General features: G+C 35.3%; 1 protein-coding gene and 1 long non-coding RNA gene across 6 annotated transcripts in view; both read left to right on the top strand.

Annotated features, from left to right (window-relative positions):
- LOC116419429 overlaps positions 1-3,453 on the top strand; it is a 3,818-nt gene extending 365 nt beyond the window's left edge. Inside the window, exons 2-3 of the long non-coding RNA XR_004229740.1 lie at positions 237-444; positions 3,263-3,453. This is a non-coding gene — a long non-coding RNA (uncharacterized LOC116419429). The remainder of the gene's footprint in view (positions 1-236; positions 445-3,262) is intronic.
- An 8,458-nt stretch (positions 3,454-11,911) lies between these two features.
- On the top strand, positions 11,912-69,108 carry RAB3IP (RAB3A interacting protein). 5 transcript variants are annotated; one of them, XM_023504350.2, is made up of 12 exons: positions 39,842-39,926; positions 42,210-42,479; positions 42,883-43,141; positions 52,415-52,510; positions 55,554-55,631; positions 56,184-56,387; positions 60,154-60,282; positions 61,502-61,614; positions 66,228-66,327; positions 66,428-66,497; positions 66,941-67,035; positions 68,739-68,810. In XM_023504350.2, the coding sequence occupies exons 1-11, from the start codon at positions 39,916-39,918 to the stop codon at positions 66,985-66,987; spliced, it is 1,377 nt and encodes a 458-aa protein (XP_023360118.2). In that variant the 5' UTR covers positions 39,842-39,915; the 3' UTR covers positions 66,988-67,035; positions 68,739-68,810. The 5 variants fall into 5 exon arrangements, with proteins under 5 accessions (XP_031796504.1, XP_023360118.2, XP_031796503.1 ...); XM_031940644.1 differs by lacking the exons at positions 39,842-39,926; positions 66,941-67,035 and adding an exon at positions 11,912-12,110 and having other exon boundaries at positions 68,739-69,108; XM_031940643.1 differs by lacking the exon at positions 66,941-67,035 and having other exon boundaries at positions 39,844-39,926; positions 68,739-69,108.
- The last annotated feature ends 2,981 nt before the right edge of the window (positions 69,109-72,089 follow it).

The raw sequence follows: 72,089 nt of genomic DNA, 5'->3' as shown, positions 1-72,089 counted from the left end.
AGGAAAGAAGGAAGGAGGGAGGGAAGAAAGGAGGGAAGAAGGGAAAGAAGGGAGGAAGGGAAAGAAGGAAGAAAAAATGAGCCATGTTCCAGTTGGAAATGCTCCCCAGTGGAGCAGTTCTACTCACAAAGATTGTTCTTTGTCCTTTCTTGAAGAGGACCATAACATGGAAGTGAGTTGGATTTAAGTGAGGATGGCCATATGTGCAAAGTTACCAGTTTCACTTTCTCCTCCAGAGCCAACTGGGTCCAGTGGCAAGATAAGCTGAGGAAGCTGGGTTAGGAACCCAAAACGTCTTGGGAAAATCTAAGGGCAAGGAAGTTTAAAAAGAAACAGAAATTTGAGGTCCAGAGAAAAGATTTCAAGCTGGTGTGGACTGCATGGAATCAGGAGGACTACTATCAAGAGTGTTGACTCCTAGACATCTGATTGGGACAACAAGAGGTAAAGTAACCTGCCCAGTAACTAGCATTATAATAATTGTTAACCTTTATATAGTGTCTAAGCACTTTACAAATGTTACCTAATTTGACCCTTACAACAACTCTGGGAGATAATATTCCCATTTTACGGATGAGGAAACTGAGACAAACAACAAGCAATTTTCAGGTCAGTAAGTGTTTCAGGTCAAATATGAACTCAGGTCTTTCTTATTCCAATCCTTGCACTCTATCCACTGTACCACCTAGCTACTTTTATCATAGGATTAAGTAGGACCAGAATTAAGACTAGGATCACCCAGTAAGTACATGTTAGAAACAAGACAAATCAAAATTTTCCTGACTTCAAGCATCCCCTGCTCTCCACTATTCCATGTGACACCTCATAATGCTCATAGAATAGTGGAATAAGAGCCACATATGGAGTCAGAAAACTTGAGGTCCTTCTATCACTTGACCACTTGAGCAAGTCATTTAACTAATTCTCTGGATCTCAGTTTCCTTACCTGTAAAATGAAGGGGTAGACTGAATGGACACTAAGATTCCTACAAGCTAATACATTGTTAATTTTCAATGAGTACTAAAAAAGCCAGTGAAGTGATTCTGAATATTAAGAACTCTACATGATTCTCCAGCTTTTCAGAAATCAGATAGGATGAAGAAAAATAAAAATCACATGTTCTGAGTATATGAAACATCTCTCTTCCTAGGCTTTCTTTGTCTTCTGGACCAGTCCTACACCCCTCTTGCATATCTAAACATCTGAAACTCCCTCTAAGAAATATTTATCTTGAACTTCAGCAAGTGTCAATAATAACCTGAAACTATAAAGTCTCTAAGGATATCTGATGGTGTTGAATTTCCATTCCCCAGCAATACAATGGGAGATTCAGGTTACTTGCAGGAATGAATTGAGTTGCTCTATAGTGACTTTCACTTTCTGCTGATTAGCAAAAAGTGGCTATTTTCATTATCAGAATTTGGTGCATGGATTACTTTATATTAAAAGCAGAAAAAGAAAATAAAAACTGCTTGAGTGTATAGCCTCTTCTGAGGGTGAATGAATCATTCCCTACTCACACTAGGACATAATTTATCACAATTAATAAAGTGGTGAGCTGCCTAAATAGAAAACTGATTAGCAGATGCTATTTTTATAGTTCTGACATAGCTTATTACTGTTGGCTCATTTTTGTTTGATAGTTCAGAGCTCCTACTAATATGACACTTGACTTTTCTCTGCCATTGCCCTAGGGATTCAATTCAGGTCAATTCAACAAGTATATGCAATGTACTTTATTAGAGTGGGCAATACAAGGATGAAAAACAAAACATAAATTCTATACCCCAGGACTGTAGCCTTGTTTAGGATAAGAACTATACACAAACAATTATGACAGAAGCTATAATATGATAAACACAGAATAACATAACAAGGCCAGAGTTGTAAGGAGAGTGTAGGAGACATTTTGGACCCTAACTCTGAGCTCTTGACTAGCCCCTGAAAATTGCTAACATATGCTTTTTCTAAAATCACTGATATAAGTATGTTTGAACTTGTTAAGGACACAGGAGGAACACTTCCCAAGTAACTGTCCCTCAAATCCAGGCAATGTTTTCAGTAGATTCTGTGGCTAGGATACTATCTAAAAAAATACTATTTCTAATAATCTCTGCAGTTTTTTTTAAAGCAATTTTAGTATTCCTAACTATAGCTTAGAGCCATATTTATAGTATATAAGCATTCTTCCCTCTAACTTTAGTTGCCAATTAATTAGTTACCCATGCTACTTGGCTCACCTTGTTTTTTGGGAAATAAAGCTTTGACTTAAAGAGAATCCTGTGAGTATTCTTACTGACTTTGAACCAAACACTCTCCCGGAGCAGAAGGGAAACTGAGGCACACAAAAATATCATGGCACCAAAATTGTTTGATAAGGGCAATTGGATGCCGTAGTGGATTGAGTGCTGGGCCTCAAATCAGAAAGACATCTTCCTGAGTTCAGATACTTACAGCCTTTGTGATCTTGGGAAAATCATTTAACTAAGTTTGCCTCAGTTTCCTCATCCATAAAATGAGCTGGAGAAGGAAATGGCAAATCACTCCAATATCTTTGCCTAAAAAAACCCAGAATTGATCATCACATTGTATTATTGTTGAAGTAAATAATGATCTCCTGGTCCTGCTCATTTCACTCAGCATCGTTCATGTGAGTCTCTCCAGGCGTTTCTGAAATCATCCTGTTGTTCATTTCTTACAGAACAATGATATTCCATAACATGCATATATCATAATTTATTCAACCATTCTCCAATTGATGGGCATCCACTCAGTTTCCAGTTTCTAGCCACTACAAAAAGGGCTGCCACAAACATTTTGGCACATACAGATTCCTTTCCCTTCTTTAAGATCCCTTTGGGATATAAGCCCAGTAGTGCTGGATCAAAGGGTATGAACAGTTTGATAACTTTTTGGGCATAGTTCCAAATCGCTCTCCAGAATGGCTGAATATATTCACAATTCCACCAACAATGTATCAGTGTCCCAGTTTTCCCACAACCCCTCCAACATTCAGCATTATCTCTTTTCCTGTCATCCTAGCAATCTGAGAGGTATGTAGTGGTATCTCAGAGTTGTTAGTGTGCTGAATCTTGAGACAGGAAGATTTGAGTTCAAATGCAGTCTCAGATGTGTTCTAGCTGTGTGACTCTGAACAAGTCAGCCTGCCTCAGGTTCTTCATTGTAAAGTGGGGATGATAATAATAGCATTTATGTCACACTCAGTGAATAAACATTTATTGAATGCCTACTACATTCCAGGCACTGTGCTAAGCACTAGGGATATGAAAAGAGGAAAAATACAGAACATGCTCTCAAGAAGATTACAGTCTAATGGAGGAGACAGCAACAAATATGTTTGAAGAAGTTGTACATAGGATCAATAGAAAAAGAAAAAGAAAACATTGCCATGTGCAGAGCAGAACATGAGAAGATTTAAAATATGAAACAATAAATTTCCATTTCAAGAAAGCCTAAATAAAAAATACTATATATTGTGTTCAGAGATGTCTGTGTTTTCTTTGCTTCCTTGTAGGGTTTCTTTTGTTTTCTGCTATTTACTTTTTTACTTTATTCTTTTTATTTTTTTTTTTTTGAGCTTTCTTCCTCCTGCCCACTTTCCTCAAGGTTACAATAAATGTGGGTATGTTTTTATACACACACACACACACACACACACACACATATTTATATATACACACACACATACATATTTATATACACACACATACATGTACATTTATACACATACATGATTATAATCATACACACACACATATATATATATATATTTATACACATCTTTGTAGGGCTGTACTATGCTTATTTGAACTCTGCTTTTCTGAAGGCAGATAACATCATTCTTCACAAATCCAAGTCTTTACATATTTTTCTAAATCCACCAACTCATCATTTCCCATACCACAGTACTATTCCAATCTTATGCTGTCTAATTATTTTAAATAGTCTAAAGCAGGAGTCCTCAAAATATGGCCTAGGGCCAGATGTGGCAGCTGAGGATGTTTATCCCCCTCACCCAGGGCTATGAAGTTTCTTTATTTAAAGGCCCACAAAACAAAGTTTTTGTTTTTACTATAGTCCGGCCCTCCAACAATCTGAGGGACAGTGAACTGGCCCCCTATTTAAAAAGTTTGAGGACCCCTGCAAAAGCAACATTGATTAATTGACTGACATATAGTGTAGTTTTCTTATTTTTCTTTTTTGATTAAATCCATTTTAGTTTTACTTTTGTCTGAAATCAATGATTATTAGCTCTGCTTTTTTTTTTTTTTAATAGTAAATTCTATTCTTGATCATTATTGTTTGTGTCTATCTCTTATTTCCTTTTCTGGCTGACTCTTCTTTTTTACTTCTACCTGCTATCTTGTCTTGCTATTACTTAACCTACTTCTCCTTCAAGGATCCTTCCTTTATCTTCTCCCTTGTTCTTTCCCTCATTCTTTAGCCCATTCTAGTTAATATACACACCCTTCTATATCCCACCCCTTATCCTATTTCCTCTCTTTATTACTTCTTTCTAAATTTAGAAGACTTTATACTCTTCTCTATATATTTTTTTCTTCTTTAACCCATCCTCAATGAGGTAGTTTCAGAACTATTAGCCTTCATAATCTTTCTAATTCATTCATCTGTGTCAATTCTTACTTTTCCATCTCATTCGTATAAGCTACTGTTTTTACCTTTTCCTCCACAGTTTTGCTTTTTTAGAATCACATCATACTTATCTCATCACACATCATACCACTCTTTCTTTTAAACTACCAATTACTAATGATAATCTTAAGCACTTAATTGACATTTGCACATATAAAAAATGTTTGTTTGTTATAACAACTGTTTGTCTTTATTGCATCCCTTGTAATTAGTCTTTGATCATACCTCATAGTTTTTATGGATCTTATATGTTAAATTTTCTATTAAGTTCAGATCTTTTTAACACTGGGAAATGAATGTAAACTGCTTGCATTTTTGTTTTTCTTCTCAGGTTATTTTTATCTTCTGAATCCAATTCTTCCTGTGCAACAAGAGAACTGTTCGATTCTGCACACATATATTGTATCTAGGATATGCTGTGACATATTTGACATGTATAGGACTGCTTGCCATTTGGGGGAGGGGGTAGAAGGAGGGAGGGGAAAAGTTGGAACAGAAGTGAGTGCAAGGGATAATGTTGTAGAAAATTACCCAGGCATGGGTTCTGTCAATAAAAAGTTATAATTATAAAAAAAAAAATAAAAAAATAAAGGAAGCATTATTTTTAGAGGGCAAAAAAAAAAAAGTTCAGATCTTTTTGTAACAAAATTCTGAAAGTCTGGCAATTCATTGAATGTCCATTTTCATTTAGAATTATGCTTAACTTTGGTGGGTAGCACATACTCTTCTACTAATGACATGCAATTATTCAGTTCTTTTTCTTGTTCCCTAAACCTTTCCCATTTCCTTTATAAATGTGCACTTGCCTTTGGGTAATGACAAGCTATTTTATCATGTTTATTTTGCTTGAATTTCATTGAGTCTCACAATTAAGACAGATCTGATTAGAAAGAGGGTGGCTGAAGTTTGAGTCTTCAGAAATGAGCAGCTCCAAAACTTGAAAGGGTCAGGCAGTTTTGAGAGAGCTTTGAAGTGTTCTTTATTAGGAAGAAATAACAAGCACAGAATCTATTATATTTTTATTATCACTTAAAATGCCTTATATTTTTAAAATGGTGCAGAAGAACTCCTTAGCCCTACATTGTTTCTCTTGGTACTTCTTCACTTTGCCATTTTTGGACTACAAGACTACTTGGGGGAACAATCTGCTTCCTTTAAAAAAAACAAACAAACAAATAAACAAAAAACTCAAAAAACTCATGTCTTGATGCTTTTTATTTTGTATACTACCATAATTTCCTGACATACTCCACTCTCTGCTTTCCCTTGCACACATCTAATCCTCCCTTATAATAAAGAAGAGCAGATTAGGAAAAACCAAACCAACAAAATAATTCCATTTATCAACATATATGCCATATTCCATTGGATAAAAACTTAAATTTTTAAGATTAGGAACTTGGCAAACAAAAAACCATGAACTGTTCACATATAAAGAACAGAAAAAGAAGATACATGAAAGTATCAATTTGATTATTTACAATATTTAAAAATGTTATATTTACTTCCTCTCTTGTCCTGTAAGAGCCCCTACCTTATAACAAATAGGTATTATCAAGAGATACAAATATTGACTTTGTGTGAAAACACATCTCATTCTATACCTCTAGTTACTTGTGTGTCAGGGCAGGAGATGCATGATTCATCATCAGCCTTCTGGGCTCATAATTGTCCATGAATCAGAGTTCCTAAGCCTTTCAGATTTATTTTCCTTTATCTTATTTTAATCATTGTATAAACTGTTTTCTTTATTCTGCTCATTCATTCATATAAGTCCTTCCAGGTTTTCTCTGAATCTGTCCATTTCATCATTTCTAAAAAGCAATAACATTCCAAAACATTCATATGTCATAATTCAATTAGCTGTTTCCCAGTTGATAGGCAACTAACTACTTTGTTTCTAGTTTTTTGCTGCAACAAAAATACTGTCATAATTATTTTTGTAAATTTGGTACTTTCCTTTTGTCTTTGAATTCTTTAGGGTATATGCCTACTTGTGCTATCATTTAATTGGGGTTATTCAATTTAGTAATGGGAGTATTCCTCTAAATTATTTTCAGAATCATTCAGATCACTTTGTAAGTCCACCAGAAGTGCATTAATGTATCTTTTTTTCCCATAGTCACTCAAATAATTTTCATTTTTTTCATCATTTTTGCCCCTCTGATGAGCATGAGATACAACTGCAGATTGTTTTAATTTTCATAACTCCTATTATTAATGATTAGAAATTTTTTTCATCCCATTGTGGATAGTTTGCATTTCTTCTTTTGAAAACTGCTTACTCAAATCTTTTAATCATTTTTCTGTTTTGTTGTTGCTATCATTCAGTTATCTTAGTCATGTCCAACTCTTTGTGACACTGGGTTTTTCTTGGCAGAGATATTGAAGTAGTTTGCCATTTCCTTCTCCAGCTCATTTTACAGGTGAGGAAATTGAGGCAAATAAGATTAAGTAACTTGCCCAGGATCATTTAGCAAGTACATATCTGAGGCTGGATTTAATGTGAAAAGATGAGTCTTCCTGACTCCAGGCCAGCATTTTATTCACTGTACCATCTAGCTGCTCATTCATTTATTTGGGGAATAGCTTGTTTTTTGTTTTGTTTTGTTTTTTCTCTATTTGTATTACTTCCTTGTAAAGCTAAAATATCAGTTGTTCAGATTGTCCCATGAAATCTGTGTTGCCACAAGGGAAAAAACCAAAAGAGCCATAAGAAACTTTGAAAAATAGTCAATCATGAACTGATGCTAAATGAAATGAGCAGAAACAGAAGATCTTTATACACAATAACAATAAGATTATACAATGATCGATTCTGATGGATGTGCCTCTTCAACAATGGGATGATTGAGTCCAGTTCCAATGATTTTGTGAGGAAGAGAACCATCTACATTCAGAAAGGGGACTGTGGGAACTGAATGTGGAACACAACATAGCATTTTCACTCTTTTTATTGTTGTTTGCTCGCATTTTATTTTCTTTCTCATTTTTTTCCCTTTTTGATCTCATTTTTCTTGTGCACCATGATAATTGTAAAAATATGTATAGAAGAATTGCACATGTTTAACATATGTTGAATTACTTGTTATTTAGGGAGGGAGTGAGGATAAGGAGGGGGAAATTTGGAACACAAGATTTGGCAAGGGTCAATGTTGAAAAATTATCCATGCATATATTTTGAAAAAAAAAGTTTTAATAAAAATGAAAAACAAACAAGCAAAATAAACAGAAAGAACATAATCAATTGAGAAAGAAATGCTACTTTCTAATTCAATTCAGTTCAATAAAAATTTGTTTATCACCTATTGTGAGCCAAGTACTGTGCTAGGAAATAAGGTACAAAAATAAGAGTTCAAGAATCCCTGCCCTCAAGGAGTATGTTTTCTATCCCTGAATCAATTTTCAGCTTCCTTTCTTAATTCTTAGGTTCATTTTTTTCTTCTTCTTTGTTATAAAGTCAGAAGATGAAAGAACACTATATTGTAACCAGTTTGGGTTCAAATCTCAACTTGAGCAAACCACAGCTTTAAAAAAATCACAGCTTTAAACAAAGCTGTTGTTTGCTCAGTATTCTGTCATGGAAAATTATACTTCCACTAATTACAGTATCTAGAAGTGAAATGAACTACCCTCTCACTTCTCTAGGCAATTTAAAACTATGAGTCGCAGAACAAGTGTCAGTTGTTTTTGGTTGAAGGAGTTCCCCACACCAGTGAAATCTCAGATCCCCACTATGGTCCTCCCATCCCCACCCCAATAATACTGTTAATATTTTAGTATATTTGTGTATGGAAACTATGAAGTGGAACCATATTTTAACTAATTAAACCAGACTGTCACCAAACCAAAGAATCTCTGAGCGGGAAGAAATTTTAGACTTTATCCAATATAAATCCTATTAAGAATCCCAATAAGCCTTTTGCTTAATCATCTCCATTTATGGTTAAGTCAGTTTTGTCAAAGGATGTCTATTCTATTTGGGTCAATTCTAATGTGTAGGATAATTTTCCTTACATTGGGGTTGAAATGTGTATTTTTTTTTTTTTTACTTCTACTTATTGGTCCTAGTTCTGCCCTCTTAGTCCAAAAACCTTTAAATCTTCCTTTTTCATTTGACAACCCTTCAAATATTTTGACAGCTATTCTGTTGCTCTTAAGTCTTCTCTTTCTGGCTAAACACTGCTAAGTCCTCAAAAATTTCTGTGGTATATGTAGCTAGATAAAACTCTGCTTTATTACCTCACCAATTCTCCAGCACACACACACACTCTCTCTCTCTCTCTCTCTCACTCTCTCTCTCTCTCTCTCTCTCTCTCTCTCTCTCTCTCTCTCTCTCTCTCTCTCTCTCTCTCTTCTCTCTCTCTCTCTCTCTCTCTCTCTCTCTCTCTCTCTCTCACACACACACACACACACACACACACACACACACACACACACTGAGTTAAAGGGAAAAGACTTCTTGTACAGGCTAAAACCTCATTTGACAGGCATACCACATTACTAATCTTTGAGTATTTTTTCCTGTTTTTTTAGGCTTTTTTTTTCTGTTTCTCCCACTTTGTATTTTGATCTCAAATGCAGGATGCCACATTTTTTAGTATTAAATTTCAATTTTTATAGATTCAGAGTTGGAAGGGAACTCAGAGACTAGCTACTCTAACTTATACTTGATTAACAATCCCCTCTATCACAAAACCCCCACTACTAGTTATCCTGGTAATGATTTCTAAAACAAAATAAAATATCATCTAGTTAGTTTGGACCCATTGTTCCAACTAGATCACAAGCACTAATTGCTTTGAACCCTAACAGGAACTTAATAAGTGGTTTTTGAATGACAACAAAATGAATCATGGTTTTTCATCATCAAATTGCTAGCAGATCAAGTGTGGGTGAGGGAGCACTACCACATACCATTCTAATGGGCCCTGCTAATGGTAAGTAGTGTGTAATGGCCTCTAGACAGAACTCTCCCAACTGGAATATTTACCATTTCCTCTACACCCACAGTGCTTTAGATTACATACAACTTTCATATGTGACAGATTTCCCACATGATAGCAGGGAATGATTCTTTTTTTTTTTTTTTTTTTTTGTCTTTGCATCTTCAGTTTCTAGAGCAGTACCTCGCATAGAATAGGTACTTAATATTTTTTTTATTAGTTTATTGTTTGCTTTTTAAACATTGGCTGAATCAAATTGCATCACATTCCAAGGTAATGTGTCAATCATACATATGTATACATTATTGTCTATAAATCACATTAACTAAATGTGAGCCTAGAGTCAAAGTCCCTTGTCAGATGTCACATGAATTGATTAGATTTGTTAACTTCTAAAGTCCCTTGTAGCTCTAGATCTATATATGATCCTATATAAATATATCCTTAATAAATGCATGTGTCATATAAATTAAATATGAGCCCAGAGCCTTTACATATCTGCTGTAAAATATGGTCTTTGGGCTAGATAGCTTTTGAAAACAGGGATTGATTTTTCCCCCCTTTGTATCCTTGGTGCATGGCACATAGTATGTCCTTTAAAAAATTTTTTTATTATAGCTTTTTATTTACAAGATATATTCATGGGTAATTTTTCAGCATTGATCCTTGCAAAACCTTCTGTTCCAACATTTCCCCTCCTTCCCCCTACTCTCTCCCCCAAATGGCAGGTAGACCAATACATGTTAAATATGTTAAAGTATATGTTAAATAAAATTTAGCACATGGTATGTCTTTTTTAAAAATTATTTTATTTTGAACTTAAGAAATAAAACACCTATTTCCATAACATAGAGTGGGGGGAGGGAAATGATTATACAAGAAATTATACATCTATTAGGATACAACTTGCTATTCCTTTTAAATATATAATAATTGTGTGACTTCTTTTTTTTTTCTTTCTGTTTGTTGACTTGATTTTTGACTGACTGAAGTTCCCTGCAGGAGACAGTTAGGTGGCATAGTGGATAGAGAAAGTCAGGAAGATCCAAGTTCAAATTCAGTCTCAGATACTTTGTGATCCTGGACAATTGACTTAATCTCTGTATCAATTTCCTCCGTTTTTAAAAGGGAATAATAGCACCTACCTCCTAAGGTTGTTGTGAGAGTCAAGTGTAATATCTGTAAACAGCCTGATACATAGTAACCACACATAAGTGGATAGAGAGCAGGGTTTAGAATCAGGAAGACTAGCATCCTGAGTTCAAATATATATGACTTTTAGACACAAGCTGTGTGAGCCTGAGCAAGTCACTTCACTCTTATGTGCCTCAGTTCCCTCATCTGTCCCTCATCTGAAGGAAATGACAAAAATATCTCTGCCAAGAAAACCCGAAAGAATAACAAATATTCATTTTCTTCCCTTCTTCCTCTAGATCTAGATATGCATTATTGTATATGCTTAGCACTTTGTACAAACCAGGCACATGGTAGACATTTAATAAATGTCTATTAATTAATATTAATCACACAATCAATTCATCAATCAATCAATTCATCACAACTAAATGTGAATCTGTCCAGCTAGATGACTCCTTTTAGATCTGTGAACCTAAGATGGAGCTTTCTGGGCCTCACATTCAGAGATATGTATTTCTTTAAGGTTCATTTTAGTTCTTTATTTGCCATTTCCATTTTTTCTTCCCATTTGCAAGTTTTGCAACAGTCAGCTTGTCAGAATAGTTTAAGATAAGGGGCCTTCAAGGCAAAAAGCCATTTGCAAAAAATACATTTTCCTTCGAGCAGTTCCTGGAAAGAGACGAATGGGGGTGGGAAGGAATGAGTTCTTTTTCTCCCTTCTCCCACACCGGAGGCTGGGGTTGGAGGGATGCTCATTGCACGCCATCTAACTCAGAGAAACCTCACGCCCCGGGTTCGTCTCTAACAATCCCGATCCTGTACGTTGGTGAGTTCTTTCCCGAGCTTTTTTTTTTTTTTTTTTTTTGACTTGAACATACTTAAGATCTCGGGTGACATTGACAAGCCTGGCCCCAAGTCAGGACAGCTCTGCGCCGACTCGTGACTGTTCCCGGGGAAACCAGCCCAGCCTCAGACACCTGGGGCCCAATGAACCCGCAGCGCCCAGGGCGCGTGCACGGGCGCCTTTTGGCGCCAGGGGGCGCCGAAGCGCGCCTAGCCCTTCGGACGGGCCGGCTGCCCTAGCCCTCCACTTTCAGGGGAAAAGGAGTCAGGTGCGGGGCGGGGCGGGGCGGGGTGGGGAGTTTGGTCCCTCTAGCCGGCGCTGGTCCCCGCGGCGCAGGCGCAGTGTCCGACTCCTCCGACTGCTCCCCCAGCGCAGTGCGCCGAGCTGGTCCAGAAGCGGAGCGGCGTCGGCCGGGGGCAGTTGCGGCCCTGGGTTTCTCCCGGAGTCCCTGCGCTCCAGCGGGCGGGCTCGTGGCGGGGGTCGCGTCTCCGCCGGGGTTTTCGGTCAGGTGAGTGTTAGCTTCAGTTTGAGGGGACAGGTGGGGAGGAGAGGGGGAGGGAGCGGGGAGCGCGCGCCGCAGCACCGCCCCCTCCGCCCGCCAGCGCCTCCGCCCCTCGGGGCGCAGCCGCCGCTGCGGTGTGGCGCCCGTGGAGGGGCCGGCGCGCGCGGCCCGACCCCGGCCCCCGGGGGCCTTCCCGGGGCACCCGGCCCCTGCGCCTCGGCACCGAGCGCGCCGCTTCCCCCGGGAAGCCGCGGTGGCGGGCGGCTCCGGCAGCGCCCCCCGCGGGCCCCCGGGCTCGCTCAGCGGGCGGCGGCGGTTACTAATTAACCCCCGCAGCCTGGGGACGCCCAATATGAAGTTCGAGGGCGTCTCCGAGAGACGTGCACGGGCAGAGTGCGCCCGGAAAAAGGGGGGGGGTCTGACCCTGACTAGAAACTTGGGGCGTCCGACCCAGGGCATGGCAACGAGCACTCATTTAGTGCCTGGCGCGGTGTTCGGCGCTTCGCAAACCTCGCGCCAAAGCCCGGCTGGAAGCCGAGGTTTGGGAGAGCGCCTGGCTCCCCGGGGCGCGGAAGCACCGAAGCAGAAGAAAGCTCCGTGTAAGCCGATGCTGGCCGATCTCAGGCGGCGGGGTAGAGGAAGACCCGTAGTTTCCCTGGGATGGAGAAGGCCCCCATTGGGCCCACTCCCCACCCCCCCACCCCGACTGTAGTAGTGAGTTACCAGAAACCGGAGTCTTGGAGTTGCCTGAGGGCGCGGGTCGGCTCTTGTGACTTGTCCGGAGTCACCGGGCCGCTGTCCCGAGGGTTTGGATGGGAATCTTCCTGCCTACAAGGCTGGCCCCTGCCTCTCTGTCTGCAAAGGGCATCCTGGCACTGGGGTCGGAAGACTTGGGTTCCAATGCTGCTTCTGCAAATTACTTCCTTTCCGATCTCCTCACTCTCTGGGCTTCATTGTCCTGTATTGTAAAATGGAAAAAATACGTTGAAGTAGTCTGTCTTGGACCCTTTCAGTTTTAGAACTATGATCCCATATAGATGGATAGAGACTGCACCTGTTTTCATAGGGCTAGAAAACACTAACAATACTTATGTCTCTTATAGCCACAGAGAATCGATTAGCTTATAACGTGTTTGTGACTACTCACAGGTAGAGGCAAGACTTGAACTGGCTAGTTTGTCCGGCAGACTTGAGTTGGTCATTACGTCAGAAATGAGACTTGAATTCAGGTTTTTACTGGCTTTTAAAATTGTGAATCCTTTATTAATATGAACCTCTTTCTGAGTTTAATTTTTCCTTGGGTTTTGAGCAAACATAGGTATAAACTTTGCATGAAGAATAAAAGCTATAAACGTAAGTATACAGAAAGAATTTTATATATATATATATATTTACATATAAATATATATATATATATATATACACACACACACACACACACAACACCAATATTATAGATTTAAGAGTCTGTGGAGAATTTACCCTTGAAAATAAATAGCTCAAAAAAAATTCCCTTTCCTTAAAACATGAATTTTTTTTTTTTTTAAATAAACAAGCTCTTTATCCCACTTCTAACGCTGTCTAGTCTGTTTTTGTTCACCTTTGTGAGTAAAAGAGCTTATCGGCATATGTCCATAAAAAATAATCTTAGTTGGTGCTCCATATTTCTTGTAAAGAATTTCTATTTATCAGAGTCTGGGAACTTAATATTTGTGATTTATTTTTGAGAGTTGCAGTTATTGGCAAGTTGAAATCACTAAAGTCACAGGAGAGGTGACTCCCCTGAGGTTTCAGTGAATCAGATTGCTGATATTAATAGGAAAATAAAGCTTTTAATCTTAGGAAGCTTTTCCGAGTTAGAAAAGATGAAAAAATGGGAAAATCATGAACATAAACTTTACACTGACATTTCACCCCTTATGTGACTTTGTCCTACTGATTTTAAATGTGAAGTGTGGTATATGAAGGTTAATCTGGATCTTTCAGACCCTGAGAAGAGAGCAATATTATTAATTTGGAGGAAATTTAGTAGTTGATCTTTACATCTAGGCTGTCTTTATTGATTGAATCTTTTTTCAATTGTCACGTTTATGCAAAATGGTTACATAATTTTTAGAGAGATAATGGAATATTCCAAACTCTTGGGTGACCAAATGCTTGTTTTCTGAAGGAATACTTTAGTTTTTCCTCTTTATTTTATTACTTTTTTTAATTTTATAGTTTTGATTAAAGTTTAAATTTAAATTTTTGGGTTTTTGATGATTTATTTACAAAGTTGAGGTGAAAATAGCCTGGGTTTGGAGATCAAGCATGGTAAACGATGCTGTTAAATATTATACCAGTTTCATAAGGTCTTGTATGGTAACATTAGATATTTATTGTACTGTGCATGTCAATATTGTATCTCAGAAATATGGTTTAGTAATGTGGGATGATGCTAAAAGTCTCATAGAATTTATATTAAAAATTGTAACAATTATGCACTATTCAGTATTTGAATTCCTCTATAAGGGAAAAAAACTCCTTTTTTGTTCTTTTTTTGGTTATGCTGCCCCCAAAAAAGATATTGATGTGGCTCTTTTTGAAGAAACACTTTTTGATATATATCCATATGTGGGTTTTATTACCTGTTTTATCACATAATAGTTAATATTTTAAGGGAAAAGAAGTCCAGCAACTTTTCTATGTAATTAGTAAATATTTCCCATTGTAATGCCAAATCACTCTTTACATTTTGTTAGAATAAACTTAATTTGAACGGTATTTGAGATAACCCTGGTTTTTAGAAAAAGAGTGGATTTCTTATTAGATCAAATAATAATTTATATATCAGTGTCCTAAATTTTTATGTTCTTTATTTTATTTATGAATCACTATTGATAAATGTGGTTTCAGTCCTGAATAGATCAGAGATTTATAGGATTTAAAGCTAGAAGAGACCTTGGAGAGAGTCTAGTTCAAATCCTTTATTATATAGTAGAAGAAAAATGAGTTCTGGAGAGACAGAGGGTAGATTGATGATGCTTAGAGTCATGGCAGGTATTTAAAGAAAAGGAGCTGGAATTCAAACCAGGTCCTTTAAGGATAAATCCTGTTTTCTCTTTACATCTGGCCTGTTCTTCCTTTTTCCTACATTCTCACACACTTTTTAAAATGGCAAAAGGAGTATACCTTTGGTGTGTCCTTTTCATTCTTTGTGATTCTTATTCATGTTTTGGTGTAAGTGCTCCATAGAAGAGCTATGCATTATGGTAGAGATAATTTGTCTTTTAAAAAAATATACAACAATGTCAATATTGTGCTAGGCGTGTCCATATTCTTTTATTGTAGGTTCATAGGGAATTAACCTTCTATTCCGGTCAAATAATTCACATATCACTGTGTTATGTGCTGGGAGGGAGAGGGGGAAGGGGGAATGAAATTGTCCCTGCCCCTCAAAGAGCTTATATTATATTGGGGAAGACATTTTACACATACAATTATGTACAACTTTCACATAAAATGAATTTTGTAAAGAAATTTTTGATCTTCCTTTATTTTTTTGGGCAGTTCTTTCTCCTGTCATCCTTAAATAGACACATTTATTAAGTGGTTTCTGTTTCTTAGACTCATAAAAATATATGCAAACCAAGTAGTCCCTGCCCTGAATGAGTTTGATTGTAATATGGGAAGAAGTTATATAAAGATGAACCGAACCTGGGGATGGGGAAGAAGATGTTCTAAAGATGTGGTTCTTGGATAAATTAGGTTAGCTTTTTTACCTATTAGAGCCAGCCTCAAGATTTTGGTTGGGAAGTAATTAGGTATATATTTTCTTCTTTTACCTCTCATGTCTTTACATGGTGCTTTATGTCATCTACAATTTAAGTATTTTGAGATCCTTAATTTCATGATTGGTAACCATATTATATTACTAGGAGAATATTAATGTTAAATGACTTTAAATAAAAAATTCTTCACCCAGAGTGCTGGCTAGATTTCAGAGTATCAGTGAATTTGTATGGGAAAAAATTGAGTCTACTTCAATATAATTGGTTTCCTTTATAATCCTATGTATTTTACACATTTAAAAATATTATTTTGAGGAATCCAAAATGCTTCACCAGATTTCTAAAATAGTATATGATGTAAAAAAGTTAACATGGTTGTTTTTAATTCATGTCAAGCTTCTGTCCTGAAAGTCATCCTGAATTCCTCACTCTCACCTCTCTCCCCCATATCTAAACTATTGCCAAGTATGGCAGATTCACCTTTTCACTATCTATTGTCTGTCACTCTTCTCTCTCTCACTGTAGTATATGACCTTATTCCCTCTGACTTGGATTATCAGTAGAACCTGCTGGTGAGTTTCTTCCCTACTTTGATCCATTTTCCATTCAGCTACCAAAATGATTTTCCTAAAGCACAGGTCTGATCCTGTCACCCCTCTACAACTATTAACTTCAATTGACTCCCTTTTATTTTTTCAGCATCTCATTTGACCTTCAAAGTCTTTTGTAAACCAGCTCCTTCCCACCCTTCTAAGTCTTTTCTTACCTTTTACTTGCTAAAGAATACTCTTCAGTTCTGTGATATGGACCTCCTGGCTGTTCTGGGAACAAGCCACTCCATCTCTGACTCCAAATATTTTCTCTTACTGCCCCTCAGGTCTGTAATCTTTCCCCTTCTCTGCTCTGTTTGCTGACCTCTCTGATTTCTAAAATCCCTTTCCTAACCCCTCTAAAATCCAGTGCCTTTCCTCTTTGAATTATTTGCCACTTATCCTGTATACAACTTACTTTGTATATGTTTATTTATATGTCATCACTTCTACTAAATTGTGACCTCCTTGAGAGTAGGCAACTACCTTGCCTCTTTTTCTATCCCTGATATTTAGCAAGACGCTTAACATGGCTCTAATAACCCCGCAGGAATCAACCTGAACTCAGACAAAATCCCATTTCACCCCTTCTATACTATTAAAGAAGCTTTAGGCTTCATATTCCTTCTCCTTGTGCTCCTACTTCTAGCCCTCTTTTCACCAGACTTATTAGGAGACCCAGATAATTTTTCACCTGCCAACCCATTAAACACACCGCCTCACATCAAACCAGAATGATATTTTCTATTTGCATATGCTATTCTACGCTCCATTCCTAATAGGAGGAGTTCTCGCTTTACTAGCATCTATCCTAATCCTACTAATCATCCCATTACTCCACACCGCTAACCAACGAAGCATAATATTTCGCCCAATCTCCCAAACCCTATTCTGAATCCTTACCGCCAACCTAATCACACTTACCTGAATTGGCGGCCAACCCGTAGAACAGCCATTCATTATTATCGGTCAATTAGCCTCTATACTCTATTTCTTATTAATTCTTGTCCTAATGCCTCTTCCAGGGCTATTCGAAAATTATATGCTAAAACCTAAGTGAAGAGTCCAAGTAATTTAACCAAAATACTGGCCTTGTAAGTCAGCTATGAAGGTAAACCCCTTCCTAGGACCCATCAGGAAGAAGGCATTATGCCCCACCATCAACGCCCAAAGCCGACATTCTACTTAAACTACTTCCTGCATTAAAAATGTTTATTTATTTTTATTACAAAATTTAATTTGTATACTATCTCAGTATTAAATTTTTTTTGCAAAATTTTTGCACATTTTTAATTTAAATAAAAATATATATTTATGTTTATACATATATTAATGTATAAAGATATATTTATGTATATAGAGCATACATTTACATTCCTCTATCATATAAACATGTACATATTAATCATATATTACTAAATACATTAACATAATATATTGCTAAACATTAATGAATACATTCATATCTTTAATATTATTCATAATAGTACATAATATGTATATATTACATAAGACATATAATGTTGGCGTACATAGACATTAAATCCATGGAACGAGATCAATAAAGCTACTTCCTCTAGCAGATCATCACCATTAGGAATACCTTTATCCTGTAATGGTGATGATCTGCTAGAGGAAGTAGCTTTATTCAATATTCAGTATTCAAGGAATATTGAAGAAGGATTGAATGAATTAAAGAAAATTACTTAACTGGTAACAGTTAAGGTTAAAATTTAGTTTATAGGTAGCCTTTTTTTTTTTTTAATTTGCTACTTTGAGATGAACACTAAAAAAATTGAATGGTGTCATGTAACTTTTGTACATTTGTAAGTATAATTGTATTTTAAGGAGATGAAAGATTGGATGTTGCTTGTGAATGATAAAGGTACATATCTGGCTAAAGGTTCTGATGAACATTTAGAGATTGGATTGGTTCTGACTTATTTCTAGGAAAGCAGATCATTTTATTCAATGTTTAATAAGTACTTTAAGACCCTGCACTAAAAAATAATTCTGTCCTCAAGGAGTTTATATTCTATTGGATTTAGATGGGTCCAGATGGTTTGTTGTTTGCAAGATCTGATTATTTATCTGTCTCAAGATGAGAATTTAGAGCTATGTAGTGATTGACTCAGAACATTGATTCCCCTTAATAACAGGATCAGGAAAACAGGAATTACTACATCCGCCAATTCTGCCATTTATTAGATTGCTGTTTGACTTTGGAGAAAATCTGACTCGAGTCAATTTCCTAATCTCTAAAATAGGGACCATACACTGGTAGCGTGAGAATAAATTGAATAATATATGTGAAATTTCTTTGTAAAGCATAAGTTCTGTGCAGGGACTACCCAAGTGAAGAGTGAGAGAAGTGATTCACATTCTATTTCAGTTTATTTAGTAGCAAGATATTTTATGCTCTGATGGCTTTATTAGGTGAGAAAGACTCTGAGTTTTAGATTTAGTCAAATTTGTAAACGAAGTGTGAACATTCTCCTGACACTTCCTTTGAATCATTCAATCACAAATACAAAATGGGTGCAAGGAATGAAGTGCTTCAAGCTAAGGATAAAATGTAGGGGGAATGGCTGAAAGAATTATACAGACTTCTGGGACTATATCAGAGAAGAAGATAACACATCAAATATAGAAACTGCCATGTGAGTTAAAATTTGGGAATACTTTGAGGGGCTAGACTCTTGCACTTTTAATCAGAAGTCATAGGGAGTGAGGAGTGATTCCAGAGGTAGTATTCAATTTCCTGTCCCCTTTTTGACCAGGTCATCAAGAGACTGGACCAATCAAAAATAAGGCATCTAACAGGATATTGAGACAGGACAAACTAGATCTGTCCTCAGGTAAAGCAGATTCAGAGTATGACCTCTTGACTGAGCCTTGGGACTCAGCAGAAAAGTACATAGGTAGCTCAGGAAAACTTCATGGAGATTCCAGAAAGGGAAAAAAAGACCTTCAATCCAACCAGTGACTGTGAGGAACTCTTTTAATCATATGTAGTCTCTGAACTTGAGCCCACCCTCCTCAGGGCTATTTTTGAGTATGTGAAAGAGTATGTCAGGCATGTGGGGCAGAATTTTTGGTACAAACTATTGTTCTAACTTTGCCACCTAGCTACATCTAGCTGTTATTTTCAGTTTTATAAATTTAAGCATAGTAGAAACAGTGAAATTCAGCATAGAAATATGTTTTAGAACACAGGTGTTCATTACTTCCCTGACTTCTCAGAGAGGTGAGAACACCAAAAAGGAGGTGATCATTCCCCCCTCTCCCAACTTCTTGGATGATCACGCCCTCCCTGACTTCACAGGAAGAGAGATGAAAAACACCAAAGGGAAGTGGAGAGTCAAGCCAGATATTGTTAGCAGGTTTCCTCTAGTCTGAAGGGTCTTACTAGAAACAGGTATGCACAAACCCATCAGTATGGGAGGTATTACACAAGCACATAGTATTAATGATGACTCTCCCCACAACCAGTGCAGGCTCAATGTGGTGTAACAAACATGAATTGTACATGCAAGTAATGGTATAACTAACAATATGAATCAACATGGTGTTGTAAAAGATTTCCAGAAGTCCTAGAAGGAGGGTATGTAAATAACAATCACACATACGCCTCTTTCAGCAACCAAGAGATAGTCCAAAACCAATCTATTGTCCTTTGCTTCATGTGTCAAGGAATCCAATGATCCCTGCAAGTTTTTGAAGTCCAGCAACAGTCTTTTTATGTGTTAGGAAATCCAATGATTCCTGCAGATTTTGAAAACCTGCAACAGTCTCATGGCTCAGGGAATCCAATGATTCCTGAGGGTTTTCAAATCCTGCATCAATCTCATTAACAATTTTTGATGTCCATGAGTCAAACACTATAACTGCCATGCTCATTCAGTAGTGGGCATAGACAGTGACCAAACCACCGATGTTTCGGTTCTTCTCCTTCATTTCAGGGGTCTGCTCCATCTCTCCAATGGATAGGGCAAATATGGCTCATTGGCACCCATCTGATTCCTTCTCCACCTGTAGAGATACAAGCAAATCCTCTCCCCCAAGCAGTTAACCTATCTGGTCCCTTCCATGCACCATTTTCAGGATTTCTCCATATCACCTGGCAATTATCTAAAGATAGTGGAGCTGCTTGCACTGGACACTGCCCTTCTGGTGGGTTATAAAAGCTGTCTACTGGAGCCAGTGCATCTTTTCAAAAATCAAGAAGTTAATTGTATAAAGAGCTAAATTTAGAAGTTCTCTGGGGTTATCTGTGGCTCTTTCTTTTGTTTTTGGAGGAGCATCTTGATGTCTCTGTTTCTGCTCTCTACTATTGCTTGTCCTTGAGGAATAAAGAGTATGCCAGTGGTGTGTAAAATCTTATACTGTGCACAAAAGTGTGCAAAATGTTTAGAAGTACATGCAGGTCCATTACCTGTTTTTATTGCTTGGAGCACACTCATAATTGCAAATGCTTGTATGAGGAATTTGGTGACCACTCAGGCTGTCTCTTTTGCTGCTGGTATTGCAAAAATGAATCCTGAAAAGGTGTCTACTACAACATGGATAAAAGACAGACAACCAAAAGATTTATAATGGGTCACATCCATTTGCCAAATTTCATTGGGTCTCAAACCATGAGGGTTCCTCCCTAGAGGCAGTGTAGCAGCGTGGAAAGGAAGGCAAGCTGTACTGGCTTTTACTATACTCCTAGCTTCCTCTTTTGTTATTCCAAATTGTAAACCTAAAGTTCAAGCAGCCTGATGATATTTTAAATGAGATTCTTGGGCTTCTTGAAATAAAGAAGTATTGGCCAGCATAGTTAGAAGGCTATCTGCCTTTGAATTACCATCAAAAATAGGACCTGGAAGTCCACTATGAGAGTGGACATGCAAGATATAAATCTTTTTTTAATTATTATTATTTTAATAGCTTTTTATTTACAGGTTATATGTATGGGTAATTTTACAGCATTGACAATTGCCAAACCTCTTGTTCCAATTTTTCCCCTCCTTCCCCCCTACCCCCTCCCCCAGATGGAAGGATGACCAGTAGATGTTAAATCTATTAAAATATAAATTAGATACACAATAAGTATATATGACCAAACCATTATTTTGCTGTACAAAAAGAATCAGACTCTGAAATATTGTACAATTAACTTGTGAAGGAAATAAAAAATGCAGGTGGGCAAAAATATAGGGATTGGGAATTCATGTAATGGTTTTTAGTCAGCAAGATATAAATCTTACCTGGATGCTTTCTCACTTGCTCCTGAAGTTACTTAAAGAGCTGATATATATTAGAGGCTATAAATTTTATTTGGGCTGTGGCAATTCTTTGTACCACACCTACTGAATAGGCAGAATCAGATATTATATTTATATCTCCTGGATAATAAGTAAGAGTTAGAATGATTGCATACAATTCATTCTTCTGAGTGGACTGAAAAGGAGTTCTGACTACTCTATAGTTAAGTCACAAGAGTATACAGCACAAATATTATGTTTGGATGCATCTGTAGAGATAGTTGGTCCTTTAAGAGGAACTTTAGAAACCTTTTCTTCAAGAATCTATTGCCAATTATGTAATAGTTGGGTTATCTTTAATGGAAACCCATATGTAAAATTTGGAGCCGTGGCCAATAAAATTTGCCACTATGGGATGGGTTTCACAGCATACATTAATTTGTGCATTGGTATAAAAGGTGTATATCTTGTCAGATGTTATCCCAGATAATTGTACCGCTCACTTAATGGCCTTTAATAAAATTCTAGCCACAAGCACTGGGTAAGGATTACGTAAGGCTTTGTTCTGGTTGTGCTGAGAGGTTCACCCACTCTATCACACTGTCTCCTTGATGAAGAACTGCTGTGCCTCTTTTGTAGCAAAAACTGATATTTCCAAGGGTTTTTGAGTGACTCTGTCAACCACATTGGTAAAGCCAGTTCAACTTCTCTCCAAGCCTCTTGAGCTGACGTGGTGAGTTTAAAGCACTGTCTCTCCTTAAAATGTCATACAATGGTTGCAATTGATAGATAGTCAAGCCTAATACTGGACACATCCATTGAATATCTTCTATCAATTTCTGAAAGTCATTTAAGGTGTTTAGCTTCTCTGTTCTTAAGGAAAGTTTTTGTACTGTAAGCACCTTAGGGTATACTTCATATCCTAAATATTGAAAAGGAACCTCTTTGATTTTTTTCTGGAGCTATATGGAATTTGTAGTTCCTTAGTGTTTCTATGGTCTTTTGTAGACATGCTTCTAATATTTGTTCCTCAGGTGCACATCCCAATATATCATCCATGTAATGTAATAACATTACTTTTGGAAATACTTTTCTTACTGGAGTAAGAACAGCAGCAACATACATTTGACACATAGTAGGGATATTTTTCATTCCCTGTGGCAACACTGTCCATATCTTTTATAAGGCTCTGCTAAGTTAACGCTAAGCACTGAAAAAGCAAATCTTTTCATATCCTGCTTATCCAGAGGGATAGCATAGAAATAGTCCTTAATGTCTATAACCCAAAGAGCCCATTCTCTAGACAATTGAGTAAGAGGTGGAAGTCCAGGCTGAAGAGTTCCCATAGTTTCCATCTGTTCATTTTTCTTAAATCAGTCAGCATCCTCCATTTTCCAGATTTCTTTCTTACAACAAATACAGGGGAATTCCAAGGACTTAGAGAAGGTTGTAAGTATCCTTGGTCAAGTTGCTCCTGTATTATATCTAATAAGGCCTGAATTTTATCACTAGCTATGGGCCACTATTCTGTCCATACTGATGTATCAGTGTTCCATTGAATAGAAACGGGTGAAAGTGTTGGAGGGTCTTCAACAGCAGCCCTGCCTAAAAAAACCAAAGTACTCATTTGTAATCCTAATTGTTGTAAAATGTCTCTTCCCCACAGATTGATGGGAATTTTTTCAACTATAAAAGGAGTAAAAACTCCTGTTTCGCCTTCAAATGTCCTTCTCAAAGAGGTAGCACTAACTTCAGCTGCTATTGATTCTCCTACGTAGACATGTAGGTGTCTTGTCTTAATCATTGGCTAGTAACTGGGCCAGTTGGCACCTCTAATGATTGTACAATCTGCACTGGTGTCTACCAATCCTTCTAATGGTATGCCATTTATATAGATAGTGAGCATAGAATGGTTAGCTGTCACAGCTGCTATCCAGTATATTCCTGGATTTTGTTGCTTGGAGTCAGAATCTGGGCGACTATCACCAGATTGCCTATTATTAGGAGATATCAGTAAACCTGATGCTACTACTTTTCCTGGTTGGTAAGTCACACATTGTTTACCTGTATTAATGACTGGGATATTATTTACACATTCCCCATTTTCCCACATCAGTGTATGGATGAACACTGTTTTGTAAGTGCTCTCAGGAGGTGAAATGGTCAAGCCTACTGTGCCTGGAGGCAAGGGATCCATAGGCTGGAGAGGAATAGATTTCACTTCTCCAGGGGGTATCTCAGTATTCCCAGCTACACACAACTCTACAATTTTCCCCAATTGTAATCCCTTTCTCCCATCAGATTGCTTCTTGTCTGATTGGTATGTCTGAGTACTGAACTCCTAAAGACTTTTCTGGGTGTAGCATCAGCTGCCATCATGCCCCAAGTATTTTTTGTTTTGGGCCCTGGGGCTGGGCTCCTCATCCCTTTTCCCTGAATCAGTGTACATTCTGATGCCTAATGGAAGCCTCGGTTGCATTTTGGACACGGGGTGTTGGGTCTTGTTCTCCCATCCGTTTTCTCACTCTCTCTATGCCAACATTGAGCTTTCAATGTTGTAAAATGCAACCTTCCAATGTTGTAAAATGTGCCTACTTTACCACATTGAAAGCATTGACGATTCTCTCTGGAAGTCCCTTGCCAAAAGGGACCTTGTCTTCTCATGTTCGGATCTTAGGAAGTCTGCATCGTAGCCTGGGTATAAATGTTATTTATGCCCACTGTGGCACAGTGTCTTATAATCTCCTCTGAAGCAGCATTCTTGTGTAGGCCTACTATGATTCTTTTATAAACCTCTTTAGCATTTTCTTTAGCAAGTTGCCTTATCATAATTTCTGTTGCTGCATTTTCACTAGTAGTTCATATGACAGCTGTGTGCAGATGTCCCACAAAATCAGCAAAGGGTTCATTTGGCCCTTGTTCTATTTTCGTGAAGGTCTTTCCTCTGTCCTGTTTACCTGAGATAAAACCCCATGTTTTGATAGCAGCAGAAGCAATTTGCTCATATGCTGCTATGGAGTATTTAATCTGTACTGAAATGTCTGCATAAGAACCTATACCTGTACTTGGTCATAGGTGATTGGAGTATTTTTTAAAAAAATTTTTAATAGCCTTTTATTTACAGGTTATATGTATGGGTAACTTTACAGCATTGACAATTGCCAAACCTCTTGTTCCAATTTTTCCCCTCCTTCCCCTCACCCCCTCCCCCAGATGGCAGGATGACCAGTAGATATTAAATATATTAAAATATAAATTAGATACACAATAAGTATACATTACCAAACCGTTATTTTGCTGTACAAAAAGAATCGGACTCTGAAATATTGTACAATTAGCCTGTGAAGGAAATTCAAAATGCAGGTGGGCAAAAATATAGGGATTGGGAATTCAATGTAATAGTTTTTAGTCATCTCCCAGAATTCTTTCGCTGGGCGTAGCTGGTTCAGTTCATTACTGCTCCATTGGAACTGATTTGGTTGATCTCATTGCTGAGGATGGCCAGGTCCATCAGAATTGGTCATCATATAATATTGTTGTTGAAGTATATAATGATCTCTTGGCCCTGCTCGTTTCACTCAGCATCAATTCATATAAGTCTCCAGGCCTTTCTGAAATCATCCTGTTGGTCATGTCTTACAGAACAATAATATTCATATAGCACAATTTATTCAGCCATTCTCCAATTGATGGGCATCCAGCCAATTTCCAGTTTCTGGCCACTATAAAGAGGGCTGCCACAAACATTCGTGCACAAACAGGTCCCTTTCCCTTCTTTATGATCTCTTTGGGATATAAGCCCAGTAGTAATACTGCTGGATCAAAGGGTATGCACAGTTTGATAACTTTTTGAGCATAGTTGCAAATTGCTCTCTAGAATGGTTGGATGTATTCACAATTCCACCACCAATGTATTAGTGTCCCTATTTTCCCACATCCCCTCCAACATTCCGCATTATCTTTCCCTGTCATTCTAGCCAGTCTGACAGGTGTATAGTGGTATCTCAGTTGTCTTAATTTGCATTTCTCTGATTAATAATGACTTGGAGCATCTTTTCATATGGCTAGAAATAGTTTCAATTTCTTCATCTGAGAATTGTCTGTTCATATCTTTTGACTATCAATTGGAGAATGGCTTGATTTCTTATAAATTAGAGTCAATTAGAGTCAATTTTCTATATATTTTGGAAATGAGACCTTTATCAGAACCTTTGACTGTAAAAATATTTTCCCGGTTTATTGCTTCCCTTCTAATCTTGTCTGCATTAGTTTTGTTTGTACAAAAACTTTTCAGTTTGGTATAATCAAAATTTTCTATTTTGTGATCAGTATAGTTCTTCTTTGGTCATAAATTCCTTCCTCTTCCACAGGTTGGTGATTGGAGTATTAACTCCACTTTGACTATTTTGTTGGGCTTGTATCCTACAGAGTTCACTATATTCAGAAAGCCACAAGTTTTGTCCAGGTTCTAAGCATGTCCTTGCTATAGATTTCCAGCCACCAGGGGTTAAGACTTCATAAGCCAAATTCTGTAATAACAGCTAAATTCTGTAATAACATTTTAACATAAGATGATGCAGCCCCACAAAGAGTGCAAGCCTTTTTCAGGTCTTTTGAGGATTTCTAGGTCAAAAGGAGTGTATCTTCTACTTTCTTGACCTGAAGAGTTAAGCTGTTCAATCACAGGATACATTTCTATTCTCAAATCAGCTGTATTCTGCCCTTCCTCTTTGGTTTTAAGTGCCTTTTGTAATAGGGTCATAGGAGGGGGTGATTGCTGGGGGGGAGGTGCTGGTGATATCATGCCCCTCCTACTCCTCCTTCCTCCACCCAGGAAGGTGAAGTTAATGGGGGAGGGTCAAGAGCCTGCTTGGGTGTAGAAGGAGTTGAAGCTGGACTGTGAGAGTGAGAATCACCACCCCTTCAAGTTCACTTAATTCCTCATGCCCTCTGGTGATATTTCCATTAATCTCTCCTTTCTCTTCCTCTTTTTCCTCACACTTCCTTATGTTGCCGTTCTTAAAACTTTTCTTTTTTGTATAACTTACAGGATTCTTTAAGGACAATTGTATTAAGTTGTATATGTAGAATGTTTCCTCAGAAATTGAATCAGGACCTTTATCATTATAATATTCATATAGATGATTTCCTACTAGTTTCCAATTATCTTCCTCTATTTCTTCTTCCTTGAAGAACCAATGGGACGGGCATTCTAATGTATCCAAGAGTCCACCAATCTGCTCCCAAGTTACAATCAAACCTTGCCTCTTTATTAGTCTGAGTATGCTTCCTGTAGATCTCCCTCGGGGTAGGGAAAAATCTTTTCCTAATATCTGCTCCCTTTCAGCTAGAAAATGAGAATTACTAGTTTAGCTCTTAACTAAGTAAGTTCCCTGTTTGTCTGTTAAAATACTCGACCTATTTCCTGTGTTCAGTGAAATTAGGGTCCTTGGTTCACATTGGGCACCAAATGTGAAGTACGAGCTAGTTCCTTGGAGGGCCTCGCGGTCAGGCAGAGTCAGGATGAATTAAAGTCCTTGGTCTTTAGGGAGAGAAGTGAAGGACACCGACAAACTGCCACGAGGCTCACCAATGATGTATCTTGGATTCTTATGTCCAAAGTCACCAACCTCTCTTCCTGTCCTGCAGCAAAGTGACTCTGGCCTGTCTCAACCCACCCTCTAATCCTTGCCTACAATTATCTTAACACCAAACATTGAGCCAGCATCAACTGTGAGAAGAGCCATTTATCCAAACATATGCTAATAGAGTCATTGTCTCATATATATGTCAATAGGTAATTAGCCTTAAGTGCTCACTTGTCTGATTCAAATACACCTTTTCAAAGTTTCAGCCCTCTAAAGAAATATGTTAATGTTCTAATGAAAATATTTCTTATTCCAAAATGAAGATGGAACCTGCTAAAAGGACTTATAGGATGATAACTTAAAAGACAAACTAGGTAAGTTAATTGCATTTTGACCTATAAAGAAAAAATACTGATATTGGAGGTATATTTTGGGGGTCCCTCTTTGTCAGATGTAGGCACACCAGAAGTGCCGTGGGAAAGAGCAAACAAGAGCGTCTATTTACATGGCATATGCGGTTTAATAGAGATAAGAATTGACCTACAGTTTCAGTTGTTTAAGAGACTCTGGCTGTGGAGGCTCCCACTGAAACCTCTGAAAGTTAGTTTTACAGAGTGACTTGGTGGTAGCTTGTATTCTGAAAGGAATGCTTCAGATGGAAATCCTCTTTGGTCTTTCAGGTACATTGATGAAGTGGATGGTGATGTGTGGTAAAAGAGCATAGATTTAGAATGTTGGACTACTTGACAGTACCTAGGACTTCAGGGCTCTTGGGCTTAGTAGACTGGGTCTACTAAGGAGGTAGTGGAGGTTTGACTTTCCTAGTATCTGGCTGCCCTTACCTAATTTTCTTGATACTTTTTCTTTGTCTTCAGTAACACTCTACTCTGTTGGTTCTCAAGTCTGATAGTTCATGTTTCTTAACTCTTGTTACTTCCTAAGTGTGAAGTCCCCTGATCATATGTACTAAACTCTCTTCTCTCTCTATGCTGTCACCTTTGGTGATCTTGATGGATTCCCTAGATTCTTTTTTCACCACTGTGCATATAATTTTCATATATTGTCTATTTCCTTAAACTGTCCTAAACTCCTGCTTTTCTTTCTGAAAGTTTGCTCAGCATTTTTACCTGATTTCCCCATGAGTACCTTAAACTTAGCAGGTCTAAAACTGAACTCATCATCTCATAACTTACCCATCCTCTTTTGAAACATTTTATTATGAAAGTAACAAAGTATGGAAAAAGGACAGAAAAAAAAAGTTTGGTTATGACCCACAAATCTTGTTTTTTTTTTTTTTTCATAATATATTTAAACCTATGGCTCTTTTCTGTACTTCATATTGCATGCTTCTGTAAATTAAAAAAAATTTCGTTAATGCTCTTTTTTTTTTTTTGCATCCCCCCCCCCCCACCAACTTCATGTAATTGAAACAGCTCTTATTTGTATTCCTAGATTTCTTGACATCTACCCCTTTCCTTCTTAAAGCATAATTTTATCTCATTACATTTATATACCATAATTTTTTAGCAATTCTCCAGTTGTTAGGTACTGACTTTGCTGTAAAGAATTGGTACACTGGAGAAAGAAATGCATAGGCACAGTATGGTGCATGAGTTCATGAAGAGTTGGACATGACTAAACAACAACAGCAAATATGCAATTTGATGAATTATTGGGTGTATTTCCAAATTGCTTTCAAGAGTAGTTGGATCTCTTCATAGCTTCACCAGCAGTGCATTACTATTTCTGAGTTTCCATAGCCCCTCCAATAATTATTTTCCTTTTTTATCCTCTTTGCTATTGTGCTGAGTATGAGGTAGATCCTCAGATTGTTTTAATATATATATATATATATCTTATTAGTAATTTGGACCAATTTTTCATGTAGCTGTTGTTAACTTGCATCTCTTCTGAAAACTATTCATTTCTTTTGAAAATCTATATATTGGAGAATGACTCTTATTTTAATTTTTAAAACTAATTTTATGTATATCTTAGATGTCAGTCAGTCCCTTAGAGAAATTTGCTGCGGGGATTTTATTCCCAGTCAACTTTCTGGGAAGGGATAATCAAATTTTAACTGGATTGATTTTGTTCATACAAAAGTATTTCAGTTATCTGTAATAAGAATTACCCATTTTAATTTTCTTTTATTGTCTTGGTTAAATAAGCTTTTTAAGAGTAGGGATTGTTGTAGGGTTAGTATTTGTAGCCCCAGTGCTCAGGTTGGTACTTGGCCCATAGTAGACACTTAATAAATGCATATTGAATGATCCTTACTCCATTCTTGGTTAGAAACTCATCCTGGAATATCACCAACTTGAGGCTGACCTTATATCCTGAAACAGCTCTTACAAGCCAGAACTTAAGATACTTCAGGCTTGAATGCCTGAATCTGGTTTCAGATCATCTTAGTCTAGTAAGAATTTTAAGCAGAAAGATGGCTATAGGCTTTGGTCATATTGTATGTATGGTCTTATGCCATATGGAAGATTTGACTGGTATTTCCCTTTGGCTTTATTATTCATTGTTTTATCTTCTTTTCTTTTATATTTTGATGGAGACTTTATAAGGAGAGCTAGGCTCACTTGTAGCCTTTCATATCATCATCTTTATTGGAAATCCTACAGATTTTTACTTTATATATACGGTGTATCAGAAATGTGGCCAATGCAACTACTATCTTTATTTTAAGTAAGTATTGTTTTACCAGTTGATATCATGAAACATGTAATTACTTTATTTTATTTTATTTTTTTATTATAGCTTTTTATTGACAAAACATACACATGGGTAATTTTTCAACATTGACCCTTGCAAAAACTTCTGTACCAATTTTTCCCCTACTTCCCTCCACCTCCTCCCCTAGATGGCAAGTAGTTCCATACATGTTAAATATGTTAAAGCATATGTTAAATACAGTATATGTATACATATTTATACAGTTGTCTTGCTACACAAGAAAAAGTGGATTTAGAAAGAAAGTAAAAATAACCTGGGAAGAAAAACAAAAATGCAAGCAAACAATAACAGAATGAGTGTAAATGCTATGTTGTGTGGTCTACACTCAATTTCCTAGTGTTCTTTGGCTGGGTGTAGCTGGTTCTGTTCATTACTGATCAGTTGGAACTGATTTGGATCCTCTCATTGTTGAAGATAGCCACTTCCTTCAGAATTGATCTTCATATAGTATTGTTGTTGAAGTGTATAATGATCTCCTGATTCTGCTCATTTCACTTAGCATCAGTTCATGTAAGTCTCTCCAACCCTCTCTGTATTCATCCTACTAGTCATTTCTCATGTAAGTACTTTATGTGAGGTAGCAGCAAAATGAAGATGGAATATCAATAGAAAAACTGGGGGGAAAACACAAAAAGAAAGGAAAGATTGGTTAGGTTACTTGGCCACATGTTCTGTTTCTCATTTGAAAAATGGGATGAAGATGGTAAGACATAAGAGAGTTGTTTTGGAACCATTATCTTCATTCATGTGGGGAAGACATTAGGTCTAAATGAGGGCAGCTTAAGGGCAGGGAGTCCTGGGGATTCCCTTCTGGTGGTGCAAGAGTCCCCTATAAAGGAATTTACAGACCCGAAAACCTAAATGGATAAAAAAGGTTTATTATGGGAATTGGAAGTAAGGTTAAAGTCTAGTCTAGTTAAGGAAATAGATGAGAGTAAAGAGAAAGGGCACTGGAAAACTGTATTCCAATGGATGGAGGCTCCTTGGGATGCCAAACATGGCATAGCTGGCATGTTTGGAACCTCTGCAAAGAGAGGGTTTTAGTCTGTCTCTTTTATAATGGGGGTTTTGGCTACAAGCTTAAGGGGGCTAGGGTTAGAATTTGAATTGAATTCAATAGGTTTTGGGACTGAGCCAGCCCCACCCAGATAACAGAGATGAAACTGTGTTGGGGTGGAGTCCCCTCACTGAGGCAGAGTCGAAGGAAGTTTTTTCCTTTAAGGATTTTCAGTTTGGGGGTTTCCTCTTCATTCCTCCCCTCAGGCAATCAAAACTTAAATTCATTTAAAGGAAAAAACTTGGGGTAGTGTCCCCTTATTGAGGCAGAGTTGAAGGAGATTTTCTCCTTCAAGGATTTTCAGAGTTCTGGGGTCCCCTCTTCAGTTTCACTTATTTTTTCAAATAATGTAGTTATTGTATATATAATTTCTTGGTTCTGTTTACATAAGTTCATATAAGTATATTTCTTAGAATTCTTTATATGTATTTTTTCTGACAACACAATATTCTCCTAAGATGACATTGAATCAAAAGATTAAATAATTTCATATTTATAATAATTAAAAATTTAGACATCTAAGAAAATATTTGTATTGCATTAATTTATTGTTTTAATTTGGATTAGCTTAAATATCAGTTTAAATTTTTAAAAAGCATTTTAAATATTTATTGTGTTTTGTGATACTGGTTATATTAATATAATATGAAAAAAAAATCCCCTAGATATTTCATGGTGTAGTTGATTTTTAGAGGTAGAAGTAACTATAAGGATGATTTTGGCCAAATTTCTAAGATTATGGATGAGAAAGGCAGGCTCATAGAGGGAGACGGGGTTTACCAAAATCACAGAGTTGTAATGGTGGAGCAAAGAGTAGAACCCAGTTCTCACTTCCAAGTTGTTGTTCTTTTTACTATAAAATGATCTCATGATCTCATGATCTGTTGCTTTGAAGTGGATCATTTTCCTTTCATTTTATAGCTTAATTAACTTTTGATTATTAGAAAATTATTTTAATATCAGATATGGCTACAAAGTTACTCTGGAAAATTTATAATAAAATTATCAAAATAATTGCATAATATATATGCATAATATATACTATTCCAAAACTGAAGACTTTTTAGATTGTGAATAAAATGTGTTATGAGAGTCCACTAAATAAGTGTACTTTTTGTAAGAAAAGTTCATAAGGAGGAAAAAAGAAAAGTTTATAGGATTATCACTCTCAAAGGATTCTCAGTAGTCATCTAGTTCAGTCCTCTCAGTTTTACAGATGATGAAATGAAGGCTATTATGGAGTTTAACAAAAGTCACACAGGAAATAAACATTAGGGCTAGCATCTATCTGAATCTAGTTCCTCTGGATTCCACATTCAGTGCTATTTACCAGTCTTAACGTTATCTTTCTTATATAGAGTTCCTGAATTTTCTTTAATTCATGTCCCTAATCCAAGGCTTTTTGATTTTTAAAGAAGGAAATTTTTTTTTCCTAAAATAATTCAGTTAATTGGCTTTTTGGGTTTCTGTGGTATTTCTAATTTAGAAAAATACATCTGTGTCAAAATAGTTTTGATTACTCAGGAATTTATTGACCATTTTCTTTCTTTAATTTTTACTATGCGTGAAATTTATCCATTGGTGGTATCAAATACCATCACTTGGAAGTGTGATCTAGTGGGAATTATACTATGATGTGAGTTTGGGAGGCTTGGTTCTGTTTATAGAATCATAAAATTCAAGCTGGTCTTTGCCTTAATTTGCAGAGGAGGAATGTAATGTGATAGGCAAAAACACCAAATGTCTTGTTCAAAGTCATGTATCTGGGGTGTGAATTACTCTCATCATAGTCACCCCCTTGTTTTCATAAGAGTATTGGGTGGACTAGGGGATCCAACTCTAAAATAAGGTGACTTTCTGAAATAGGGTTTAGTGGTAAACATACTCTTCAGTTAAAGAAATAGAAGGAAATTTTTACATTTAGGGATCAAGAGAAGAATTACTTATTGTAAAAATGCATATTGTTCAGTGCATTTTCTTGTGTAGTAAGTATGCTTTATAGTCTCTAAAGAAGAAACTAAATATGGGAGGTGAATAAAACTGAGACCTTGGGAAGTCATGTTGAGGCTAGGGCAGAGCACCGTGAAGTTTATGTAGCTTGTACAATCAAAACTAATCTAGTAAACAAGCTCACTTGCCTTCCAATGAGTTAATGACAGGATTGTGATAATGCAATTGCCACTTGCAGGAAAATGTCATGTAACCATCTTCTGTACTTATGTTTCCACCATGATGAATCCTGATGAAGTCAAAGAAAATTTTTATGAAGATCTGAAGACCCTTATCATCAGTGTGCCCCTCCCCTCCCAAGAAAGGACAAGCTTATAATTCTGGGTGACTTTAATGCTAGAATAGGCTCAGACTACTACCAGATAGGACAGGGAGTCCTTGGAAGTAATGGAGTCAGAAACAGCAACAGTAGTGGTCTTTTACTGTTGACTTGTACAGCTCATGACCTCATCACCAACACTGTATTTTGTTTACCTAAAGGCAATAAATTTTTTTGGGGGTGCAACCTTGCAGCAAATATTGGCACTTAAAAAACTATGTGATTGTAAGAAGAAGAGACAGGATGTGAAAGTGACCAACACAATATGAGAGGAAACTGTTGCCAACTTGGAGAGTAAGTTGAGCCAATACACAGTTGGCAACAATGGAGCAGAAAAAGAGTGGGCAACTTTCAGAGATTTGTTGTACAGCACTGTATTTGCTCATCAGGGTCAGAACACTTGCAAATATCAAGACTCTTTTGATGAAAATGATGGAGAAATTCAGAAGCTACTAACTGAAAAATGAGAACTCCACACAGCCTGTACCAGCAGGATAGTTCATCTCTAAGAAGGTAACATTCAATTCCATCAAATGTAAAGTATAATCAAAACTTAGATGCAGAATTCTTGGCACAGTAAAAAGGCAGATGAAATTCAATTTTATGCTGATAGTAACAATCTAAAGTGTTTTTATGATGTGTGCATGGAAGGCTATTTATGGGCCAAAGATTGATGGTGCTACACTTATTGGTGATAAGGACATGGTCCTGGAGAGAGGGTTGAACATTTCCATGGTGTTCTCAAGAGACCATCATCAATCAGTGCTGAAGTTGTTGACCATTTGCCTCAAGTTGAAATCAATCCCTTCCTAGCTGAAGTTCCAACTGAAGAAGAGGTTTTGAATGCTATGAGGCTACTTTGCTGTAATAAAACATTGGATGCTGTTTCTATTCCAGCTGAGATTTACAAGGTAGGGGTGTCCATTGCTAACATAAAAGCTGACTGAATTTTTCCAGATTGTATGGCAAGAAGTTATGCTCCAGGAGTTCAAGGATACCTGCATTGTCCATCTTTATCAAGGTAAGGGGAATAGATTGTCCTATGACAATCAAAGGGCAGGGGTCTTTTTCTTAGTCATTGCTGGAAAGATTTTTGCCAGAATCCTCCTTAATAGGCTGACTCTATTCCTAGAAATGGTCATTTATCTGAGAGGCAGTGTGGTTTCAGAGAAGGGCTGTTACTGCCTAACAGCTCCAGGAAACATTCCAAGAGCAGGAAAGAGGTCTGTATACAACATTTATAGATCTGATCAAGGCCTTTGGTATTGTCAGTCATAAGGACTTATGGAAAATTATGTCAAAATTACTTTGTCCATTGAAGTTTTTCAGCATAATACGTCAATTTCATGATGGCATGCTTGCCTGGGTTCTGGACAATGGGCAGTGCTCTTGAGCTTTCCCAGTCACCAGTGGGATGAAACAAGACTGTGCTTGCTCCCATGCTTTTTAGCATGATTTTTTTCAGCCATGTTGTCAAATGCCTTCAATGAGGAAAAGCATGGAATCAGCTACAGCACTGATGGTAAATTCTTCAACTTGAAAAGGTTACAAGTCAGAACCAAAGTGGAGAGAGTGTTGGTGCATGATTTTTTTGTTTGCAGATGATTGTGCATTCAATGCAGCTCTGAAGCAGAAGTGCAACAAAGTATGGGTCAAATTCTCTGCTGCTTGCACTAATTTTGGCCTAACACTACCAAGAAAACAGGTCTTTCATCAGGCAGCACCACATCATCCACATGTGGAATCATCAGGGATAATATTCTTTCCAGGAATGTCTACATTGATAATGAGATTGACACATGCATTGCCAGAGCTATTCAGTGTTTGGGAGGCTCTAAAGGAAAGTGTGGTAGAGGAGAGATAGTAATTACCAAACTGAAGGTCTACGGAACCATTGTTCTGGCCTTATTGGATGCTTGTGAAACCTGATAAATACCAACATCATGGCAGGAAACTGAATTGCTTTAATTTGAATTGTCTTAGATCACCCAGCAGAGTAAGATACCAGACATTGAGGTCCTTTCTCAAAACTAAAACTGCCAAGCATTCCAACTACTACAGAGAACACAACTCTATTAGGCTGGTTACATTGTTTGAATGTGAAACGTATACTTGCCAAAAAAATTATTTTATGGAGAATTCATACAGGGCAAGCACTCACAAAGTGATCAGAAAAAGTGATAAGAGAACACTCTCAAGGTATTTCTTAAGAATTTTTGTATCTCCAGTGGGAGACACTGGCACAGGATTGCTCAGCTTGGTGTGCCCTCATCAAAAAAAAATGCTATGCTTTATGAGCAAAATAGAATTGAATTAACCCAAAGGAAATGTTGAAATATGCAAAATTAAAGAAGCCACCCCAAATGTTCATATGGACTATTTGTATCCAACTTGTAGCAGAGCATTCCAAGCTCTTATTGGTCTGATTAGCCATAGTAAGACACACTGTAACTCAATTCTAACATAGTGATGCCATTTTGGTCTAATTCAAAAACAAAGGACAACAGCATGGCAATTTAAAATATGTGAACATAGTAGTAAACTGCCAATCTCTTGCTTATTTATTCACCATTAAGATACCCATAATTCCCTACATTTGCAAAGAAAGCATGGAGGCACCGTCCCAAATCTCATTAGTGCCATTTTTGATTCTATGATTTTTATTTTCTTAATTAATAAGAATATTTCCCATATTCAACAAAGGACTACCTATAAAATATGAATATTTACTATGAAGAACAGCTTGTTCTTTTTAAAAAGTGTATTTTGAATTAATATAGCTCCAATACTTGCCTAGTTATCTGTGTTCCCTTATAATTTTTTTTCCCATTTAACTTTTTAGTGTCATTATCACTACACCATGTATGATTTCCCTTCCCTCCTCCTCAACTCTTCATATGTCTATCCATTTGGGGCATATTGTGGTATATCTTGTGAAATACTGATCTGAACCTAATTTTGGTCCACCTGCTTTCCAATTTTCCTAGGAGTCTTTGTTGAAGAATTAATTCTTACCCAGATATTGAACTATGCTGCTATCTCAATTGCTTCTGGATTTGGTTTACCTAATTTGTTTTATTGATCAACATTCTATTTTTTAAGTAGTACCAAATAGTTTTGATAATTACTGTTTTGTAGTACAATTACAAAATACTACTGGCATTATCAAGCCCCAGTCCTTCCCTTAGCCTCTTGTTCCTTCAGATTGTTGAATGCCTGTGATGAAAATTCAAATGAAATTTTTTTTCCTATTCTTAAGTCACTCTTTGAATACTTGGATTGGTATGGCACTAAATCTATAAATTAGTTTATTATCATGTGTGTTATACTAATATGTCTTATCTGTGAATCTCTATGTCTTTATTTTGTGAAAATTATTTTGTAGTTGTTTTTAAGTAATTCTTGTGAGTCTTGATAGCTGGACTCATGTGTTTTCCATTTTGTAAGGTTGATTTTTTTTGGCAGGTTTAATTTTTATCTTTCTATATTGTTGAAGATATTAATTACTTGAGTGAATTTCAAGTGACTTTATAGGATTCTTTAAACCATTGTGCTATATATCTTAACATATTTAACATGTATGGGACTACCTGCCATCTAGGGGAGGGGGTAGGGGGAAGGAGGGGAAAAGTTGGAACAGAAGGTTTTGCAAGGGTCAATGTTGAAAAATTACCCATGTATGTGTTTTGTATATAAAAAGCTATTAAAAAAAAAAGAAAAGAAAAATCTATAATTAAATTTAAAAAAATAAAAATAAAATATCTCAAAAAAGCATTGTGCTTTCAGAAAAACCTGTTTTTAATTTTTAATTTATTTATAAATTTTTTTAAATTTAAATTTTATTTTTAAATTTATTTTTCTTGTTTTTACTGCTATAGCTAATGCTGGAGGTGAAGGTAGTGAGGAATTATTAGAAAAGGTTCATTTAGAAGGTGGTGCCTAAGAACTATAGCTTAAAGAGAGGGACATTCTCTGAAGCTTTTAGAGAAAGTGTGTTTCAGGTATGTCAGGGCAAAGGCAGAGAAACAGGAAGATGGAGCTGAGGAAAAAAAAAGTCCCAATGGATTAGGATGATACATTCTTTTAAAAGATGATTTTAGTAATTATAGACTATCTCTTAACAATAGCAGAGAAAAAGGAATGCAATTAGAAAAACAGCCAACTGGATTCTAAATAGTAAACCATGCCAGGTCAATTTAATGTCTTCTTGTCTTCCTTAATCTGTTGGTTCCCTATTTCAGTTGGAGAACTCACACAGGGCAAGAGCTCATAAGGTGGTCAGAAAAAACCAATACAAGACACTCTTTAAGTCTCTTAGGTGAACTGGCACAAGACTACCCGGCATGGCATGTCCACATCAGAGAAGGTGCTGTGCTCTATGAGAAAAGTAAAATTGAATTAGCTTAGAGCTGTGCAGAGTTAGAGCATCAACCCCAAATGCTCGTAGGGACTATTTGTATCCAATTTGTGGCAAAGCATTCTGAGCATTTGTATTTCAGATTATTTTAAGAACTTTGGACATGTTTATTGTTAATAAAGAAAGAGCCAGTAAAAGGAATTGAGGGGAAAAAAATCTTCCCCAAGGATTATAATAGTGAAAGGTGGTTAGAGATGGGATTTTGGAGTTAGGAAGAGTTGGATTTATACCAGCTCAGGCTAGCTTGGGAGCCATGAGGGCATGTCACTTTCTTTTTAAATTAAGTTTTATTTTCAGTTCTGCATCATATTTTTCTCCCCTCATTGATGAGGCAAGAAAAACAAAAACCATCACAAATATGAATAATTATATAAAATAAATTTCTGTTTTAGGTATGCCCAATAAAAAAATAAAGAAAAATGAAGAGAAGAAAATAAGCTTCAGTATATTATCTGAATTCATTGCCTTTCTCTCTAGAAGTGGATAGCATGTTTCATCATGAGTCGTCTGAAATTGCAATTGGTCATTGTGTTGATCAGAATTGCTATGCATTTCAGAGTTGAATATCTTTACAGTATTATTATTGTGCAAATTGTTGTTGAAGTATATAATGATCTCTTAGTCCTGCTCATTTCACTAAACATCAGTTCATGTAAGTCTCTCCAGGCCTTTCTGAAATCATCCTGCTGGTCATTTCTTACAGAACAATAATATTCCATAACATTCATATACCACAACTTATTCATTCTCCAATTGATGGGCATCCATTCAGTTTCCAGTTTCTGGCCACCATAAAGAGGGCTGCCACAAACATTCTTGCACATACAGGTCCCTTTACTTTCTTTAAAATCTCTGAGCTATAAGCCCAGTAGTAACACTGCTGGATCAAAGGGTATGTACAGTTTGATAACTTTTCCAAATTGCTCTCCAGAATGATTGGATGCATTCACAATTCCATCAGCAATGTATCATTGTCCCACTGATGTATCAGTTTTCCCATATCCCCTCTAACATTTCAGCATTATCTTTTCGTGTCATCCTAGCCAATCTGAGAGGTGTGTATTGGTATCACAGAGTTGTCTTAATTTATATTTCTCTGATTAATAATGATTTGGAGCATCTTTTCACATGACTAGAAATAGTTTCTATTTCTTCATCCGAAAATTGTCTGTTCATATCCTTTGACCATTTATCAATTGGAGAATGGCTTGATTTCTTATAGAGTCAATTCTTTATATATTTTTGGAAATGAGGCTTTTATCAGAACCTTTTACTGTAAAAATGTTTTCCCAGTTTATTGCTTCCCTTCCACTCTTGTCTGCATTAGTTTTGTTTGTACAAAAGCTTTTTTATTTGATATAATCAAAAATTTCTATTTTGTGATCAATAATGATCTCTAGTTCTTCTTTGGTCACAAATTCAGGAAAGATAATTTTGTAGTAAACTTTTGGAACAAAAACTAACAACACAAATAGTGAGTGGGAAAATATACTAAAAAACCTGAGAGCTTTAGCTGAACAAAACTTAACTGGTTCAATAATATAGTACCTTCATTATCTTTCAGTTACAAATGTCTGGCTTACTAACATGCTGTACTTTCAAATAACTCTTTGTGGACTTCCTTTAACCAAGGATGATCCCCTCAACTTTTGGTTTGACACTGGTTAACTGACCTTGTAAGAATAAACCATTCCAAGTGAGGACTCTATATGTTTGGGTAGCATATAATCATTTCAAGGTTCATTATGTGAAAGCTAAAATTACCTTTCCCCCCCCCCCCCCCCCCCAATAATCAGGTCACAAAATAGGACTGTACATATAGAATATGCTCAATAAATGGTGATCAATTTGGATTGATCATTGATAATGCTCATAGTGCGCGAACCGACAGGACATTTTGTAGTTACAGTTTCAAAATAAATCATTTGATTCTTTTTCATAACATTTTAAGGAAAGTGAGAAAACCATGGAGTTTTTATTTTGTTTCCCTTTCCAGGGAAGAAGAAAGCAGTTCTGGATTGGATTTAATAAAAGAAATCCATTATCTGGCGGGTCATGGGAATGGTCTGATGGAACTCCAGTAAGTCTTTCCTAAAAGGATCAATTAGGACACTAATTTGAAACAGGTGGTACTCAAGCCTCCTGATAAATAAGTAAATGTTAAAGTATTATTATATATTGGACAGCCATAGCCAAAACTCCCATGACCCATAACCCTAATTCTTTGATTAGATTTGGGAACTTTAGATCAATGGTGTATATTGACTTAGAAAGCCACAAATTAACATTATCTGCCTCGTATTGTATTTTTATTTATTTTATTAAACATTTTCCAGTTACTTTGAATCTGATTTCCAACGAGGCAAATTTGACACTTCTGTCATTGACTACTCTTAATGTATTAGTTGGCATTAGGAGAAATCAGGGAGTCTTGCCCATAATTTATCCTAGTAGGTCCTTCCGCAGTCTTTGGAGCCACCCTCTGAAAGTCTTAAGGAGTATCAGAACTTTTAGTGAAATGATAACTCCTATTAAGGGGTCCTGTAGGTGTGCTCTAGCAAGGCTTGAAAAATGGAGATATATATTGGCCATCGTAGCCATTTTCAGTTGTTTGAAGGGCTGCCTTGGGAAAGACTTGTTCTGATTGACCACAGATGTTTGAGCAGTGGATGGAAGATGCAGAGAAGCTAACATGGGCTAGATTAGGAAACTTTTCCTAATATGAAATGGGCTGTCTCAGGAGGCAGAGAATTCCTCTTCATCTGAGATGATCAGATGAAAACTGCTTGAGGAGAATATTTCTGAGGGAAATCTCAATAAAAATTGTGAATTGTGGCCTTTGAGATTCCCTTCTTTTCTTTCCCCTCATGGAACTAGCACCCAGTATGAGAAACTATCCTCTTTGCTCATAGCTCCATAACTTCCCCCTGAAACAATCCTTTCACATGGTTATGTACATTTTCTCTTAACTCCCTATTCTAGAACTTTCCTTATTTTGAGAAAATAAATGGGACGAATGTGGTATTGTGGAAAGTACATTAGAGTACAAGTTAGTAGACTGAAGTGGGCATAGTTTTGCCCTTCTGTATCCTTACATGACTTCCTTTTAACTTTATTTATAAAACTTGTAAAATGAGAGGATTGGACTGTTCTAGGAGCCATTGCAACTCTGATATCCTGTGGTGTCCTAATAAAATACATCTGATACTAAAGCTTGTGGTGACGGGCTGGAAGGGACCTCGGAAGCTTTGTCCTCCTTGTTTTTCCAGTGAGGAAACAAACACTCAGGAGATAAAATGGCATGTCTGAGGTCACACAGGGGTCACGTTCTGGTAGGGTCTAATCCTACCTGATTCCTGAGTTGTTGAATGCTCATGTCACAGGCTCATGTTATCATTGTTAAGAACTAAGAAAATGATGGTTGGATTTCATGGTAAACAAGAATTTATTGTTTGTGGAATGAAAGTAAAAAAATAACACATTGATCAAGCATCTCTGTTCTTAGTTTTTGCGAATTTTGTGACTTTCTATATTAGGGATACATAAGGCTATTTAAAAATGAAACCAGGTGCACAAAATAAGAGTGTCATCTAAACAAGGATTAAGGGTGGTTTTTCTACACTTTGTATTTTGGACTGCTATAAATTGTTAAAAAATACTACATTTAATCCAAAATGAATTAATGAACTAATCTGTTTTTCATTGTTGAAAAAAAGTTTTTTCTTTTAGCAGTTATTATTAAATTTGATTTTTTTGAGATGCTGGAACGACTTACTTGGAAAATTCTCCTGTCTGTCCTTTTCTGATTTTGGCTCCTCTTCTTTTTCTGCTGTTAATGTTTATTGCATCTGTAGGTATGAGGAATGTTTGATTTACCTAAATGTAAAAAACACATTGTTCTACCACATCCCTTAGAAGCAACAATCTTAAATTTGTGGAATAGTTGTACCATTATTTTTATTTTGGATCTTTGCATGAAAAACTTGGATACACTCTTTAGTTCTCAGGAAGTTTTTAAAAATTTGGTTTTGGGCAGTGTTTTTATTTTCAGATGGAGAAAGAGTTGCACGATTGTTTCATTGATGTGGCCAAGGTCATGTATAATAGCACAGCAAGAAATAGTATTCCACCTTTTATCTTTGTATTTACTTCATTAATTTACTTGTAGTCTCTTTAATAATATGTATTGCCATTTTTTCAGGTTATTGCTTCATAAAAACAAATCTTGCCTTTTTTCCATTCTTTGTAATTAAATAAAATACATTATCTATTCTTCTGTTTGATCTTTATAATTTTATCCAAGTAGAAATGTGTATATTTATCTTAATCTAACTCCCTGGTTCTTTTTTTTTTTTTTTTTCAGGGTGTTATATAATGAGGTGTTTACTATGGCTAATGATCCCTTGGAAGGTTTCCATGAAGTAAACCTAGCTTCCCCTACTTCACCAGATCTTCTTAGTGTATGTGAGCCAGCAACTCAGGAACAAACTACCTCACCAAGTGTTATCTACCGACCATATCCTCTCTGTGCAACACCTGTTCAGCCCAACACATTAAATGTTTCTGACCTTCCTACACAACCTGTTTATTCATCTCCCAGACATTTAAATTGTGGAGAAATATCAGGCATTAGGTAAGTGAATAAAAATACACTTGTATTTGAACTTTTATAAAATATGAGGACAATCTTGAGATATTACATTTTAGATTTGCATTATCTAAAGCAATTGTGTCAAACTTAAAATAGAAAATCCAGCCACATATTGACTCAGAAAATCACAAATTACATTTGTGTTATACTGTGTTTTTTTTTTAATATATAGTTAAACATTTCCCATTACATTTTAATCTGGTTTTGTAGCAAATTTTATAATATATGAGTTTGATATTTCTAACATAAGAATAGAGAATTATTTATGTAATTTACATAAATTATATACAAATACATTAGCCAAATTCTAGTGTTATTGTATTTTATATGCTTAAAATAAGAGGACGTTATTTTTGTGTATTAAATTGTAATTTTTCCTTTATAGCATCCATATTGCAGATTTAGTACCTTGTTCTGCCTCTGGAGTCACAGCTGGTGTAACTAAACTGTCATCCAGAAAGGATAGCAACAGTGCTGAGAGAGAATTTTTACAGGATGCCACAATAACAGAGATTTCTGATGGCAATGATGACTTTTTTGGATTGAGTACTGACAGTCTGTCTCGTTTACGGAGTCCATCTGTTCTAGAAGTAAGGGAAAAGGGTTATGAAAGATTAAAAGAAGAACTTGCAAAAGCTCAGAGGGTAAGGAAAAAATCTATCCTTTTTTCTTAGATACATTCTCAGTTAATTCATATTGATGAGTGGGGGACAATGTGGTAGATCATTCACAAAGAGAAGTCTTATCTTTATCCATTATTGTACTTTGTGGGCAGTGTTTGGGAGCACCTCAAACTAGCTTGAGCTGTCAGACCTAGATGTTACAGAAAGATTACTTGCACTTGATTGATTGAATAAATATTTATGTGGTTTGGTCTTAATTGATCAGAGGAATTCTGTAGGAATTTTTTAGTCTTAATTTCTTAGATTTGGACTGAGAGTCCAGACTTCTGAAGTCTGTTCCTGACTTTGCTTCTAATGAATTCTATGATTTAAGAAAAGAAGTCACTGAAGCTCTCTGAACCTTGGACTGCTCTAAAGCTGTCAGTTATGGATAGGTTTCAGACTTTGTCAGAAAAAAAAAGGTCTCATGTTAAATCATAGGTCCTTTATCTCAAGTTAAATCTTTAGGTCCATCTACCCACTTCATTTGGGCATGATATAATGATGAGATTATTAATCATGAATATTGAATCCTAGTATATCTAATAAAATAATTACCTTGTCCATAGAATTTGTAATCTTTATCAATAGTTTTATATAAATTGATTTCTTAAATACAGGGATGAAGGAAACATTTTTTAAAAATAGAGGATCATACAGTCTCCTGGAGTTGAAAGGTACTTCAGAAGTAATTTAATCCATCCTATTATTTAATTGAAAAATAAAAGCATGCCTAGTCTATGTCCTGTTTTTTGACTAGCATACTAATTTTTAATAATAACATTTATGTTAATACTTGCTAAAGTTTTGTTTCACATATTTGAGTCTCACAACAATGTTGTAAGAATTATTATTTCAAATAAAATTTAAGAAAAAAAATTATCATCCCAATTTGCAAACAAGGAAATTGAATCTATAAGGTTAACTGTCTTGCCTCTGATCACATAACCAAAGTGTCAAGCAGGAATCTTGGTCTTCCTGCCTCTATGCCAGGGCTGTCCACAGTGTTATTGGGTTTTCCTTCAACCTTTCATTCTCTTAATGAACTTCCTTGGGACACATTCACATTTCTCAGTGTTCTTCCTAAAAGGTGACTCAGTCCAGAGCACATGATTCCAGATATATCTGGTCAGAGCAGAATTCAATTGCACTTTTATATTCCTGATTCTGCATATTCTTTTTTTTTTATATGGGAAGAGATCATCTTAGCTTTTTTTGGCATATTGTACAACGTTGTGGATTACTACTGAGTTTATACTCTACTAAATTTCCCAGGTCATTTTCACATGAACTGTTGTCTCTTAGTAATTCTTTTATCTTTTTCTTATGTAGTTGATTTTTTAAAATTCAGCAGTAGCAATTAATTTACATTTGTCCTAATTACAATTCATCTCTTTAGATCTCGCCCATCATTATAAGGTATCAAAATGTTTTTGGATCCTACTTTTATAATCAAAACTGATAATTAGCTCCCATCCTCACCTTTTTATCATCTTGATTGCAGTCAAGTAGTTCACTCTTTCCAACTTGACATGAATCCATTTATTAATCACCAGATTTATTATCTGTTATGATAATAACAGTTAGGATTCCAATTAACTGTAACATCAGCTAGCCCAATGTCTTTATCTTGTCTACAAAGGTATTATTAGAGTACTTGTCAAGTGCTTTGCTGAGTTACAGGTATATTATCCGTATTCTTGTTCTATCCATGTTAAGAAAAAGAAAAAAAAGATTTGTTTAATGTACCCTGTTAATGATAAATCCATGGTCAACTCTCTGTTTTTGTTCTATCTTCCTGAATTGTATATTATTCTCTTTGATCTAGAAAGTGGAGACAAAAACCTGGAAATATGTTTAAAAGAATTGTATATATTTAACTTATATCAGATTGCTTGCTGTCTAGGGAGGGAGGGAGAAAATTTTGGAACACTAAATTTTTTTTTTATTAGGCTTTTTATTTTTCAAAATATATGCATGGACAATTCTTCAACATTAGACCTTGCAAAAATCTTCTGTTCCAAATTTTTCCCTCCTTCCTCCTACCTCCTTCCTTGGCAATGGCAAGTAGTCCAATACATGTTAAATATGGTAGAAATATATGTTAAATCCAATATATGCATATATATTTATACAATTATCAAGTTGCACAAGAAAAGATCTAATCAGACCAGTTTTTAAAAAAGGAGAAGCAAAATAAAATGCAAGCAAACAACAAAAAGAGTGAAAATGCTATATTGTGAAACACACTCAGTTCCCATAGTCCTCTCTCTGGGTATAGATGGCTCTCTTCTTCACAAGACCATTGGAACTGGTCTGAAGCATCTTATTGTTGAAGAGAGCCACGTCCATCAGAATTAATCATTGCATAATCTTCTTGTTGCCATATACAATGATCTCCTGATTCTGCTCATTTCACTCAGCATTAGTTCATGTAAGTCTCTCCAGGCTTCTCTGAAATCATTCTGTAATCATTTCTTATAGAACAATAATATTCCATAACATTCATATACCATAATTTATTCAGCCATTCTCCAACTGATGGGCATCCACTCATTTTCCAGTTTCTAGCCACTACGAAAAGGGCTGCCACAAACATTTTTGCACATGTAGGTCCCTTTCCTTCCTTTAAGATCTCTTTGAGATATAAGCCCAGTAGTAACACTGCTGGGTCAAAGGGTATTCACGGTTTGATAACTTGGTGAGTATAGTTCCAAATGGTTCTCCAGAATGGTTGGAATCCATTCACAATTCCACCAACAATGTATTAGTGTTCCAGTCTTCCCACATCCCCTCCAACACTCGTCATTATCTTTTCTTGTCATTTTAGATAATTTGAGAGATGTGGAACACAAGATTTCACAAAAATGAATGTTGGAAACAAAAAAAGTTGTCATGTTCTCTCTGCAATATGTTATCATTATCTGATCTACCAAAGCTGCTTTGTTCTGTTCTTCTGTTTTTTTCCCCTGCTTTTCCCCTCCTCCCTCATAATCTTCCTAATATCTCAACTCTGGAGTTTTAATGGTCTCAGATGATTCAGAATATAATCCATCCTCACATTGTACTCATAGGACCACATCTGTACGCCTGTCTTTCATTCTTGTACATTAAACTATTTTATATACAATCTTAACTAGTTTGTTAATTTTTCAAGACTTTCTAATCTGAAAACATCACCTAAGCTCTTTTTTGCTCTGAGTCATTGATCCTTGGATAAGCAAAAATAAAATAATGTATGTTATTTTACTTCCACCCCTTCTAATAGGGAAATAAATTCATATTGTTATATTACAGCATTGAGAACAAGAACTATAAACTTTTATCCAACCAATAATACAAAACTGAGGTATATTTTTTTTAATGACCAGTTAAGGTAGAAATAAATATTTATCAGGTATTCATTAAAGTACTTGCTGTGTGTTGGGAGGTTGATAAAAATAAGCAAAGGACACTATTTTTGTCCTGCTATAATATAATTCTTTAGTAGGATGAAGGAAAAGAAAAAAACAGAAAAGAGAAAGAAGAGAAAAAAAAGGGAAATGCAGAATGAAAGGAAAAAAGAAACAGGAAATTGTACAAAACAAGAAAAAGGAAGCTATGGTAGAAAGGAAAAGGCCATAGTTTGGAAGGATGTGTAGTAAAAAGCCAAACATTTATTGCACTTTGAATTTGAGATAAAAATGAACATATATATTTTTTGTTAAAATTTTCCCCTGTTCTGTACCTTTCAATCTGTTCTGTTAGAAATTTCATTTCCAACTTCCTTGGATCTGAGGAGCTTAGTATCACTACCAATAATTTATTTAGAATCTTCTTTCTGAAATTATTTTCTTATAGTATTTAGCACTAAAAAAGATGGTGATTAGTCTTGCAATGGCAACAAATGCAATTTAAAACAACAGGTTTAATGATGGTCCAAAGTCACATACATAATAAGTAGCAGGCAAGAGGTTTTGAATCCAGATTTTCTGGGTCCATCTCTATTGACTTTTCTGTGTACCACACAAACTCCAAGTGAATTGTGCTGTTGTTTGAGAGTTACTAGAAAAGACTGCCTATTTTGTTGCTCTTGAAGAAAAGGATAGCTAATGAAAACATGAAGTTGAAGGTCTAATCTGACTAAGGGACCAGAGATAACTACATTTCATGGATTGGGGGAATTAAAATTATTATTCATTTATGTGAATAGCCATTTTGATTTAATGGAACCTACCAAAATATGACTTCTCTTGACTTATTTCCATGAAGATGTGGCCCCCTTTCTTATCAAGATGATCTCATTTCATCCCATTCATTCTATCTACTCTAAAGTATTGTTCCCTCCATCATCTCTGGTCTCTCACTTATCTTTAATCTTCTCATCTACTGGTTTCTTCCCTACTGCCTGTAAACATACCTATCCCTCCCTTATCCTCAAAAATCACTCATTAGATTTATCTGTTACCTCTAGCTTTTGTCTCATATTTCCTCTACCTTTTGTCACAAAACTTGAGAAAGCTATTTATAGTAGATGCCTTCACTTCCCCTTTCAACTCTAATTTTACATTCTGACTTCTGAGTTCATTATTCAACTAAAACTACTCTTCAGAATTACCAATGAACTAATTTTTTTTTCAATCCATATTCTTTTTTACTTCTCTACCACCTTTGACACTTTGATCCATCACTCTCATCTTGTTAACTTGGCTTTTTTGTAAGTAAAAAGTAGAGATACCTTTGGGCAAAAGGAATTAGACCCTAGTCCCCCTGGACCCAGTGGTGGTTTGTTGTAGGACTTGGTATCTAACTGAGCCCCAAGCAGGAAGGTTTCTTTGCAGGAAAGAGAGGAAATATATGCCTACCTCCATTCCTGAATCCAAGGGGAGGGGTATCACTACACAAATACCTATCTCAATGACACCAGCTTCTTAATTCTGGAGACAACTCTCACATACTTTTAGAAACTATAGTAATCAGGCTTTCCCTTTGAGAAGGGAGTAAAAGCTATCTTGTCATTCTTATGACATTAACAAATTTGAGGTAAAGCAAAAAAGGAAACTAGTCTCTTATATAGGCTTCTTCATAGGACTTCATCCAATGTCCTTTTTTTCAGTTCTAGCGCACGATCTGTTAGCTGCCTCTGCAAGATACAGATTACTTTACTCATTCCACTGCGGTTCTTTTTACATTATTTTTCTTTCACAGTTCTTTGTTGTGAAGAACCACAACATAAGAATTGGGAGATTCATGGTCTGGTTAAATGAAATTATTTATAAATTTTCTTTTATATGTAATATGTTTAAGATCCAAAAATTCACAGCATACCTAATGAAATTTGCTGCATAAGCAGTCTTTGAGAACCACTCTTTTTGACGCTTTGTGTCCAGCTGCTTATATCTGAATGATAGTGATGAAATTAGGGTTCCTGGTAGTCAGGGAGTTAAATGATGAGGTTAGTGGCAGGTTCGGGGTTCAGAGAACCAAATAAAGAGTTTTGGCTCCCCTAAATCCCTTTGGGATTTGGCGCAAGGTAAGGAGTTGTGAGAACCCCTTTCTGGTGGCACAGAGGTCCTTCGTTATGAACCTGAAAAATTAGACTGATAAAAAGAGGTTTATATTGGCATTGAGAAGTCAGCCTTCTCAATAGAATAGAATAGGCTGGATTCCTTAGGGGCAGGGTCCCGACAGAGAGAGATAAATTCTTGTTAGGGAAATAGGTGAGGGAGATAAAGAAAGGGTAACACTGAAAAGAGAATATTATTTCAGCAGGCAGAGGTTTCCTTGGCATGGCATGGCATGTTAGGACCTCTGCAAAGGAGTAAGTTTAATATTGGCTCTTTTTATAATAGAAACCTTAGCTACAAGCTGAGGCCTGCCCCGATGGAGGCTGGTGGGTAGAGTTTGAACTGGAATTGAATAGAAAATCTTAGAATTGAATGGGTGTTTTTCCAATTCAATGGAGTCAGAATCTCCAATTTGGGACTCAGCTAACCCCACCTAGATAACAGAAAGAAGCTGTTTGTCTTGGGGCCAGAGGCCAGAATTCAGGGAGACTTTCTCCTTCAAGGATTTTTAGAGAGTTTCAGGACTCCTTTGTCAATAGGAATCTCCATTGTTTTTCCTGTATGGATGCGTAGTTCCATCTCTACATCAGTGGATTTCATTAGAAGAGAACTTTTTCTTTACCTGTTCATATTTTAGTGCAGTTAGAAGAATGTCGTCTACCAATAGGATTTAGAAAAAAAAATCTTGGTATCAAACAAGAATCTTTTTTTTTCCTTTATGGACTTTACACAGAACATCAGCTTTGTACTAGCAGGAAAATCATGAACATGAACATATTTCCCTCTTTAATACTTAGCAGATGATTGAACAAAGTGTTTTTAGTTGCTGCATTTGGCATAGTCCTATGTGATTTTAACTTACATGTAGATGCCCTGTTTGATAAGAACCTTTAAGACTCCATTTTGCCCTGAAGTAAAACAGCTTATTAAAATTCAGTAAACTTATTGGGACCTTAGATTCTCTACTGCTCTTTTTTCAATTATGTGATTATAAAGACATAGAAAACAGACTTTAAAACCTGTTACCTTCTCATATTACCACAGAGATAGATCATTCTCATAAAGATAAGAGAAAGAGGGCATGTAGTTTAATGATTGTTGATATCATTTAGGTCACTGGTTTTATTCTGTTTGTTTGGGATCCCTTCAGGCCTTTTAAAATTATGTTGTCCTCACCATGGGTTTTTTTTTTTTTTTTTATGGATATATGATTAATTCTTGTCCCTTTTATTGACATAATCTTTCTTGCTTTGACTCTATTTTCACATGAGCACATATGATTCTTTCCATGTATGAAGATTCTACTCTTATTGTCCATGAGAATAGATCCTATTATACCCTTGAGCAGTTCTATTTAGCATTGAATTTCATTTCTGTATATTTTGAAAATAAATAGTTTAGTTGTACAAATAGACTTGTTTTGTTTTTTCACTTTTCCATACAATAATGGTATTCTTATTGCTATGATATATTCCTCTAAAGTTTGGGTGGCTTGGGGTTTTTTTTGCAAATTAATTTGTTCTCTGCTTTTCTAGTTGACCCAGTTATGAAATGTTTGCTGCCTCAGGCAGTTTCCAAGATCGCTTTCTTAATCTCTTTGTTGTAATAAGTGCTTTATGTTATTTATACCTCTCAAGAATATAGTAGTGGAATCAAAGTCTTTATTTTTCTCATTTTCCTATTTCCTGGAGTTGACTTTGCCTTTATCAGGTTATTTTGGTGCAATTTTATTTGTATACAGTATCATCTTACCTTTTATTTTTTCTTCCTTTTTTTTTTTTTTTTTAAACTTTTGGCTACAGTCCATCAGTTAACATTTATTAAGGGCTTACTGTGTGCCAGGTACTATGCAAAGTATAGTTCTGATGTGTTTCTTGTTATTGATGATGTGTAAATGAATGTGATCCCTTCTGCTCAGAGACACAGGTTCAGAAGTGCTACCCCCAAAGAATTTGCTAACCCCAAAGTCTGTGGCAAAAAAAAAAAAAAGGTTTTATTTTTCACTAAGAGGTTTTCTCTTAGTGAGCATATTTCTTAATGAAGAAAATTTGCAAAGAATGATTGGCAAAGACCTATTTTATGAGTAAATCTGGGGGCAGTTTGAATTGATAATCAGAGCAGCATTTCTCAATTGAATGAAATTTACTTTGAAGGTTTTAGAATTTCCTGAATGTGACTCCCCAAAAGACCAATAGGAGTTGATTTGCCCTTGAATAATGTTGCTTATGTCACCCTGGGAGGATGTGTCTTCTTTCTAGACTCTTTGGAGCCTGGGAGACCCTAATCTCTCTTCTTTTGCATATCAAAGAGGACATGGTTTCAGTGATTATTTTATACAATTTTTCCAGAGTTCACTCTTGTCATTTTCAGTGAGTCTTTTACACAATTTTTACAGAGTTCGCCTGCGTCATTATGATTATTGTATCTTTGATCATTTCCAGTCTAAATTACAGGACTCTTGATTTTATAATGATGTTTGTGCTCTCAATCTATTACCAGAGTGTTTTCCAGTTTAATTCCTGAAGAAATATTTTTGGTATATAGGATTAGGTGAATCTATGGCCTACTTTATTTTTTATTCCCTAAACATATTTTTCAACATAGATTTCACTCTTCTCCCTTGTGTTTATTGTTCACTTTCATTTTGAAGTCATTGATACTCAAATAGGGTGAATTAGTTTGGAGACTTGCTAAGTTATTCAAATCAGCAATCCTCGATTAAGCACACACTCTATCATTGGGCATTGTTAGTAAGCCTGTGGGGATATAAAGACAAAAATGAAACAGCTTTTCTTCTTGGCAATATTCTGTCAAGAGAGACAATATATATATATATATAATATGTGCAAAATAAATTAAAGGTAGTTTTGAGTTGGAGGATATGGTCTTTAGGATTTTTCTACTACTTTAATTATTGCTGTAGATGTCATATAAGCTGCTTTGATAAAGTGGTCTATTTCTGTATATATTTAAAACAAGTACTCTAAAGCCAAATGACCAATCTCCCATTTAATGGTGTTTCTTTTTTCCTTATGTGCATGTTATTTGAACATAACATAAATTTGTCTGTTTAAATGCATTCTATTTACAACTTTGACATTTTATTTATAATGAGACTATCCATCAGGATGAGTGTAGTTCAATCATTAAGGTATATGTTAGCTTGATAATTGGAAAAAATCACAGAAAAATTGTTAGTAAGCATAAATAAAAGATAGTAATTCTTAGTAAGTTAGAAAAATTGTAAGTTAGCAATTGCTACACTATGCAATTATTAGCACCCTCTAATTCTGTTACTGCAAAACCTAGAGAGGCTATAGAAGACTAAGGGCCATTTTGTGCTTTTGATGAATCATAGTTTCTGGGTTTTTTTTTCCTCTCCTACCTTTTTCTTCTGCCCCTACTTGTTACCCAGTGACCAGCCTAATTTGAGTAGCAAACTGTGTTCTAAATTTAATTTGGTCTTTGAACAAATGTCATGGAATCTGCTCATAAGTCCCAAGCATAAAATCTGTTCAATTTTAGGAGAACTCACTAGTAGAATTTATGTTCTGATGTGAGAACCTTTTGGAAGCTTCAGCAGGTCTTTCTGTGAGGAAGTACAGTATAGTGCTTCACTGGAGAAAATGGGGGGAAAGTCAGAATTTTATCAGATTATTTTATGTTCAATTTCATTTGTAAGCATACTAAACTTTCATATTTTCCATAGGAATTGAAACTAAAAGATGAAGAATGTGAAAGGCTTTCAAAAGTTCGAGATCAGCTGGGACAAGAATTAGAAGAACTCACAGCTAGTCTCTTTGAGGTTAACTGCTTTTTAGTTATTCTGTAAAATAAAATGTATATTCTTTTGGTTGTTACACATTTATTTTTTGATAGAAGCTTGCTCAGGAGGTAAATGTTAATAATTTACAGTGGAGTTGGATAATTTTTTATCAAGAATACTTGAAGCTCTAACATAATATTGCACACTTCTGCATTTGTAGCTCCATCTGGGTATACCCTCTGTTGCTGTAAGTCACCATCCTTAGATACATTAGTAGGTCATAAGGAGTTGCTGTAGTCAAAAAAATCTACCACCTCTTGCTCAGCCATCTGGTGGTAATGAGTATTTCTGGATTTAACCAAACTTGTCCTCTGACTGTAAACTATGCTACCAAACTTGTAATTTGTCACCTTTCCAATTTAGTGCAACACTGGCACAACCATTGGGAAGCTCAGCAGCACCTGCATGTTATCATCTTAGAGAGAATCTATTAGTACTTTTGTAGGTGGTTAATCTGAACTTAGTTCTAGAAAGAGACGTGACAAAGTTGTTTGACCTTCCCAAGCAAAATTGGTGTCTAAATATCATCTGATATATAATGTCTTCTCCATTAACATGGCACAGTGACTCAAATTCACAGCATTAGAGAGACTACCTTCATGGCCTGTAGTTATTATCTTTAAAATTACACTATATTGTTTTTCATTATCATTTTAGCATGAATTAGTTTACTAATTTGCCTTGAGAGTTAGCTTGCTTTATCGAATTATACCATTTTCTCAGGCAAGATGGCACGTCATTTTTTTGAAAAAGCTAGATTTTTCTAGCTAATCAACATTCTTCAATAAGTGTCTTAAAAACCAAAATGTCTCATATATCAACAAACTGGAAGAGAAAGCATTAGGTACACGAGGATCCAGATAATTAACAACTTAGTGTCTGAATTTAGAAATTTTGTTAAAAAACACACTGTCACTAAGATTTAGGTGGCTTTACCAGCTTTTACTAATCTTTCTAGATCAGGAGCATACTTAAACCAAGCTATCTTCTATTACAATAGCAAGTCCTTGAAAGAAGAGAAGAGGCAGATAAATTAAGTAAATGGGAAGGGAGATAGTTAGAGTGTATTCTATGACTAGGAAAACTTTTATAAAAAAGATCAGGAATAAAACAAAGTTATAATTTTGAAAAAGTCTTATGAAGGCAGACTCAACAGTTACCTATAAATAATGAAAAGCAAAACAAAACAAATTGGAACTATGTAATATTAGGAAATTAAATTTTGAATCTAGCAAACTGACTTGTTCCCAGTGCTTAGCTTCCTGTGAACAAAAATGAAGGAGTTGGTCAAGTCATAACACTATTTTCTTTAGAGTTGGGTAAGGGTGTTATGGAAATATGTTATATGTGAGATTATGCAGAAAGTATGCAGAAAGACAGGTTTTCCCTATTCCCAGAGTGACCCAGGCCATTGTTCATGGCAGATAACAACAGAATATCTCTGTGATTATATTATATACAATCTTCTTGGCTGTGAAACTCCCATAGCTATTATTTTCTTCATGTATTACTTACATGTGTATTTGTAAATACTCTATATTATTTGTAATATTTAGTTCTGTTTTGAAGAAAATATTATCCAAAAACACATGAATATGTATTAAAAGTTGGTTTTAATAGGTTTGTTTTTTTTTTTACTAGTCTACTTTTCCCTCTTCCTTAGAGGTTTTCTGATGTCTTTATAGTTTTAAAATGGGATCAATGAATTCTTTTAACTTATTATCAGGTAGTTTGCATATTTCCCTTATTTTAAATACTTTTTATATACTTTATTCTGTCAGTAAACTTAATGGGTAGCTAATTCCCTCAGACTTTAGATAGCTGTGAATAATGTACTTGAATGTTGAAATCTAAACCTTGAATTTAAAAGTTGATCCATTTATGTACCTATTTAGACTTATTTTAATGTTGGCATTAGGTTTTTAAAGATTGATTTTTGGTCTTAACATATCTGGGGGGGTGTGTATGTATATGTCTGTACATATACAGAAGCAGAGATCTAGTACTATAATGTTCAAAAGACAGGAGGTTGTAACATACTTCCTTTAAAGTCTTAAATAGCCTAGAAATTTAAACTTGCATTTTATTTTACTATTTTTCCCTAAAGTCATTTCTTGTTTATTATTTATCCATTCAGGAAATATTTATTGAATGCCTACTGTGTACAACACATTATAATTTTGCCCTTATAATAACCTTCTGAGGTACGTAGAACAGGTACTATGATTTTACAGGTGAAGAAACTGAAGCTTAGAGAGTTTAATTGACTTGTCCCTGGTCTCACTCCTGGTTAGTGGCAATGCTAGGACCAGAATCGAGGTCTTCTTACTTTTAATGTAAGTACACTAAAGAAAGGGAGCAAATCAGTTATTTATCTGTGGTACTAATACAAGAAGACCCTATTAATTAAAAACTAAAATACCTTAGGTTTCAGGGCACAAAATACAAAGTAGTTTCATATATCATTTCTTGGCCTGTTGGACCTTAACATGCTAATAAGGCCTTTTAAACAGACTCATAAATCTATAAATTTCATTCTTAATTCATGTGTTTGTCTTTACTTGTTCTTTGTGCATGTATTTGCTATGTCCCATCTGTGAAAATTAATACAAGTGATACAATTGCAAATTTGACACCTGGGTCATAACATGTAGAGTATATTCACATTCCTAACATTTATTCAGTTAATTAAATTGATCCCATAAGTCTTAGTATCAATTTATTATGCTTGTATCTTATTATTTTTATGTTACATGTATAAATTGGTATAGTTACTTATAAAGGAAACACCTATTTCATAATCAAAAGTTATTCCCAATATCACGTACATAATTATACATTAATTCCAAAAGATGACATAAACGGTTTTCTTTGTAATATACTTTTCAGTATTTAATACCTTTATCATTCCATAGTTGCCATTTAGATTTTACCCTCTTTTAGGTAAAAAGTAAGAGTGTCTGAAAAATCAAATCTTAAGAATTTTTTATTCCAAAATTTGTACTTTATTAACATTTTGTAGGAAGCTCATAAAATGGTGAGAGAAGCTAATATCAAGCAGGCAACAGCTGAAAAACAATTAAAAGAAGCACAGGGAAAGGTAAGTTTTTGCTGTATTTAATGGTAGAAAAATGGTAACAATTACTCAGGCATCTTAAGAGTAAAAGTTACTCTTTTCTACTTTATATTCCTTCATACATTTTATATGTTGTCTAAAAGAAGTAAGTAATCAAATTTTTGTCATAAAATCTATCAATAAATGTGACTTTACATTTATTGTTCAACTCTTATGTGCAAGGTCTGCTTTGGTATTTGATATTTGAAAACATCATCGATTCAACACCGACAACATCATTTATTTTGAGATCTTAAGCTTTTAATTTGAAATCTTTGGAGATGGGATGAAACTATTTTAAAATAGTGATAATTTTCCCATCCAAATTTGTTGATTTGAATTCTGAAAATTTGAATGGCAGCTGGATCTAAACCATTAAAAAAAGAGGTTTGTTTTTGTTTGTTTGTTTTTGCCCCTTCTAGCTATTTTGTGTAAATAAAAAAGAGAATTAGTTCCTTATCTTTGGAGAGAAGTATGTCTGTTTGTCCAAAAAGCAAGTATTTAATAGATAAGTAACTGTATTGCACTCTTTTTAAGATTGATGTACTTCAAGCAGAAGTTGCTGCCTTAAAGACACTTGTGTTGTCCACTTCACCAACATCACCAATTCAAGAACTTCCACCAAGTGGAAAGGCTCCTTTTAAAAAGGGACATACACGAAATAAAAGTACAAGCAGTGCAATGAGTAGCAGTCATCAGGACCTCACTGTGATGCAGCCTATTGTAAAAGACTGCAAAGAGGTAACTCGTCAAGGACTGTACCCCCCTCACTCTTTTGATGCTTATTAATTTTCATCACTGAGATGTCAGTTGGGCTTTTTGCCAACAAATTCTGTGGTACAAAATACAGTTTTTATATGGGGGAGGCTTTATGTAGAGCTGACTTCTTTCAGGGATTCTCCAGTCCCCTTCTCTTCTGGCTGAACTGGAAATACCAACTAGAATCTTGGTAAGTTTCTGAATCTTGCTATTTCAGTTAGGGAAAATCTTTACATTTTTGGTGTTAAGTAAATGAAGGGTGGATGACTGAAATTGTCTTGGATGATAGTAATTGTATTGTGAGTGCTAAGTTTGAATTAAGATTCAACCTATCAAGCTGTAGTCATTTTACATTGTGAATTTTTCTAAAAATTGGGGAGATGTAGAAGTAAGTCGCTAGAATTAGGACCTAAGACATAATTAACTGTTTCATTCTTAGAAAATGAGACTAATAATAACTGGTTTTGTTGGCTTCCCAGTTGTATTTTTGAAGATAATGAAAGAATATGAAATGATTGAGAGCTATTTGAATAAAAGCACAAACATTTAGGTTGTGGGGTTATAAAAGGATTATAGATAGTTGGAAGGCATGATTACAACATGCCTAAATAAACCAATCCATTATTTCAAGCAGACTCTTTGTATCTCTTAAAGCCACAGATCAACTTTTTGAATTCAATCCTTAAGAGTAATGTTACCCTTGTTCATTTAAGTTTGCACAGGCTAGTGATTGAGTAAACAAAGCTGGCATAATCTCAAGTAGTTGGTAACATTTTAAGAAAAAAAAAGGCAACACTAATGAGGAAAAAATTTATACAACTTAATTATTTAAAATTGAAAATAGAAAATGTTCTAGAAAGGTCAGCATATTTAAGAAATTGTGTTAAATTTCTTACTCTTATTTTTATTATATTTAGATTAAATTTTGCATTGTGTAGTGTATAATCCTGGAAACATTTTTCTTACTGATTTTTATAATGTTTGACTATACCTTTTCCCCCTCATTGTTTACTTAATGTTTAAGGATTTCTTTACCATTATTTAGGTGCGTTTATAAAGTTTCACCTTTATGGATGCTTTAAAAGATATTATAACTAATAAGTATATTATAATTTAAAATAAGTAATAAATAAAATAATAAAAACTCATTTAGCATACATGTTGATGTTTTGCAAAACCAAAAAAAGATATTAGACAATAGAAACCTATAAATTTGGCTTTAATCTTGGTATCTAGAACATATTACTATAATGATAGGTAGCGAAAAAGTGTCCTTGTCCCCAAGATGTTGAAATTACATTTAATTAAGGTTTTAATAGAAACACATATACAAGACAAAAGACCCCTTTATCAAGTTCAAACTACTTAATTAAAAGCTTTTGAAGTGCTATAACCTCTACAAAATTTTTAAATGATTTCCTTGTGCCTAGAAGCTTTCTGGAGATATGTGTCACCTTTAGCATTTAAGTGTCTAAAGGAGTCTTTTTTTTTTTTTTTTTTAAGAAAACAAATTTACAAGTACTATTTCATTTCAAAGCTCATTCTGGTCCTCATTTGTGGTTTAGCATATCTTCTGGGTTCTTGAAAGCTATGCTTTAGCAGGCTTTGCAGTGCCAAAATAATTGTAGTACACAGGCTCAGCAGTGGGTTATTGTTAAAGTACCAACTAAGCGAAGTTTCAAAAACTTCCTTATCAAAAGGTTGACCATAACATGGGTTTTGGTGGGAGTTTTGCCTTAGCAATTCATGAAATATTTTATTAAAGTATAGTAGTATTATATGTGTTTGTAAAGAGTAGTTACCATCAGTGAAATTATGACTTGTTTTTGAAATGTTGAAGGAAGGAATCATTGTTTAGTTTGGAATTTTCTACCATGATTTATTTTGCCTTTCATCATAATCTGAAGGATTGAGGATAAAGATAAAGAAAAAAGAAATTCAGTGTTGAGGTTATTTTAGAGCTTGAAGGAATATAGACAATCATGTTGGTGCGGTTTGCCTGGTGGTCTAGATTCCTGGTGGTCTTAGAGGTTAGTGGCTATAAAAGAGTTATTAGGAATCCCCTTTAAATCAGCCGCAGGTTCTAGGAGTAAAAGAATTCATTCATTCCCGAATTATTAGTTGCAAAATGAAAGTTTATTGTTAGATAGAAATCAGTTTACCAAGAGACTGGCAGACCTATGGGAAAATGGAGTTTTGCACTGAAAGAATGCAGTTCTCAATGGACAGAACATCCTGGCAGCTGAGTGAGCTGAGTTCATCTGCAAAAGACCTTCATTGATAGAAACTATTATATTGGGTATCTTGGTGGGGGCTGGGACAATCTAAGCAGGTCAGATCTGGTGGGGGCTGGGACAGCACAGATTTCCTCTTAGAATTAACAACACATCAAAGGGATGCTTTTTGACCAGGATTTCTAATTGAATCAAAGGCCCTGGCATCCTGGAAAGATAACTTATCTGGGGAGGATATACCTTCCCCAGGAATGGTTGAGATTCTGAAAGGGATCACAGATCAATAGGAAATACAGTTTCTTAAAGGGACTACAACCTACTTCAGTATCATCTTTGAATTACCTGGTAGGTAAAATTATCCTTCAGTTATCTGTAGATGGATTAGCTAGTTCAGGTGAACTAGTCTCAAAACCTGTATATTTCTGATGATTTCTCAGATTTGGGCAGGGAAAAATCATTGTGTGGGAGAGGTGTCCCTGCTTTTGAAGTTTGGAGAAGGAGGCTTAAAATTCTGCCTCTGGCACTTAACTGCTTTTGTGATCTTGGGTGAAAAGTCACTTAATTTCTCTGGGCTTTACTTAGATTTCTCTTTTGTAAATAATAGGGTTGGACTATATGGACCTTCAGATCTTTTCCAGCTCTAAATTTGTCATTTTGTGGACAGTATGTAAGTGGCCATGATGTGGTTGGTGGGGCATAATTCTGGTTCTTTGTAGTTAAAAAATGAGGTGAGGAAGTCTGAGCAGTTTTTGAAAAATAACTTAGGTAACAGCTATTAGAATTGGGAGAATAAATGAAGGGGTGTCAGGAGTTATTACTGATAATTCCAGATGGAAATTACTAGGAATGGCTGAAATAATAAACTCTAAACAACAGAAATATGGTTGAAAATTCAAATGAGTAATCACTGCTTATTTTTTTTTTAATTGCTGTTGCTCAAACTGTTTTTGGTGATATTTTGGAATGGCTGTCAGAGTTAGTTATATACATGAAAATAAAATCTCTCCCATTACTTTATAGGCACATCTTTTTTTCATCATATAAGTGACAAAAAATGGTGTAGCAATAGTCCACATTTATATTGTTTTCTAAAGTTTCCAAGAAACATTTTATATGCATTGCAAAGCCCACTTTATTAGTTGGATCTGACTTTAAATTAATTTTGACTTTTCCAAAATCAGTTGTATTGCCAAAGAACACAGATGTGCGATTTAAAGCATTCAGAAGGATGGAATATAAGATCTGAAGCCAGTCCTAAAGGAAGGATTCCAAAAATACTTTGAGTAATTGCAGAAATTTGGTATAAACATATATGAAGGAATAAGAATTCATTTGTTTATATGTTATGGTATGTTTATCAAATCAATCATGTTTGTATGTGTGTGTATACATATATATGCTTTATAATGTTGATAATGAAAAGCTATTAGTAATTGTTTTGGCTTTACTTATAAATATGTATAATTAAGGGTTTGAATTTTAAGAATTAACTGTTTTCTGAATTTGTTTATTAGGCTGATTTATCTCTGTATAATGAGTTCAGATCTTGGAAGGATGAACCCACAATGGACAGGACATGCCCCTTCTTAGACAAGATTTATCAGGAAGATATATTTCCATGCTTAACCTTTTCCAAAAGTGAGGTAAAAATTTTTTCTAAAGTTTGAGTATATGGATGTGTTGTTCAAATATGGGATTATTTAGGATTGTTTTGTACTTTTCCACATTTTTAATATATATGTGAAACATTTTATTATTGAGAACTTTAAAATGTAAAATTACAGATCCTCCCTTCCCTATCTCTCTATTTTACTTATACTCTCACAGTAAATTCTGAACACTTGAATCCTTAAAAAATGACTAATCTTGAGCACATGGTCATTTGCATTGAAATATGTTTTAATGGGATGAAATGTTAAATGTGTAATGGAGATTAGATTTATGTCCTGAGATTAATCCTAGAGAAATGCTAACTTATATGTTCACGTGATATCATCAAAAACCTTAATTGAGCTATATAAGGCCAAGAGGCTTATTACATGGATCCCTTATTTATAAAACAGAAAATGCCACCTGTCCCAACTATATCATAGACCTCGTGGGATGATTATGTGGAATAGTGAATGTGAAAATCCTTTAGAAATAAAAACAACTATATGACTCTAAACTGCTGGTAAGGACCATTTCTGCCTGAAGCTTTTACAGTGTTTCATTACAAATTACTCTGCTAAAATATAATCACAGCAGTTCAGTGTAGTGGTTGTAGTCAAGCCCTCCCCTTTCCCCACTTTCCACCTGATCAAAAGAGTATATAGTAAAAACTTAAGTGCCAGAAAATAGCAGTGATCTGTGGGGTTTTGTTTGAAATTTAAAGGGGTCATAATCTTTCACTTTTAAGAGATTTCTTGAAGAAAAGGTATATGGGTCTTTAATCACCTCTTTATGGCACTGGCTGTTTTGCCTTGTGCAAGAGGACACCTGATGTTTGATTATTCTTTTGTAAAATCTTGTGTTCAAATATAAAAGCAGAAAATATCTGGTAAAAATAAGTATCTTTTGACATTAAAACTCAAGAAGACAAATATGTGACATATCTGGAATGAATAAATTGCTTTTATCTGAAAAAAAAGTGAATTAATCAGTAAGCATTTTTAAGACCTGCTGTGTACTAAATATTTTAGATTTTGAAGATAAGAATATAGAAAAGAAATTATCAGGGAGTTTTCATTTTAACTGTGTTTTAGCATGTCTTCCTTTTCCTTGCTTAGGACCAAGGTTGTACAATTTGGGCATTGAATTTTAACATAGCTACATATTATCAAACATTGATATCTATCTCTCTATGGTTTTATTTTTTTTAAGTTGGCTTCAGCTGTTCTGGAGGCTGTGGAAAACAATACCCTGAGCATTGAACCAGTGGGACTGCAACCTATTCGATTTGTAAAAGCTTCAGCAGTTGAATGTGGAGGACCCAAGTATGTTAGTGCAGCTACGTAAATTGTTTTAAAATATTGAATATTTTTTATTTGGTATTTGTGTTTAATATGGAAAGATTTCTTATCATACCTTTGGAACGGACCATTATATAGGCCAAGGACTCCATTACCAGATCAACAGAAAATGTTATTTTATCAAATAAGATATGAAGTAAGTCTTATTCTTTAACATTATGAATGTATATGCTAAATGGCAGATCCATAACTAGTACAAAGAGAATGGGGCTTTGGTCCAAGGTATTGAGGAAGCATTTCCTCCTTTCATTGAGGAAATATTATATTTCCTTCCTCTTATAACCACTATACTCACCTCTTGCATAGGAATCCTCTGCTGGTTTCACCATAATGCCCATGTTGTCATTGCGAGGCCCCTGTCACTGTAGTGTCCTTCTTGGGGACTTCCTCTTTCTCATTCTTTTAAATCACCTTTAGGAAAATGACCTGTCATATTTCCCACTATGACTATTCCCAGTATTGTTCTGTGTTCACCATTGCTATTCCTTTCCCCTACTCCCCAACTATGAAAAAAATTTCCATTTATAACTCTGCTAAATACCCATTCCTATGGAATCATAGAATGTTAGAGCTGGAAGGGACCAGAGGTCATCTCTTTTAACCTTTTTTATTTCATATTAGAGTGTCATAAATCCTTAGAAGGAAGCTTTCCATGGTTTTTTCTTACATGGAGGAGGGAAATGTCACCCTTTTCTCCCTTTCTTTCTTTCCTCATTTCAATCCTTACACAGATATGGTCTTTCCATGAAGAATTAAGGATAGAAGCAGAAACAAACAGTATTACTAAGGGATCTTCTGCTGCCCCTTGTGTCCCTATTTTACAAGGTTGTGAAAGCATGGAGAAAACAGCATTTGCTTTTCTAGGTCCAACCAGCTTAGGGCAGTAGCGCCAAAGTAGAAGCTGATGTTTTGTCCCCTTTGTAAGACACATTTTCAAAGCCGAATAAGGAAATTAGATGTGTCATAACAGTGATGGGAGCTTTCCTTTAAAATTTAATATGCATATAAATCATCATAGTAGTATTTTGTTGTTTGCTCATTGAGGCATTCATTTTGTATTTATGAGCTTCACTTCCACTTGAAGCCAGATGCTCAGTCTGATATTCAACTTGTGCCACTTCATATTGTATCTTAAACATAGAGGTGGATATTGTTTCCATTCCGTAGATGCAAGAGAATTTTAAACTGGGCTTAATATTTTCAGTTCTGATTCGTATCTTAAGTTTTCACATGTAATTATTATTGTATGTTGTAATTTAGTTTGCTTCTCTTCAAACTTAAAGAGAAATGGATCCTTTTGGGTCACACATTAACTTAGAAAATCATGTTAAATTATCTTTTTTGTATCATTTTTATTTATTTTGCCAGTTATTTCTGTTTCTGCCAATAATGTGCTTGGATTGAGACTTTTATAGAGTTGGGATGTTGGAATTTGAATGTATATTGTACATAAGACCCCTGTGACAGGTAACTTTAAGAGATAAGAAAAGATGGGGAGCCTATTCTCAAATTTTAGAAATCTAGCTGACAAGATAGCTAGTGCTTAGGCAAAGGAAGAGATGATACAATAAAGCAAATAATTATGGGATGATTTGTATAAATTGGTCCCTCCCTGACCTTAATTTATGCTGCCTCCAACATGATTCTCCTCTCCATATATGATCTAATTTATCTACTTTGTTTCCTAAAGAGAACATTTATGCTTTTTATTATTTTTATACATTATATACTATTTGTACCTTTGTCCCTTTTCCCTCCCCTCTCCCCCCAAAAAAGTCATTAGGAGGTAAGTAGCATATAGGTGATGAATCTTTTCATGATTAGCAAAGTTAGAGCTCAGTCTGTTCACAGGCTGTATTTGAAGCCTTTCCAGTGTGGGAGAGCCTGTTAGAGGTTGCCCAACCTTTGCTGTTAACAGCCTTTTAGAAGCCAGAATCACCTTCCTGTCAGATTGACGCAGCAGAGTAGGACTATGTAATACTTTTGTAGTATCTCATATCTTTACACCCAGAGGACCTCAGGGCTGTGAGAACATGAAATAATAAATAATATACAAATATATTTCTCTTTAGGGAAATCAGTGGATAATCTGACCTTATCCAAAATAAGATTAATTTAGAAAGTAATTATTCATATTACAAATTATTGTCCTTTCAAAACACAGAATCCCTTTATAATTTGTTTGACAATTTAATTGGGTTCTTATAGGAAGTTGGCTACTTAAAAGAGGACTAGACTAGGAAAAAAAGTAAGAAATACGATGGGAATAGAAATAATGTAAAAAATAATATTAGAGTCAATACAATTACAAGTGCATTGAGAAATTAATTTAATTCACCAGATATTTAAAGGGAAAGGAAAGTACCAAAGCTGTGAAAAAATCTCTCAGATCTTATTACTTCCCCCCCCCCCCAAAAAAAAAGATCAAGAAAATATAAACAATTACTCCCCCATCTCTATCTATAGTCTTTTTGAGAGTCACATAATCATAGGTTGAAGACATCTTCCTTTTTTTTCCCAACAGTATTTTATTTTTCCAAATACATATAAAGGTAGTTTTCAACGTTCATTTTTGTAAAACTTTGTTTTAAAATTTTCTCCTTTTTCTCCTTACCTCCTCCCTCTCCAAGGCAGCAAGCAATCTGATGTGGGATAAATTTGTGCAATCCTTTTCAACATATTTCCAAATTTGTCATGTTGTGCAAGAAAAATCAGACCAAAGCAGGGGTGCGGGAGAAACCATGAGAGAAAAAAAAGATAAGCACAAGATTGTGCTTCAATCCACATTTAGTTTCCATGGTCCTCTCTCTGGATGTGGATGGCTCTTTCCATCCCAAGTCTGTTGGAATTGCTTTAAATCACCACATTGTTGAGAAAGAACCAAGTCCATCAGAGTTGATCATCACATAATCTTTTTGCTATGTACAATATTCTCTTGGTTCTGCTCACTTCACTCAGCATCAGTTTATTTAAGTCTTTCCAGACTTTTCTGAAATCACCTGCTTCACTTTTTATAGAAAAATAATATTCTATTATCTTCATATTCCGTAACTTATTTAGCCATTCCCCAACTAATGGGCATCCATTCAGTTTCCAGTTTCTAGCCATAATGAAAAGGGCTGCCACGAATATTTTTGCACGTGTGTCCTTTTCCCTTCTTTATGATCTCTTTAGGATACAGACTCAGTAGAAACACTGTGATGGGATGTGTAGAAACAGGATGAGAATATGGGCTAACCAGGGTGTAGGATGGCAATCAAGAGAAGAAGGCATGAGTGCTTCAAAACCACCTGATGTTAGAAGAAAGGGAGGAAGGCCTCCAGTGCATTGGGTGAATTCCATGTAATTAACTTTAGTTAGGTTGTGGATGAGAGTCACACAGGTGATGATACCCAAGCAAGGATGGCTTGTGATCTGTGTTATCTGGGGGGACTCCAATTGGATGGAATTAATTGATGGAATGCTAGATCCATCTGAATATATGGATATACACCCTTTGGAGTAACTGGACAGAGCTTGGTTGAGTGTCTTTTCTTTCTTGATCATAATTTGAACTACATGTAGCTACTATTATTTATTGGGAGGAAGCTTGCCAGATTGGATATGGTAAATGAGACGGCTTGGGAATCAAGTAGACCTGGATTTGAATCCTGCCCCAGACTCTTGTGTGTGAACCTAGCAAGTCACTTAACTTCTTCCAGACTTAGTTTTCTTATCTGTAAAATAAGATTAGTGGCACATGCTGCATGTAATTATTGTAAGAATTAGATGAAATAGTATGTAAGTTTTTTGCAAACCTTCAAGTCCTGTATATATTAGCTGCAATTTGTGTCATCATTTGGCTATACTTCTTTACACTAGTCATTGTGCCAAGAGTATTTTCAAAATGAAAGCAGTGGTTTGTTGTGTCATCATTTAAGTACATATAATTTCTTTGCAGTTATATCTACTAATTTAGGGCCCTAAAATGTAGCTAAATATTTCATCTTTACCATCATCCAGATTCTGATTTTAACAAACATTGGAGCCATAATCAATTTTTCATCTAAGAAAGGAGAACGTTGTATCCTAGGTAGAAATCTGAGCAGTGTCCTATTTTACTTCTTTTGTTTCTCTCTCTCTTTTTTGCCCTGTAGGCAGCTCTCCTGTCACTAACCAAGCAGATGGAAATCCTTTTGCAGCCAGTTCCCAGTGCCTTAATTCATTTCTGGATGTGATAGCATTGAACCTACCCAGCCTTCCTTCCCCCAAGGCCAAACATGCCACCTGTATTCTGCTTCTTAACTGCCTGCAGAGTACTGTCTGCCAATTAGCATCAGAGATCACATTACCTAGGAATCTGGCTGAATACTTCAAACAATACAAACCTCACTGTTTTATTTCAATGTTCTTTGTGGGAATACTGTTACAAATAAAATAAAAAACACAGAAAATTATCATTATATTGGGAATTCATAATATATGCCGAATATTATCCCATCCAATATTGTTCTGCTATATATTATTGTTTCTGCATGGAAAGGCAAGGCAAGTTGCTTTCAATAGTAAAAAACTTAAGTGTGTAATTTTTTTTACAGGAAATGTGCTCTCAGTGGTCAGAGTAAGTCATGCAAACATAGAATTAAATTAGGAGACTCAAGCAACTACTACTACATTTCTCCTTTTTGCAGATACAGGGTACGTAATTTCCATGACTTTTATTCAAACTTACCTTATATGTAAATGTACATTATTATTAACATGATGACTTTTTGTAACATTTTTATTTTGGCTTTAGATCACATCAGTGTGTAACTTTTTTACATATATTCGCTATATTCAGCAAGGACTTGTGAAACAGCAGGATGGTGAGTATCTACCTTAGCAAGTGCTTGTATTCAACTATACATCAAAAATTTGGAATATATTTTTATTACCTAGCAATAATGCTGAAATGAGAAGGAATTATAATACTGACATTTTCTTGAATTACTTAAATACCAGTAAACTGATACATAAGTTAGGAATTAAGTGCATAGGATTTTAAAATTTGTTTTGCTTTTCTTGGTATGAGTATTTATTCATCTCATTTTAATCATTTTGCTTCTAAACAGGACTAGTTTTCTCCGCAGTGGTGTGATAAGTCAGTGTGCATGAGGGAGGTACACAGTCCATTGAATTTCTGCCTCTGAAGGAGGGGAGCAGAATTTAGAAATAGTCAGATGTGTTTTAATTGGTGGTAAACCATGAAAGAGCTAACGATACGTTTTTTTCTTTATTTTTTTTACTTAAATGTATGAAATTGGTAAAGCCATTATGAGGACAGTACTGAATGGAATAAAGATTACTATATTCTAAATCATGAGACGTGCAGATGATTACCTGGGAGAAACCAAATTCAAGCAAGTGTGTTAATTTTTAATACAATCTTCCTTGATAATTAATAATTATTGATAATTCTCAAGTTATTCAAGTTTCAAGCTAAAAAATTGTATGTGGTCTCAAAATCCAAGAAAAGTCTTATGAATTGGACATAACTGTCTTAAAATTGGGCTTATAGTAGATGCTAGACTAGAATAGTGTATCATCATTGCAGTCTGCCAATGCCATGTTAATTTTGTACTGGATAAAATGAAATTTATAGGCTTTTACCTGTTTGTTTTTTTGCTGGTGACAGATAATTTTTCTATCCTTGAAGTAAATAAATAGTGATGTTTTGTCACTTCTCATTCAGATGAACTAAATAAACTCTTAATTTTGTGTGAAGTAGCATGCTAGTTTAAAACTATCCTCTTCTTGATTTGGTTATTTCAATGTGTTTTTCCTATACACTTAGAATTGTAATGTAAATGATATCTGGGGAATTCTCAAATTAAAATTTGAATCGGTATTATTGTTGAGACATATTTGACTCTTTGTGATTCTTTTTGGGATTTTCTTGGCAAAGGTACTAGAATAGTTTGTCATTTCCTTCTCCAACTCATTTTACAGATGAGGAACAAAGGTAGGGTGAAGTGACTGGCCCAAGGTCACACAGTAAGTGTCTGAGGCTAGATTTAAACTCAGAAAGATAAGTCTTCCTTACTCTGCACTTATAAACTGCACCATCTAGTTGCCCATCTCTGTATACTTAGACTTCTGTATTATAGATTGTGTAATGCTGCTTATGTTGAAATATTGTCAGACACCTGTTTGTTCATAGGAGTAGATTAGCAAAGAAATTTTTAAGACTTTATAAGTTGGAAAACGTACTTTACATAAAATTCGATTTTTTTTTTGTTAAAACTACAGAAAAATTGTGGGGTTTTTGTTACATGTAATATTATTTGTTTTCTTAACCCTTCTCCTCCATAGCATATTGTATAGTAGATAGACCCTATGCATGTATAAGAGAAATCTACTGAAATTTTAAAATCCATTGTTATTAAAAACAATATGAAAATCCTGGGTTGCCTCAACTATAGAACCAGTGCTTAGTCATTAATAATAAAAGAACATGCGTTATTTACATCCACTATTAATTTTTGTCAATAGTTTGATTAAATCATAAATCTTTTACTACTATTCTTAGGAATAACCAGATTAAATTTGTCTCCTTTCTTCTTATTTGCTTTCTAATAAAGATGCTCAGAAACGACTAGAAGGTAGCTAGAGTAAAAGCTAAGAATTAAATAAGTTCCTAAGTAATGAGCATTAAATGTCAATAAAGACAATATTTATATTGCAAATAACATTGAAGTGTCTCCTTCTGATTGGACAAAGTAACTTTTTTTAATATGTGTAATGTCAAATATATAGCAGCTTTTAAACAATATGTAGTACTTTAATATAAGGAATATCTGATGATGTTGGATATTTAAAATGCTATAATATAATTCCTATAATAACTGTTTTTAAGTGTTAGTTGCAACCGTCACAAAATGAATTAAAATAATGAATGGTTTTTAATGAAGAAGAGAACCATGTAGACTCATATTTCTTGTATACAGGCTTTACTGATGGGAGTTTAAACTATTTTGGTTTCAAATGTGCTTCAGTGAAAGATTAAATTGGAATTTAGGATGGTCTTTAATGACTTTTATGTTCTTTTTTTTTCCTCTTTTGTGCAGTTGATCAGATGTTTTGGGAAGTTATGCAATTGAGAAAAGAAATGTCATTGGCAAAACTGGGATATTTCAAGGAGGAACTTTAATTCTCTACACCGAATGTGCATGAACTTCACTGAATAACTAAAATGGCTGAATTTTTTTTATGATCACTTGATATTTATTTCCAAGGAGTTGGGTCCAAGATCTTTTATCCTCTTTTGAAAAACGCACTAAGGAATACTATGATTCGTTTCAAACTGACACATGCTTTGTGTATGCTTACATAAAAATTTAGTTGAACAAACTAAGACAAAGATTTGAAGGTGTACTTGTGATTATAATTTATAGTTGAAAAAAAAAAAAGCCCTAATTAAATAAATGTTAGATTGAAGGTGTGTGTTTGCTTACTCTTCTAATTTTATTATGCCATGTGAAGGGATGGCTCATTATTTTAGAATTTCAGATCTTTGATACATGGAATAAATTTTTTCTTTAAAATGCTAATTACTTGCTGTATATTGAACTAACAGTATGTATATTAGTAGTGATTTTTCTGTGACCCAGTTACAAAAGATTAACTAGATTTGAATTTTACAAATTGGTCTGTGAAACTGTGCTTCATTACTCTGGAAAATGCAAGAGAAATGTCACAAGTGGACCCAAACTTACCAGAATTTAGCGTTTAGGTAGGGAGACAGGCCAATAAACATGAAACAACTAGATAATAAAAGACACTAGGGTTCCTTAGTGCTGATAATAAGTGCAGAAATGGGAGACAGGAGTGGGAATTGTCATAGTTGGGAATTTCTTTTTGGAAAGGGTGGAACTGGGACAGGATTGAATAGTCAGAGAAGAGGAGTGAATGAATAAAGGCAGGAATTGGGATGGGACATAATGAGAATATTGGTTTGACTCATACAAAGGGGACTTTTTTTTCCCCCAAAGACTTTTTTAAAGGAATAGTAAAAGAAATTTTTTTTTCAATTTTTAAAAAGGTTGAGGGCTGAATTATATATATAGGCTTTGAATGTGAGACAGTGGCATTTTGATTTGATGTGGTAGAAAATAAAACCTTAAAAGGGTTTTGAGCAAAATGATGACATAGACTGTCAGAGTTGTATTGGTCATTCAGTTTAATCACTTCCTAATGCAAGAATTCTTTTTATAACTGATTTGATGGATGAGCATTTTCAATTATGGGGAAGGTCACTGCTCATTTCAGTGTTGATGAGTTTTAGTTATCAATTTTTTCTTATGTTGAGCAATGAATGTCTGCCTCTCTATAACTATCAACTATTAGGCCTAGATTGACTACACACAGTATTGTAGCTGTTCATGCAATAACCTACCAAATATTTGAAGAGAACTTGTGTCTTCACTTTGATCTTTTCACTCAGAATTAGATTCCTACTTCCTTAAACTATTCCTCATATAACATGATTTCCAGACTCTACTACTCAGGTTGCCATCCTGGATTCGTTTTGATTTCTCAGTGACCTTATTGTACCTACAGTTTAACATGATACCCCAGATTTGATGTGACCAGTGAAGAATACATGATGAGACTATGTAAATTTTATAAATGGGACATAATATTTTTATAAAATTGTCCAAGATCATTTCAGGTGTTTTTTTTTTTTTTTTTTTAGCAATGAAAATTATGTTTTTGGAAAATTAACAATAATAATCAAACTAGCATGTATGTAGTGCCTTAAGGTTTGCAGAGCACTTACATTATGCCATGTGATTGTCAGAACAACTCTGGTAAGTGCTAGTATTCCATTTTTTGGATAAGAAACACTGAGGCTGAGAGTTCATGTAACTTGTCCAGGGTCTCACAACAAGTAAAAGCTTGAGGCAGCATTTGAATTCTCATCTATCCTGTCTCCAAGGCCAGCACTCTATCCCTTATGATCTGCTTCCTAATCTGGCAGGACAGGATATGCCTTGTAGTTCTCAGGGAGAATCCTGTTTTGAGATTTGCACATTATTTTTAAAACAATGAAAATAGGCAGTATGGATATTATATCTGAGTTTGACTCCACTGACTTGGATAACTCAGACAAGAGAGATACAACAGGAATGGGGAAAATTGAGAAGAAAGCCGGAGTGGATGAAGTAAGAGAGGAAAATGACAGGGTTTGACATGATAGGAATCCAAGTGGAAGCAGTGGGAAGGATCAGAGCACTGTCAGTGACCCAGTTCACATCTCACTTCATACACTTATAAAGTGCAATGGTGCCTGCCACCTTGTAGGCACTGTATAAATGTTAGCTAATTTTGTTAATATTATCATTCATGGGTTAGTGGTAAAGGTCCTTAAAAGCAGCTAAGTGGCACAAGTGGATAGACTGCCAAGGCCAGAATTGGGAAGACCCAAGTTCAAATACAACTTCACTGTATGTGACCCTGGACAAATCACTTAACCCTGTGTGCCTCAATTTCCCTATCTGTAAAATAAGCTGGAGAAGGAAATGACAAAACACCCTATCATCTCCTCCGAATAAAAACCCCAAATGGGGGTCATGTAGAATTGGACATAACTAGAAACAACTGAACCTTAACAGAGGCTTCAAAATTAACCACTTGTGAATAAAGGGTTTTTGTTTGTTTTTAAGCTATGTTTAATGGATTTAAGATAGTGGAACTGACTTAGGATCGACCATAGCATTTACCCAAATGCTTTTTCCTTATGGTAATTGGTAACAATTACCATAAGGAAAAAGCATTTGGGTAAAACCTATTAATACGTCAGCTGTGTTTTATTAATGCCAAGAATTAAATTAATTGCTCTGTTAAGAGTTATCAGACAGCTCCAGCAAATGCCCAGATATGAGAATTTTCTTAAACCAATTTTATCATGCTCCCTTACTAGGCTTGTGATCTCTTTCTTTTGGTCATGTTTTTTCTTCCTTCTGTTCCAGTGTCCTGTTTGTTACATACTCTAACAATATGATTTCTGTTTCCATTGATGTATACCCAGATATATGTGTCTTGTATTTAGGGCTCTTTTATGTCCTCTCATGAATATTTCTTCATCTGTGCCTTTTGAGTGGGGTATATGCCTTTGCATAGTAATGCTATAATTGGAAAGCGCACTTCACTGAGAGTCATTAGTTACCTGTAAAATCATTTTACATCCTTATGTTAGGACCTATAGTTTGCCTTGCTTATTACCTATACTTGTTCATTTGTGTATAAACATATGAGATTGGATTTTTATTAATGGCTCCTTGATTTTTTTGGCCCCTATGAATTACTCAGCATCTCTACTGTGCTACTTACTTAGTCTTTTCAGTGGTGTCTAGCTTGATCTAGTCATAAATCATTCTTTAGCTTAAGAAGGTCAAGGTCCCCCACTGCATCTGGGG

This window comes from Sarcophilus harrisii, chromosome 5 (assembly GCF_902635505.1).
Source record: "Sarcophilus harrisii chromosome 5, mSarHar1.11, whole genome shotgun sequence".
Lineage (NCBI taxonomy): Eukaryota > Metazoa > Chordata > Mammalia > Dasyuromorphia > Dasyuridae > Sarcophilus > Sarcophilus harrisii.
The sequence above is the reverse complement of the archived record's forward strand: the minus strand, read 5'-3'. Positions and strand labels throughout refer to the sequence as shown.

Bases quoted from the DNA above. Each gene is read 5' to 3' on its own strand.
- RAB3IP (XM_031940643.1), top strand. The intron at 55,632-56,183 runs GTAAGTTTTTGC...ACTCTTTTTAAG, and splicing joins TAAAAGAAGCACAGGGAAAG to ATTGATGTACTTCAAGCAGA. The intron at 56,388-60,153 runs GTAACTCGTCAA...TTTGTTTATTAG, and splicing joins TTGTAAAAGACTGCAAAGAG to GCTGATTTATCTCTGTATAA.